Source organism: Colossoma macropomum, unplaced genomic scaffold (genome assembly GCF_904425465.1).
Source record: "Colossoma macropomum unplaced genomic scaffold, Colossoma_macropomum, whole genome shotgun sequence".
NCBI classification, from domain to species: domain Eukaryota; kingdom Metazoa; phylum Chordata; class Actinopteri; order Characiformes; family Serrasalmidae; genus Colossoma; species Colossoma macropomum.
This window is the reverse complement of record NW_023494799.1, coordinates 21,991,713-22,063,492: the sequence shown is the minus strand read 5'-3', so window position 1 is coordinate 22,063,492 and position 71,780 is coordinate 21,991,713. Positions and strand designations below refer to the sequence as shown.

General features: G+C 39.1%; 4 protein-coding genes and 1 pseudogene across 9 annotated transcripts in view; 3 read left to right on the top strand and 2 right to left on the bottom strand.

Annotated features, from left to right (window-relative positions):
- The window catches only part of dagla (diacylglycerol lipase, alpha), a 72,039-nt gene extending 67,312 nt beyond the window's left edge, over positions 1-4,727 (top strand). For both annotated transcript variants that reach the window (XM_036585986.1, XM_036585985.1), the window contains one exon: positions 1-4,727. This exon is cut by the window's left edge and continues 1,263 nt beyond it. The gene's annotated coding sequence lies outside the window, so the exon portion shown is untranslated.
- Positions 4,728-8,001: 3,274 nt separating this feature from the next.
- arih1l (ariadne homolog, ubiquitin-conjugating enzyme E2 binding protein, 1 like) lies at positions 8,002-27,863 on the top strand. 3 transcript variants are annotated; one of them, XM_036586196.1, is made up of 14 exons: positions 8,002-8,461; positions 14,333-14,400; positions 14,866-15,010; positions 15,319-15,411; positions 19,187-19,242; positions 20,447-20,513; positions 20,817-20,923; positions 21,195-21,237; positions 21,338-21,409; positions 21,590-21,720; positions 22,315-22,372; positions 23,399-23,695; positions 23,823-23,935; positions 26,129-27,863. In XM_036586196.1, the coding sequence occupies exons 1-14, from the start codon at positions 8,147-8,149 to the stop codon at positions 26,211-26,213; spliced, it is 1,650 nt and encodes a 549-aa protein (XP_036442089.1). In that variant the 5' UTR covers positions 8,002-8,146; the 3' UTR covers positions 26,214-27,863. The 3 variants fall into 3 exon arrangements, with proteins under 3 accessions (XP_036442089.1, XP_036442090.1, XP_036442091.1); XM_036586197.1 differs by having other exon boundaries at positions 8,003-8,461; positions 23,435-23,695; XM_036586198.1 differs by lacking the exon at positions 8,002-8,461 and adding an exon at positions 8,468-10,349.
- Positions 27,864-29,185: 1,322 nt separating this feature from the next.
- LOC118819334 (very-long-chain (3R)-3-hydroxyacyl-CoA dehydratase-like) lies at positions 29,186-40,131 on the top strand. Its single transcript, XM_036587074.1, has 7 exons — positions 29,186-29,204; positions 33,760-33,802; positions 33,889-33,999; positions 34,991-35,118; positions 35,204-35,316; positions 35,676-35,782; positions 39,947-40,131. The coding sequence occupies exons 1-7, from the start codon at positions 29,196-29,198 to the stop codon at positions 40,129-40,131; spliced, it is 696 nt and encodes a 231-aa protein (XP_036442967.1). The 5' UTR covers positions 29,186-29,195.
- Positions 40,132-45,438: 5,307 nt separating this feature from the next.
- LOC118818774 lies at positions 45,439-57,274 on the bottom strand (annotated as a pseudogene).
- Positions 57,275-57,863: 589 nt separating this feature from the next.
- Positions 57,864-62,638, bottom strand: LOC118818775 (helicase with zinc finger domain 2-like). Of its 3 annotated transcripts, XM_036586193.1 has the most exons (4): positions 62,533-62,577; positions 61,563-61,614; positions 61,118-61,237; positions 57,864-59,812 (listed from the first exon to the last, which is right to left on the bottom strand). In XM_036586193.1, exon 4 carries the CDS (start codon positions 59,439-59,441, stop codon positions 57,948-57,950), a length of 1,494 nt encoding a protein of 497 aa, XP_036442086.1. In that variant the 5' UTR covers positions 59,442-59,812; positions 61,118-61,237; positions 61,563-61,614; positions 62,533-62,577; the 3' UTR covers positions 57,864-57,947. The 3 variants fall into 3 exon arrangements, with proteins under 3 accessions (XP_036442086.1, XP_036442087.1, XP_036442088.1); XM_036586194.1 differs by lacking the exon at positions 61,563-61,614 and having other exon boundaries at positions 62,533-62,638; XM_036586195.1 differs by lacking the exons at positions 61,118-61,237; positions 61,563-61,614 and having other exon boundaries at positions 62,533-62,549.
- Positions 62,639-71,780: the final 9,142 nt, after the last annotated feature.

Sequence of the window (71,780 nt, the reverse complement as noted above, 5' to 3'; positions counted from 1 at the left end):
TAAGAGAAGTTCTCATAAAATTAACATTCAGACTGAAGTTCTACAGAAATTAATATCCAGAATTGCTCATATTTAAAAAAGTAGTGATGAAATGATAGTAATTTACGGTAATTAGCTGTGTACAGTGTATTATCATTTAAGAGAAAAAAAAAGTTTTGAGTAAAACACCTAAACATGCCCTCACTCACTGTATACACTGTTATCAAATAAAATATCAGTGATATTTACAGTGATTCTAAATTTTTGAACAGTAGTGAATACCACCCCCACCCCCCAAAAAACAGTGGGTGCACTTTTTATTGCTTTCTCGGACGAGTGCGTAGAAACCTGCATGCGTAGCAATGCGACCTGTCCAAGAAGTCCAGGCCCGGTGGAGGCCTGAGGAACCACAGAGAGCAGAAAAAACCTCATTTTGTTACTGTCAAGACATTTTCCACACTGAATGCAGTCTGCCTCATGCGTCACTGTTACAGACGTGGCCGCCTGCAACCACGAGGGCGCCGGGCTGCTCCTATAAAGACGTTAATAAACACTATCGCTGCCGTACGGATGAAGCTTTGCACAAAAAAACGACCAGAAATACACATCGAGTCTAATCTTATCTTATGTTTACATTCATATTAACGCCACCGAACAATAAAATGTGTAAAGTTGCCGGATTTGCAGGGAATTCCTCTCGGAAGGGACATGACAGGATGGCAAAAAGGGACTGCTTAAAGGGAAATTCCACCTATTTTTCAAAATTTCAAACGGATGTTAAAGTCATTCAGAGTAGTTTGGTGTGAAATGGTTGATTGTAGAGACCCAGACCAGGGGTCTCCATGACTACAACATAAACATAGCCATTTTATTTGCTATCCAAAACCACTAGCGAACCTACACGTCTTCTGATTTTTATATGGAATGTTGATGATGGTGAATAGTGGAAAATCTAAATCGTGAATACATTTTGGACCAAAACTTTAAACCGATGGACCTTTTAGAACACGTGTCAGGCACCACTCCTCGTGGGCAAAAACACTGCAGACTTCAGCACACTGCCTCATTAAACACAGCTGATTCAGCTCATCAGCTCATTAGCAAAGCCTTCATGAACTGAATTCAGAGCATTAGATGAGGGTAACACTAATGTCCGCAGCACTTTAGCCCAGAAGGTCCCCAGTTTGACATGCCTGTTTTAGAGGCATTAACCTCTTCAGATGTCTGGTTCCCATCACCACCACTGTAAACATCTGACTTGGTAAGTTTCTGTAGAACAGAGCATTTCACACCAAATCACTCTGAAAGACTCTGTTTACGTCGTAACAGTTTAATCATGCAGAAATTTGGAAAAATCGGTGGCATTCCCCTTTAAAGTAGAGAGGCTAATGTGTAAAGAGTTGGAGTTACAGATAAGGTGACACTTCCTCAGGTTTTTAAAGAACAGATGAAGAAAAGGTGGGTCTAAACTAAAAGGTAATATCAAAACCCAGACTTTTACAGATTTTGGAGTGAAGGAGATTTTGTGTGCAATGTTCTGCTGAGTATACGTAACAGGCAGCGCTCGAGATTGTGTCCTTTTGAAGTGCAGGGGCCATTTACGATTTATGATTTATGATTGTGTTATGGTGTGCATGAGAAAAATAATGAATGCTTAATTTTTTGACATTTATTTACCATCGTTGATCCTTATTCACACACAAATACACTTTTAATTTTTAATTTTCAAGCTTTTTTTTGCCAAAACTAAAACCCTGCCAAATATATGTAGAAATTGATATCTTATTTGATTTTTAAAATGAAATTTATGTAATAAATTGATATTTTTTTTTGTTCTTTATTTGCATTCTGACATACGTTTGGCCTATTATCACTCATGAATGCACCGTGTAACAGTGAAATGAACTGGACAGCATCAGGCATGCACCAAACACAAAATACCACTGTTTTTGAATGCCCTCTTTCTTTCAGCATTAGGCAAGACTGTCTTTATTAAAATGCTCAATTCATTACACGTGAGCATGGACTGGAGAATTCATATCACACTGAACAAGATCCAGTAGCAAACTGATTTTTTTAGGGAGTCTCATCTGCATTTTTATCATTTCTACTGTTGTTGTTATGACTATATTACAATAATAATCGGTGGTTTATCATTATGATGAATATTTTAGTAACTGTTACAGTTTGACTTGCCTTTTTCTATTATTTCTGAATGAAGTGTTTTTTTTTTGTTCTAATTTGAGGCATTTTAGCCTTTTTTTATTAGAAGGAGTACATCTTGTGTCTGTGTGAGGAAAAGTACAGCAGCGAATAATAATAATAATAATAATAATAATAATTAAAGTGTATTTATCATGCACCTTTCACACATTTAAATGAAGTTTAGACAGCTTTATTAAGACATTTAAATAAAAGCCATGAGAACAAAAAAAATTAAGTAAATAAAAACAAAGAAAGAAAATAAATTAATAGTAAACAAGTCAGCAAATAAAAAAGGGTCTTTAACAATAGGAAATATAACATTGAAAAAGTGAATGCCACTGTCATTGTCCTGCGGAGTAACACAAATAGCCCTGCCCACAATACAAATCAAACTCCAACAGCTTAAATCATTCTTATAAAATCAACAGAAGGTGTTTAAATGTTTACACTCATTGCCGTGTTGGTGCAGATTAGTGCTTTGCGGTGTTGAATACAATGAAAAGAGTTGAATTGGTTTGATTCAAATGTGCACATCTGCAGCCGTATGCAGAAGTTTGAACATCAAATTTCATATGTTGTGAACATAAGCACAATTTCTGTGCCGACAACATACTGGAAAAAAAAATGTCTCATCACTTTTGCACAAGCTACATTGTATGATTTGTTTTCCCAGTATGTTAAATTCAGTAAATAAACAGTAGTTGTGTATTAAAATGTGCAGGAGTGTGTCTCTGTAGAGAACGTGTTCACTTATTTACACTCAGAAAATCAATACAACATGGAATTTGACCGGGGGTGCCAAAACTTTTGCATACGACTATTTAATTAGATATATTACTTCGGCATAATTTCTGTCAGAAGTAAGTAAGACTGAAAGACAAAACTGTGTTGATGTATTTTATTCATGTAGAAATTATGTTCGCTTTTGAATCAAGTCAGTTCATCAATTTAATTAGTTTCCTGTTGTGCTCTACAGGTTATATGATACACTATTATATTATTCACTAATACATTACACACTAATACAGAATGATAAAGACATTAAATAAAAAATAATGACTATTATTATTATAATTATTATTATTAGTATTATTAATATTATTACTACCACCAAGACAGTGAAACACATTGTGATATATACCCCTAATTTTGCACAGGCCTTACTTTATAAAGCTCTGCTCCTGTATTTACAATTACAGATAGTGATGCACTGATTCCACTTTTTCTCTTCTGATATCAATACAGACGTCTGAATTCGAGATATGGGCCGATACTAAGTACCAGTTCGATAGCAAAACTCCTCTGAAAGACCCGTAACATTGAAAACTGAATTTACTTTCTTTCTTTTTTATTTTTAAATTAGAGACTTTGATGTAGTAAATAAACACTGATAAAATTTCAAAACTCTCCAGTCCATACAGTCCATATATGGAAATTAAACTGCCCTGTTCACACTGAAGTTATAAGGAGTGTTTCAGCCTGGACTGCTTTTAAAAATGAGGCACAGTACAGGGCAGCCAATCAGGACAGACCTCATTTATACATGTCAGTCTTAAAGGCACAGTAACACAGCCTGTTTCATTCTAAGGGATGTGTTTAGGTCTGAAAGTGTTCATTTTAAAATGAATTATGACTGGTTTGGTGTAAAGAAAACCCCACAAATGTCACAAATAAATTAAAAAATGTAGGATATGGGCCCTTCAAAGCATTTATAGTTTTTAGTAGTATATAAACATAAATATACAATAGAGTCTAATGTACAGTAATTATTTAATTAGCACTGCATTGCAATTACAGCTAAAGTAATGTATTGACTGTGGATCGTTCACTTCTGATTGATATCTGTATCATTTAATAAGGTCAGTATGTGGGATCAGTGCATCACTATATACAACCTGGTGAATCGTACAGTCACTCAGTAATATGAATTTTATAGTGGCGTGCTATTTCAGACCATTTATTCTGCAGATTGGGGTCAAAGGTCATGCTTGTATGTACAGTATGTCGTCTACAAAGGCAAATATAGGCCCTCTTTTTGGATCTGTTACATTTGAGTCACTTCTGTCTGGATTCCCTGCTGTACTTCTTCTCAGTGGTTGTGTATAGCACTGTCTTCTTCATGTGATTATTTTATGCAAGTATAAACCCATCTTATTTTCAGTCATTTTTTAATAAAAAAATAGAAAAGAATCCAGTGGGACATTATCAAGAAAAATGGCTGTATCATGTATCATAGTGATGACTTTATCTGAAATCTATAGCTATATTGATATATATTATAAATGGGAAAAAAAGTATTTATCTGTGGATATATGCTGATTTAAGAAAATCAATGATGTAGCCATTGGTCTTCAACAGAAACATATTTCTTTCTATTGTTGCCAGCTACCTTATCAGTCCTTACTTTTCATGAATGAGAATGTATTTAAGACCTGCCTGCACATACACACACACACACACACACACACAGACGCATACACACAAACACACTACCCTGCCTGTAAAAGAATAAAACAGTACAGATTTCAGACAAACAAACACTGTCCTGCTCTTTATTTACTGTTTGGAGTTTTTGTTGCATTTGATTGAACCAATTCAATGTATTATTTAAAGGGCCCATATTGTGGAAAACTGAATATCCCAAATTTTTATAGAAAAAATACTTTGATGTTGTGTTTGCTTATGTCAACCTATTCAGCCTACAGCAGTTTGGCCCCGCCCACCCATGCTGAAGTTATAAGGACAGTTTTAGTGAGGACTGCTTTCTAAATGAGACACAATGTAGGGCAGCCAATCAGAGCATGGCTCATTTGCAAATATCAGTCTTAAATGGATAGTAACAAAAACAGCCATTTTAATTCTAAGGGATAAAGAGAGGTTGGAAATTGTTGTGTAAAAATGAATTATGACTATGAGACACACCTCCATATAACTACTGCAGAAACAATATCAAAATGTTATTGTAGTGTACCTTAGCACTCAAACACTGAGCTACTACAGCCACATTTTAGTTTTTGTGCAAATAGTCAGAATAAGAAGTGGATTTAATTGTCAAAGTACTATTTAAAGGTGCAGTATGTAAGATTTAGGGGGCTCTATTAGCAGAAATGGAATATAACAAGCGTTGTGTTTTCGTGAGCTTAGAATGAGCCCTTCTGAGCCATATCTGCATATGAAGCGGCTCCTCTTCCAACAGAGGCCACCATGTTGTGCCACCGTGTTTCGACAGTAACTCAGGACAGACAAACCAAACACTGGCTCTAGAGGGCGTTTTTCACGTATGCACACTGAAGCATGATTATGGTGGCGCTGTCAGAGCCAGTTTATGAGGAGTCTGGCCTCTTCCTATTTCCCCTGTTCTATCAAAAACATGACTGAAAAATGTCAGAGGCCTTAAATGAATGGGGGTAAATATAGCTAAACGGCTAAAAACAAAAAGTTACAATAGTTTCTAATCGCTTGCCCAGAACATTCCTTTAATTTTAGAAAGTAGAAGGATGTATTTCACTAATAAAGCAAAGGAAACTCACCTGTATGTTTCCTTTTTTCTACAGCAAACAGGTTTTGGGCAGCAGAATGCTAACATTACTGCCACTGAGTGCTAATTGGTTGGCGAGCAGAGCAGATCATTAGCTGTTCATACTCATTGACGTCATGAACGTACATGAGGCGCCATTTTAAACTTCTATAACGAGTTCAAAAGCTCTTAAAAATATAACAGTGGTGTTAAAATGTTTTATGCTGTTCTGTGTTTAGGAAATTAATGCATTATTTTATATAAAAAAGTTTAAGTATTTATAAACCATGATTTAGCTCCATATTAACCCATTCATTTTGGACTAGCTTGGTACCTGTAGTGTTTGAAAAACTTGGAAGACATTACAGAGTGGTAATTCTCTCTACAAGTTCTCTGGCGCTGTAGCTCCAGTTGGAAGACAGAGAAATAAGAAGAATCAGTGGTTGCTGTGTAGTAGGCTCTACTACTCGGAAAGGGAGGGGTGAAGGAGGGATTCAGCTAGTTGCAATCTGCAACCTTGCCACTAGATGCCACTAAATCTCAAAGACTGCATCTTTGACTTTAAACAGAACAAAAATACTGTTTACTGCTGCTGCTGCCCCAATCGAAGCAGTCTGTGTGTCTTTGTTCAACATGCCAGCGTTGTTTGTCATATTCATGTTTTAAGAAGAATGCAGACCTTTTATGTGTAGTGTACATTTGATAGGCTTTGTTTATATTATTTATATAGAAACCATTGCTAACAGTAGCCATATTCCCAAACTGTTAGCTGGCTAACATGCTGCCTGAAAACAAACTGCTTTTCTGTAGTAGCTGCCTTCACCAATTCAGCCCTAACGACTAGCTCTATGCTGCGGCTAACGCTTACTACTATCGGCACATACAAACCAGATGATGAATGCGTTAGATAGCTCCTATAAGATGATATTTGACCTGCAGCCTATTTGGTCAGATTGTGAAGACGAGGGTGACCACAGGCCAACATCAAATTCTGAACCTGGTGTTGATTCTAAGCAAGCTTTTCGGTTGGCAGCTGAACAAGTAAACAAACTGGAATCAGGAAGAAACCAACAGAATACAGTTCAGCAAACAGTGTGAGATGTGAGACACTTTACAGACTGACTGAAACATAACCACATTCAGCTTCATCGGAAAATACTGAAAAAGCTGAGCTCAACCCGATATTCACTCAGTTTTATGGCTCTATCTGTAACACAGAAGGGGTCTACTTTTATGGTGAGAGGAATTGCTGATATTAAAAGGGAATTCTCCTGAGTTTTCTCATTTTATTTGCATAATTCTGTGTAAACATTTTGTCATAGACAGTTTAAATTTTAAAAAGCTAACAGAAGGTTGTTGTTTAACCCTATGTGGTCGAACACAAAAAAATGTTTAATCCATATATGCATAGTAGATTTTATTATGTATTTTTCAATTTCCTTTGCTATTCTTATTTCTTACTGTTGTACTTGGTGTTTTGCCCAAAAATGTTACTTTTTCATAAGTTGTAAATATCCACTCATATTTCAGCAAATCCACATTACTATTTTCATTATCACTTTAAACAAACACACAAGGCTGTTTTATTTTTATTTATTTATTTATTTACAGATTCAATCTGAAGAACCATTTCACCAAGAACTAATTAAGCATGAAATGGTTCCATGTAGAACTCATAGTTCTAAACAGAACCATTTTCTTTACTAAAGAACTCTTGAAGAACCTTCATCCATCCTGTGTATGGGTTCAAACACCAGCAACATACAACTGATATATACCAGCAAGCTAATAAACACCCATTTCACAACCTCAGTATTCTCTTTTTCTGTCACAAAAACCGCTCGAACGCGCACGATACACTTTGGTGCCAAAAAACAAAAATGCCACGTTAAAATTCTCTCGTAAGGGCAGGAAAGTGTAACTGCGATTCTGAAATGAACCACTAGAGGCGTACTTGTAAGGGGCTGATAGTGCGGGTCTGAAGGTGAGGTTCTGAAAGTGCGGTACTGCGGGTCTGCAGCTGGATACTACTGGTCCTCAACTCAAAAAGTGAACCTCGCCATCGCGCTTTAAAAAGTGGTGGGCCAAATGGGAGGCATGTGGGAACATGAACATTACAGCGAAAATAGGCGTTTTTTGTGTGCTATAGTCACATGGTTTACAGGGTGGAATTAGTGGAAACAGCCAGGATGTGTGGTTAATACTATTTTCACTTGGTGTAAATATACACTGACTTTTTATTGTATTTATTCTCCCATTGTAAATAAGCGTAGTGCGTGGGGCGCTGCTGCTCTCTGTTTGGCCTGTAGGTGTCGCTGTGTGACGCTGCAGCCTGGCCGGGGGAGCTTCGGGAGACTTTCCACGAAACACGGAGCGTTTTCTCTCTGAATACTCGCCTCGTCCCGCGTTTGTAATTCCGTTTTTTTGCCACAACGTAAACAAGTAATGGACTCGGACGAGGGTTATAATTATGAATTTGACGACGAGGAAGAGGAATGCAGTGAGGACAGCGGCGAGGAGGAAGCCGGGGACGACACGCTGGACCTGGGGGAGGTGGAGCTGGTGGAGCCGGTGGTGGCCGGAGGAGAGCGGGGCGAGTGCGGAGAGAACGGGGGCAGCAGCGGCGGAGGAGGCGGCGGCGGCCTGGGGGGCCTCGGGGCCGGCCAGGACGAGGAGGATTACCGGTTCGAGGTGTTGACCACCGAGCAGATTCTCCAGCACATGGTGGAGTGCATACGGGAGGTCAACGAGGTGATCCAGGCGAGTTTCCGCGGAGTTTTCGGCGAGTTTTGAACCGGGCTGAAGTGGATAGCAGCCCGGTGGTTTGACACAGGCCGATGCTGGAAGTCGGCTTCCTATTCGCCAACTTCTTGTTCGAATTTTCCCGTTCCACCTTAAGTTTGCGACAGTTACAGTCTGGCACCTCCAGCGCCGGAATGTAACTGCCGCACCATTTAAGGTGGAACGGGAAACTTCTGAACGAGAAGCTAAGCTGGCTTCAGCTTCGTACCAAAAACGGAACCTTTATTTTTATTGAAACACGTGATGCCCCTTAATGTCACAAGCGGCCTTAAATAAGTTCTCAAACACTGAAATATGAACCAAACTCCCAACATTTCGTCCCATTATCACTCAAACTATCTTATTTCATAGTTCATAGTGGCCCGGTTTAGCACACATGCTAACTAGCTGCGAAAAAGCTAACGGTTAGCTTAGCTTCCGACAGTTTTGGCAGTTAAGAAATATAGTTAACTGCTGTGTTTTATACCTCTTAAACATGCTATGGTCTGAGCAAAATAACTTTAGTGTTTTATTTGTAAATTTTAACCCGCGTTCAAAAGCGCTGTGTGAATGTTAGCCTAGCTGGCGAGCATGTTTGCTAAACGCGGGGTAAAATTGACGTTTTAAACACGAAAAAAGTAACTTAACTCAGGATTATACTGTGTTTGTGAGCTATGACACATATCACGGGTGTCTTTATGAACTGCCACATTGCCTGAACAGAGGTACTCAGTTAGCACGGTTAGCTTTCATTCCCATTTTACGTAGCCAAGTTAGCGTGTGTGCTAGCGCTGACCCAGTTAGCTGTGGGCTAAACCAGGCTGGAGTACTGTGTCTGAGAGTTGGCGTGATGAAAAGAGAAACATGAAGAGTATTTGATCATTTATTTTAGGTCATTGACAATATTGGGAATCCTTTTACTGTATGTCCAGCTGCATAAAAAAGTTTCTGAACTCTTGGAGTTATCTGGACGTCTGCATGAACGGCGAAAATATTAAATAATTTGCCTAATAATTTCATATCATAATGCTATTACTAGATCTAAAATAAACAAATGGTTGGAATAACTGAGGTCACTAATGGAAAAAGTTTGAAAATATTATATAAGCTGTGTAACATTTTACCTAGATATCGGCGCTGTCCGAAGAAAACAAATGTCTACAAAAAATAATTTTGAAGTGGAGAGCAAAAACATTATTAGCTTTTAACGTAAGTTAAAGAGATTTTATTCCAAGTCATTTTGGAGCATTTCTGTTGGTTCATTTATCATAAAATTTTTTGCACGATGTAAAGGACTCAGTTTTCAAATTATGTAGTAAATTAAAAATAATCAAAAGTGGAGATACGTTCTTTGGACAGCAACGATATGTAGTATTAACCAGTTACATACATTCTGTGCACTAGCTCAGTGTTGTAGACAACAATAACGTTTCTGTGTTTCAGAATACCATGTTAAATATGTTCATTTTTGAAAGTCTTGCAGATTTCATGTGCCTAATTCTGATGTCCAGCATACCAATGAAATTTCTAAAAAAACATGTTATCCCCAAATTCATAGAACCGCATTCTACTTTTAACAAAATAAAATAAAATCTTGAATCATTGTGTTTGATAATGCACAAAGTTATTATACTCATCAAAGTATAATTTGCTACACCAAGTCTAAATGTCCAGATTACTGGACATTCAAATTTATCTCAAAATTTGTGTGTGCAGAAATAAATATTTTCTATTTCCTTTTTTTACCTTTCATGAGAGGGACCTTCTAGAAGGACATACATACAAAAACATTTCTGAAATAAATACAGGATTGCTCAGAAACAGAGTCAGAGTTGGTCAAGGAGGCAGTGAGCGTCTGTCTCAACAGGTATCTCACTACATTACAAATGTAGACATTTTATTTACTATCCAAAACCACCAGTGAACCCACACGTGTCTTTTGTTTTTATATGGAAAGTTGATGATGGGAAAATAGTGGGTAAAATTGTTTTTGATTCTCCACGGTTCGGTTCAGACCTCTATTATTTTTGTACTTATTTTTTATTATTTTTATTTGAGAGAGTGGGTGGTGAAAAAGAAAAAAAACGGGGGTAAAATTAATAGATTTCATTAAATCACCCCTAACCTCTATGCCTTGCATTTGTTTTAAAAATACATTTTTGGCTGTAATCGTGTGGTAAATTGATCATAAAACAGCGTCTGTTCAGAGGTCCGGTGTTGATCTGCTGCTGCTTAAGCTGAAATTTTGGTGCATCCCTGTTTGAAAGCCTTAGTATAGTTAAATATTCCTATATTTGTAAGCATTAGTTTTAAATAAATTGCCACATACACTCACTGTTCAGTGGAGTAAAATAACTCCATTGCAAAGTATTCACTAAAGCTGTAACTATGCACTCAGTCTGCTGCGTTAGCAATTCGATATTTTGATATGTTAAGCAAAATTCACATGGTGAGAACTGATGACTGTAATCAGATTGTTGCATAGCTTACTAATGACTCTGGAGCTGGGAGGCAGGAGGAGTGCTGCTGATTGTAGGGTTGAACGATTTGGACGAAATATCTAATTGTGATTTTTCTGACCAGTATTGTGATTTAAATTTGATTATTTTCTATCAGTTGAGGTCCAGGCTGGCAGTTTAGTTCAAATGAAAATGACTTTTTGAAGCACAGCAATATGTTTTTTCGGCCAAAGCTTTCAACCCAAAGCATGGTTAGTGGGTTGAGTTCATATGGCACACTGGACAGTATGACAGTATTTATTGTTATCGTGATAAATTCAGTCACAGTATGTCACAGTATGCTTTTTTGAGTATATTGTGGATATAATCAGTACTTATCAGTATGGGATCACTTCCAAATTGGATGTTGACTTCTAAAAGAGTTTAATTGGATTTAGTGCAGTACAGTATGTGAAATCACTAAATTCATAGTTTTTGATAATGTGTGCATATATATTTAATGTGACTGTTTGGAAAAGACCAACAATCAGATGTCAGAAGAAGAAATATTGTGTACTGTGAAAACTTTTAGAATTTTTATGGTACTACAATTTTGCCATATTGCGCAGTTCTAATATGTGATTTCTTTTGAGACCACCCTTTGACTGTGACTGGTCTACTGCACAAAGTGGGCTTCTAGTGGTGCCGAGACTGTCCTTTTAAGTATATTTACAACAGCTTGTTTAGCGATAGTTTACTTACTTAGTTTACTTAGTTCTGATGTTGTTTAAAGTACACTGCCAGCTTAATTCATCTACAGGCGGTTCACAAGCTCTGCTTTATTAGGTTAAAGTGACCGACTTAAAATTTGTTAAGACAACATTGTTGATAATGTACGGTATAATTAAAAAAAAAACTGCAGCTCCTGCTGTTTGAAAATTTCACACATTAAAAAAAAAAAAAGACTCATCTTTCAGACGTAGCTGATCGTTTGTGAACTTTCAGACAGTCCAGTCACATTGTATGGAATAATTAACAGAATGTTCTTTCTCCACAGAGGCCATTGTCTCAGTTTTTGTATTGCGATATCATGAGGCCATGATGCATTGTCGCACCCCTATCTAACAGAACAGGGTACAGAACTTAGTTTGTAAGACATTATGTTGTATCTCCTCTGTGCTGGTAGAGGCGTGTGTATAGAAGGGGCTTTACAACACCACTTGTATGGTTCTGACTTCATATCTTAATATCTCTCTGTTCAGTAGTTTGATAATTCTCCGTCAACAGAGAAAGTACAGAGGACGTCCCCAGGAATGGATTTGTTTACTCTAGAGGAGTTACTTAGGAGTAATAGGAAGCGAGTGTAAACAAACTGGCAGATGTAAGGATTATGCTGCTTTGGTTGAGATTTGTGTTGTTTAGGCTTTATGCTCTTTTTAAGTTTTTACTTACTTTGGCCCACACATTGTGTTATGTATATTACAATGTACTTCAATACTGGGCCTGCACTGATACAGTATTGGTATTGGCGCTAATACTTAAGCTTAAACACAGTACCGTTATCGGTGTGGGTTGATAATAAGGCTGCAACTAATGATTAATTTGATAGTCGACTAATCTAAGCTTCATCAGACAGCTTTAGAATTTTATAAAGTGTCACGAAGTTGCAATTAAAAAAAGTCTGCAGGGAGATCGCGAGTTCGATCCCTGGTGATGCTACAGCCATCCGTAGCCGGGAGTCCGAGAGAGCACAATTGGCCTCGCTCTCTCTGGGTGGGTAGGATGGCCCCTCCTTCTCCCCCCATCACTCAGCGCGATGCTAGTCAGCGCAGGTGTCTGTTAGCTGACGTAACAGATCTGGCGGTTGGCGCTTTCCTCCGAGCGTGTTCGGCTGTCCAGTGACGTTGCGTGAGCGGCAGTTCGAAAAGAAGCGGTGGTTGGCTTTACAGGTCTCGGAGGAAGCCTGTGTTAGCCTTCACCCTCCTAGCGTTGATAGCATCGTGTGACTGGGGGAGTCCTAACTAGCGGGTGGAATTGGAGACGACTAAATCGGGGAGAAAATCGAGTAAAAATTAAAAAAGTAAATAAATAAAAAAAGTCTGCAGAGGGCTTTTAAATTGAAATGCCGAACTTTGTGCGAACAGTCAGAGCCGAATTGAGCCGACAAAATTGTGCTGAAAAAAATGGTAGTCAGTCAGGGCTATTCAGACAGTTTTAGCAAACTGTAGTTAGTGGACTAACTTGGCACACAGTGAGGAGGCTGGGGTGACCTGATGTTGCAGTGTTGCAAAAAAAATAAATAACATTTTGTGGACTTTTGTGGACAGTGGTGGTCTGAAGTATTAATAAAGTGGGTCATAGAGAACTGTTCACCTGTTTTATTCTGTGCAAACCTGGCTGCTTGCTCATTGTAATGTGGTAATGCTAGCCAGCTAGCCAATGAGGGCCAGTTACTGTTCAGGACGGTATATCTTTGTTTGTTTACAACTTTACAGTGAAATATGCTGAATGAAACAGGCAAGACTGACGTCCTGAGCTTGATCTTCAGTGGCTGGCCAGCAAAGAAAAGAAGCTAACTTGGGTTGGTCTTGCCCCGGTCCTGGGGGTGGGGTAAGGGGTTGGTTGTGACCTGCCACTGCTGCTGAAAAAAACATCCTAGAGCGTGACACTCAGAGAGGTAAAGTTAGCATATATAAAGCTAAATAGAGTTTAATACTTGTAAAAGCTCCCTTACAGATTATTGTAGTTATTATATGGAATACAGTAATGCGTGACGTTAGACATTGTTTCATGATTGATTTACTGTACAATTTCTGCCTAAAATGCATTTCTGAAACAAATGCAAGGCAGAGAGGTTCAGGCAGGCTGTTGTGAGCCAAAAACTAGGCAGCTTCTTAAAAACTTGGCAGTTAAACAGAAAAAAAAGAATCCCCAATTTCTCAGGTGGTTTAACTGTTTAGTCCTCTCTAGTTCTTTGTCAGTTCCCCAACATGGCAGTTATCACATTTTACTTATCGTCATCGGGTTACTTGTCAGTCATCGACACTATCAGAATTGCATCACCTTATCGCCCAGGTCTAATTGGCACTGCAGTTTAGTGCAAGACTAGGCATGATCCATGTCCAGGATACTGGCTCATAGTCTAATATAGTACATCTGAGCAACGTAATGTGTTTTTCTGACTAAGCACTTTATGATATGTAACTTTCTCTGATTACTCTCTAACACAGTATCAGAATAGGCCGTCTGGGCCAATCAGAGACGAGGAGTGCTGTTTGTTCCGCACCCTCCTTTTTGTTTTAACACTCAATACGACAATGAGTATCATCTTGGTTTGTCATAAACATTTGATTAAGAAGCCAGAGGATTAGATCAGCCTTGCATTACTCTCTCTGTGTTGTCTTTGTTTTAGAACCCAGCGACCATAACCAGAATACTCCTCAGTCACTTCAACTGGGACAAAGAGAAGCTTATGGAGAGGCAAGTCTTGTTTTTCTTTTTCTCTACTTTTCCACTGTTTGATTAGAATTTCACCAGAAAGATTTGCATCGTCTAATTGAGGCCAGTACACTCTTAAAAAGGTTCTTTAGTAAAGTCTATATAGAACCATACACTTAAAGAGCGCTTTGCATGATTAAATGTTTTTTTTGCATGGTAAAATGGTTCTTCAGATTGGTGAAGAATGTGTTGTGTATAGTTCTGCTGTTATGTGTCATGCATGAAACAATTTTCAAAAAGGCTCTAAAATATAAAGCACATTCTCCATCAATCTGAAGAACCATTTTACGATGCAAAGAACACTTTAATCATGCAAAGGGTTCTTTGAGTGTTCACCCCATAGAACCGTCTTTTTTAATTGTGTAGCTTATATTTTAGCATCCTTCTGACATTCCATTGGTTTAGAAAAGATATTTTTAAGCTGCTGTTCTGTTTTCGTCTCTTCAGGTACTTCGATGGAAATCTTGATAAGTTGTTCTCAGAGTGCCATGTTATTAACCCCAGCAAGAAGGCAAGGACGCGACCCATGAGTACACGTTCCTCCAATCAGGACATGCACTGCCAGATCTGCTACCTGAACTACCCACACTCGGTCAGTAACTCTCAGACTGCATGGCTGTTGCTGCAGCTTTAAGGGGACACTTGTGGGGGGGGCTGATCATGTAGAAATGAATTATGACTGGTTTTGGTAAATAAAAGCTCACAAATGTCATTGTAAGTCTACCTCAGATAAAAAAAATGGCCCTTTAAACTTCAGATGCATTTTCTCAGTTGTACTGCATATCTCCTAAATCTATATGTACAGTACTGAGTAAGGTTCACTTTCCAGCCAAAATGGAGTGGGTGATGCGCCATATAAGCTCTCACTGCCTGCTCTGACTCAGTGCTTCTCTCCTGCAGTACTTCACAGGGCTGGAGTGTGGGCACAAGTTCTGCATGCAGTGCTGGGGGGACTACCTGACTACCAAAATCATTGAGGAGGGAATGGGTCAAGTAAGTCTCAGCAGTGGTGTTTACTAAAATATTAAAATGTTTAAAACGTAAATTCTGTCATGGTAGCAGGGGCGTAGCCAGAAGCATTTCAACAGGGTGACCAGGTTAGGCCCAGTGGTTTTATTGGAATGGCAAGCTACTAGGGGGAAAAAAGTGTGAGGTAACACTATGAGAAAAGATTTGGCTGGGTAACAAGCTAACTTACAGTAGCATTAGCAGGAACTTGTACTCAGCGCTGTGTTCAACTCAGATGAAATCTAGGCTGCGTCGTCAAACACACGCATGTACTCTGCTATGAAAAGTATGTAGCTTACATGATAAATGATAGTAAAAGGTGGTTACTAGTTTTAAATTAATTATTTTATTTTTTGTTAACTCATCTTACCTTTGTTTGGCCTGCACACTTAAAGATGGTTCTTCAAGAGTTCTTTATTAAGAGAAGAGTTCTGTATAGAACCATGAACACTCAAAGAACCCTTTGCATGATCAAAGTGTTATTTGCACAGTGAAAGTTTCTTTAGATTGATGGAGAGTGAGCTTTAGATTGTTCTGTATGTAGCACCTTTTTGAAAAGGGTGCTATATAGCACCAAATAGGGTTCTTCCATTTTTACAAGCTTGAAATCATAGCAATAAAAGAACACTTTTTAGGGTGTTTTATAGAACTATACATAGCACATTCTCCATCAATCTAAAGAACCCTTTCACAGTGCACAGAATCCTTTAATCATATGAAGAGTTCTTTTCAGTGTCCATGGCTCTATATAGATCCGTTTTCCTTACTAAAGAACCCTTGAAGAACCATCTGTTTAAGAGTGTACTACATTATGTAAAGTAATCTGTAGTCGTTTTTGGCAGTGCTGCTCTGTGTGCTGGGCAGATTGTTAATGCGGTCATAAGTCTAAAAAGATGAACACAATAATAGCATTATTAATGAGTTTAACTCTTTTCACATTGGGTAAAACCGATCACATATAGTGGCAGAATTTTTCTCTGGTGATTGCTTGAGTGAAGATAGCTGACTGTCTCACTTTGCTGAGCTACGGTGGCCACGCTTCGTAGGAGGGTGGCACAGCCCACCACAAGCCACCCCTTGGCTACTCCCTGCATAGTCATTAATCTATTCTGTGATAATAGATTAGGTCAGTATCAGCCGACACTAAACGTTAAATTGCTTATATCAGATCAGACATCCCTAAACTAATAAAACTACAAAATTTATCATCATCATCATCGTAAACCGCTTAGTCCAGCTAGGGTCACGGTAGCTGCAAACTGCTCCAGTGCGCGCTGGAGGCATCCATGTGATCCAGCCAATAGAACAACATCGTCTGCAAATAGCAGAGACGCCACCCTCCAGCCTCCACACATAATGCCCTCCTGACCACGGCTACGCCTTGACACCTGTCCATGAATATCATGAACAGGAGTGGAGACAGGGCACAACCCTGGCGGAGTCCAACGCTAACACTGAAAAAGTCCAACTTAATGCCAAGTATATGAACACAGCTCTCACTCCGGGAGTACAGAGATTGAATGGCCCGGAGTAGCAGCCCTGGCACCCCATACTCCCGGAGGACCTCCCCCAAGATATTTCGGGGAACACGGTCGTAAGCCTTCTGCAAATCCACAAAACACATGTAGACTGGGTTGGCAAATTCCCATGCCCCCTCAACAATCCGTGAGAGAGTGAAAAGCTGGTCCATTGTTCCATGTCCGGGACGGAATCCGCATTGTTCCTCCTCAATCCGAGGTTCAACTCCGGTCCCCTTTCTTAAAAATAGGGACCACCACCCCGGTCTGCCAGTCCAAGGGTACTGTTCCCGAGGTCCATGCAATATTGCGGAGGCGTGCCAGCCATGACAGCCCCACAATATCCAGAGCCTTAAGCATCTCCGGACGAATCTCATCCACCCCCGGTGCCTTGCCACTGAAGAGCTTGCCAACTACCTCAGTGACCTCCACCAGGGAAATGGAGCTTGACACACCAGAAGCCTCTGGCCCTGACTCCCATGAAGGAAGCATGTCTCCCGGATTAAGGAGTTCCTCAAAGTGGAACTTGGGCGCAGCCACCCCGACTGCTCCTGAGTCGCCGGACAGTCGTCCAGAACCTCCTTGAGGCCGACCGAAAGTCTTTTTCCATGGCTTCTCCAAACGCCTCCCACGCCCTGGATTTCGCTTCTGCCACTGTTGCAGCTGCCACCTTTTTTGCCTGTCGGTGCCTATCTGCTGAGTTGGGAGTCCTTTGGGCCATCCAGTCCCTAAAGGCCTCTTTCTTCAGCTTGACGGCCTCCCTCACCCCTGGTGTCCACCAGGGGGTTCTTGGGTTACCGCCCTGACAGGCACCAACAAGCTTTTGGCCACAGCTACGCCCAGCAGCTTCCACAATGGAGGTTTTGAACAGGGTCCATTCAGACTGCATGTCCCCTATCTCCTCCGGGACATGAGAAAATCTTTCCGAACAGGGGCCTCCGACAGTCGTTCCCAGCACATCCTCACTATTCGCTTGGGTCTACCGGTTCTGACCATCGGTCTTCCCTGCCATCTGATCCAACTCACCACCAGATGGTGATCAGTTGACAGCTCAGCTCCTCTCTTCACCCGAGTGTCCAGAGCATATGGTCTCAAGTCAGATGAAACGACAACAAAGTCGATCATTGACCTATGACCCAAGGAGCTCTGGTACCATGTACACTTATGAACATCCTTGTGTTCGAACTTGGTGTTCGTTATGGACAATCCATGCCTGGCACTGAAGTCCAATAACAATTCACCATTCGGGTTTAGATCGGGCATCCGTTCTTCCCAATCACGCCTCTCCAGGTCTCCCAGTCATTGCCAACATGAGCATTGAAGTCTCCCAGTAAGACTATGGAGTCTCTAGACGGGACCCTTTCCAGAACCAGACCCACTTACTCCAAGAAGGCCGAATACTCCGACCTGCTGTTTGGTGCATAAACACACACAACAGTCAGAGTTTTCCTCTCTGCGATTTTAATTTGCATTGAGGCGACACTCTCGTCCACCGGGACAAACTCCAGCTGCACGGCTGCCAGCCGGGGACTCGTGAGTATCCCCACACCCGCCCGGCGCCTCTCACCCTGTGCAACCCCGGAGTAGGAGAGGGACCAACCCCTATCAAGGAGTTTGGTTCCAGAGCCGACACTGTGGGTGGAGGTGAGCCCAACTATATCTAGTTGGTACCTCTCAACCTCCTGCACAAGCTCCGGCTCCTTCCCCCCCAGTGAGGTTACATTCCACGTACCAAGAGCCAGTTTCTGCCGCAGGGACCTAGGCCACCAGGGCCCCCCCCGCAATCTCCCACTGCCTATACAGCACTGCACTGCTCCCCCATGCTGGACCTTGCGGGTGGTGGGCCCACATGGTCTCCCCATGTTGCCTCTTCGGGCTGAGCCCGGCCGGGTTACGTGGGCTGCCCAGCCACCAGGTGCTCGCCGGGGGACGCTACCCCCAGGCCTGGCTCCAGGGGTAGGTCCTGGTGACCCTCTCCCGGGCAGGGTACACGATTGTCCGTGTCCATCTCTCATAGAGGATTTTTTTGGATCGAGTTAGTCTGGGTCTTCACTCCAGACCTGTTCGCCCTGGGAGACCCTACCAGGAGCATACTGCTCCCGACCACTTAGCTCTGAAGATCCCTAGACCACACAAGCCCTTCCGCCTTGACAAGGCCCCGATTCAGGAAGGGACAAAATTTGCCAATACTCCCATATTGCTTGTTATTTTGTTAAATGTAACATTGTTTTTTTTTTCCCCAGACCATCTCTTGTCCTGCTTACAGCTGTGATATTTTGGTAGATGACAACACTGTAATGTAAGTAATTGTTAGTACGATGTTTTGTATATGAATTTAATTTGCTTAAAGCTGTGCTATGTATGATTTGGAGACCTCTCTGGTGGAAATGTGTATTTACACACAAAGTATGTAAGAGTATTCAAAGAGAACTTAGTCAAAACTTGGTGAAGGATGCGTCTTTGAAAGATATGAGTGAATTATCTACAGTTGTCATCAAATCTTCATCAGTATTATGCTGATTTTGCATGAGAGGCCTAGCTGGACCCTCTTTTTGTGCCTGTTCATGTGACGTTAACCCCTGCTGGGTTTACTATGCTACATGTGTATTTAAGCTTGCAGTGGATCCATTTCTTACCGGAGTATGTTGTGCACATCTGTGGAATCTGCAGAAAATATAACACACTTATAAAGTAATAAATGAAAACACAAACTAAATATTTATTTAATAAGAATACATTAAAGAGTGAAATCTCTTGAAAAACAACTTGTATAAGTGCAAACTGGTCTTACGAAGCGCTGGGAGAAAAACCAAATGTTAAACATTTTTTCCAAGTAATCATATAAATGTATTGGCATGGTCTTCACAGGTGTTTATTGGGTCTATAGGGAGCACTAGAATCTTCACTGATCCCTTGGCAGTCTGCTGCAAGATTAGGCGGTTAGAAAACGAGGATATACTGCTTTTTTTCGTTCTCACTGATGAAATGAAACGGAAGATTTGTTTAGCTCTGGGCAGGTAAGTGCTGAGCAAACCAAATGAAAACCAATGAAAATGTCTGATTTTAATGCGCTTGTGTAGCCTAGTTTTGTTTAGACTATTGAAAGTTAGCCTCAAGTTGTGGAGAAATCATTCAGCACTCGACTTTTCTGTTGATATCCCCAGAATCTAATGCAATTTATTAAATCTCTCTATGATAAGAGATCGACTTTGGCAGTCCTGTTAATAAAATGTGTGCAGCAGAGTCGCCGCCATCCCTGTGGGATTCTAAGGGTCAACACATAAATGTAGTGTAAAAAAAGACCTGACCTGACACCGCTCACTTTTAAATGATTATTCTTTACAGGGCAACTCGCAGCAGCGCACACTCACCATTTTTTAGCCTTTTTTCTTTCCTCCTCACTCTGTAATGATACTTCTTTCATTTGTAACTAAAAAAAATCCTACATAATTCAGCTTTAACAGATTGCGCAGGACAGTGACTACATTGTTCGTTCCCTACAGGCGGCTGATCACGGATTCAAAAGTGAAGCTGAAGTACCAACATTTAATCACGAATAGTTTTGTAGAGGTAAGAACGTTCACCATATTTTCTGTCTTTAGCCTCCGGTAACTCTGTCTCTGTCCATTTATTTGGTCATTAAGACAGTTAAGCAACTTTTCAGGCCAATGATTCAGTCTTAGTAACTCATTTTTGTGTTTCCACTGCATCAAACTGCACAAAATGCAGGTCCTTCCTGAGCTGAATAAGAGCAGATGGAAAAACACAAAAATATGTGTTAATTTTTCTCTTGGATTATGATTGAGGATGATTGTTTTAGGCTGTGTAGGAATGTTTCCCAGTGTCTTAGACGGATCATTTTCTCTCCTGCAGTGTAATAGACTGTTGAAATGGTGTCCGGCTCCTGACTGCCATCACGTGATTAAGGTCCAGTATCCAGATGCCAAACCAGTGCGCTGTAAATGCGGCAGACAGTTCTGGTAAGACTTGCACCTCAGTAGCAGTGACAAAACTCTGGTGTCTTAATCTGGGCTATTGCTTTAAAGGGCCCATATCTTACATTTTTCTTATATTTTATTTCCTCCTGAGATCCACTTGGGACATTTATGTGGTTTTGTAATTCATTTTACAAGACCAGTTTCCAAGTTTGCTTTATCCATATATGCATATATGCACACACATTGCTGGTTTTGAATATAGACTGCTTTTGTGGGCTTTGTACACTGATTAAGTGTTGCTCTGTCTATTTAGCTTCAACTGTGGAGAAAATTGGCACGACCCAGTGAAGTGCAAGGTATGTTAGTCTTTGTCTTTAAATGACACTATAAATAATAGTGTTTTAAACTAAAAGAATGTGCTTGTATTTACTGCAGATATTTCTTTGCTTTTTCTAGTGGTTGAGGAAATGGATTAAGAAGTGTGACGATGACAGTGAAACATCTAACTGGATTGCAGCAAATACCAAGGCAAAACAACATCTGCATAATTTTTTTTTAATGATTTTAAAATATTTATTTGTATTCCAGTATTAGTTTACAGGTCACCTCTCTGTGTCTTTACTCGTTTGTGTACTGAAATTTAAGAGAATAAATCCATAGGCAGCTGTGTTTTGACATCTGTCTGTCTGGTGTCCCTTGTGTCCTCAGGAGTGTCCCAAATGTCATGTGACTATTGAAAAGGACGGCGGCTGTAACCACATGGTGTGCCGTAATCAGAACTGTAAGGCGGAGTTCTGTTGGGTTTGTCTCGGCCCGTGGGAGCCGCATGGCTCAGCCTGGTAAGTGCTGTCCACACGTATGGATATCACTGCTGCAGTTACGTTACTGTGTGTGGATGTTTTTCTTGGGATCCATATATACAAAAACACTGTCTATTTCTTAAACTGCAGGCTTATTGTTCAGGTGTTAGTCTTGTGGCTTATTATTCAGTTATTACTGTGAGTTTTACCACAATTTTATTGTTGCAAGTATGAAATCAAGTGCAATTATTTATGACAATTAATAGTCAGCTTAAATTTTATGATCGTTACAGCCTTAGTTGGAAGTAGTGTATGCTGCATCCAGTCAGAGTAAAGTGGGCAGGGAGGGGCGGGGCTTATGCAGTAGACACACCCACCCACTCTCAACTGATGGGGCTTTTTTTCTAAGGAGCTTATACATTTTTAGGGTCTGACTTTTGGGGCTTATTTTGTGGGCGAAAATAGATTTGAATCTGAACCAAAATCATATAAAATCTGAAAATATGTGGGTTGCTGCATCCATAAAAGCTATTTTCTAAGAGTGAAGAACAGACGTCTGGAAGTTAGTGAGTTATCTGGGGGTGATGTAGCACTCCAGTGTCCAACTCCAACAACCAATGTTGTGTTTTTCAGGTACAACTGCAATCGCTACAATGAAGATGATGCAAAAGCAGCCAGAGATGCCCAGGAGGTATTTAAAAGAAAAAAAGCCTAGCCATATTATTTCAGATGCATGTCTTTTTCACTTAAGGTGTTAAGCAAAATATTATTTCAGAATGATCTCTTGTAATGTAGAATGGCTGAAATAAGAACCTTGTAGGCCATTTTAAGAAGTTTAGCTTTATTGTTTTGTACCATGTATAAGCTGCCTTTTACTCTGTGTGAACACCTAAAAATCTACTTTGAACGTTGCGTGAACATTTCATGGTAAGAGGCCTAATAGAAATTGTTACTTTTAGGTTATTTAATATTCCGTCAACAGACACTAAGATAATTTCCCCGTTCTCCTATAAAAATACACTCTTCAAGGTTCTTCAAGGGTTCTTTAATAAAGAAAAGTTTCTATATCGGACCATTGATTGAAAATGTGCATGAATGTGCTATACATGGTTCTGTATAGTACCTTTTTGAAAGGCGTTCTATAAAGCACCCAGAAGGGTTCTTCTATTGTTATAAGCTTGATATCATAACAATAGAAGAACCCTTTTGGTTGCTGTATATAACCATTTTCAACAGCACATTTTCCTTCAATCTTAAGAACCATTTCATGATGCAAAGAACCCTTGAATCATCAAGGTTTTTTGAGTGTTCTTCACATCTCTTTAAAAAGTGTACCATTGTGGAGATGCAGTGTTTAACTACATATTGTGTACTACAGCCAGGTGATTTCATGTGTCCTCCATCTGGATTGTAACTTGATAAGATTTTATCCACGTGCATTTGTACTTGGTATTCAAACGTATCAATGTCTTAATGAGATTGGCAAATCAGCTCATATACTACAACCGGTTGCCAGCAGTGTTCCTTGTTTTTCCTGTTCTGTTCAAGAAGATGGAGGCTGCTTAGAAAATATTTCATAGGGTTCATTTTCTTACACCTGCTTTACACCAATGTATACAAGAATATGACTGTTTAGAGTAATTAGCCTCCTAACATCAGAGACGTTATAAACAAGAGATATGTCTACATTCGTAACACTGCTGTTGCTGTTACATAGATTGTAATCCCAGGTTCCTGTGTATGTTTGGTGCAGCGGTCCCGCGCAGCACTCCAGCGCTATCTCTTCTACTGCAACCGCTACATGAACCACATGCAGAGCCTGCGCTTTGAGCACAAGCTGTATGCACAGGTCAAGCAGAAGATGGAGGAGATGCAGCAGCACAACATGTCGTGGATCGAAGTGCAGTTCCTGAAGAAGGCCGTGGACGTGCTGTGTCAGTGCCGCTCCACGCTCATGTTCACCTACGTCTTTGCCTTCTACCTCAAGAAGAACAACCAGTCCATCATCTTCGAGGTTCGTGTCTGCGCTGAGATTCTGTTAGAAGACCGGACTGGGGAGACACTGCTTTAGATGATTTGTGGAGCATTTGTGTGTGGAATCATGAAGGTTTTGTAAATAAGTGCCATCCTGTGTCCTTCAGAACAATCAGGCTGACCTGGAGAATGCCACGGAGGTGCTGTCAGGATATCTGGAGCGAGACATCTCCCAGGATTCATTGCAAGACATCAAACAGAAAGTCCAGGACAAGTATAGGTGAGGAATGAGCAGAACCACGTGCACTTATGTTCGTATGTTTATGGTTAACGGTTGAGCCTGTCGTGGTCTGTTAAAATTTGCGGAGTCGGTGTCAATTCATTAATAATGAAAACTCGTTAATAAATAATAACACGATAAATTATTCACAGCACTCAATTTTTTTTAACGCCGTAAGTACGTTTTCGTACTTTGATGCTGAAGCCCAGCTGCTATACGCTGCTATGATTCAGTGACAGTCGCCCTCAGTTTAAGGTCAAATTTGAGCACATAAACATGATTAATTATGATTAACTACACAAAATAATGCTGTTATGACAGCCCTAATACTAGGGGTGGGGGTAAAATCGATTCTTGGATGCATCGTGATGCGGACGTGGACGCTTCTGAATCGATTCACAAGTGTCAAAAGTCAATTTTCTAAATTTTAATCGATAACGTAATGTTGACAGAATGCAAAAGGACAGTCTGTGGGGTGCACACTACATTAAAAGCTAGTGCAGGAGTCGCAACCCAAATGTTAATAAGAGTCATTTTGTATTTTCAACAAAAATCAAACCACCTTGAGAGCCACAACATTTTGGGTCCAATTGACCATCTTGGCTGTACATGAGTCTTAGTACGTGCTAATGTACTAGTACAGGCTAAAAATATAATACAAACAAAAATGCAGACATACTTTGCTCTGCTTTAAGCTGTAGCTCAGCTGAAGCCGCTTTTCTTGCATCACCAGCTGGAAGCTTTTCCACAAAAGTAGAACCGTTTCTTGTAAAATGTCTCTCTTTTACGAGGCTGAAGTCGCTTCTCTTTCACCAGCTTCTCGTTCGAATTTTCCCGTTCCACCTTAAGTGCTGCCTGAGGCGCCAGAATGTAACTGCTGCACCATTTAAGGTGGAACAGGACAATTTCGAATGAGAAGCTGTACAACGAGAAACCGACTTAAGTTTCACGTTTTTTTTTCTTTCTTTTTTTTTAGTGTTTGATAGTTTCTCATTGCAGATTAAATGTGTCAGGAAACCAGCTGAGTGCTTATCAATGCAAATAAGTCTATTAGTCTCCAAATTATGGATGTTCATCTTAAATCTTTCTCTTTGCCTTTTCGTTAGCTACTAGCTAGGTGAACTAGCAGTTATAGGCTACATTAATTCCAGCGTTATTCATTTATTGTTGAAACTGTGTTTGAACGATCAGCAGAGCTTTATTTTACTGCAAAGGAGGATTATTTTATTTTTACCCAGAAATCTAACTCGCTAACTAACTGGAGCCACACCAGGCCAGTAAAAGAGCTGCAGGTCGCTGACCCCTGAGCTAGCGTTAGCGTATGGCAGCACTATGGCTTCTGTGGAGCATATTACGTTTCCACCCGTTTTCCGCCTGGTTGTAGTTGCTGCCAACCAGAGGACCATCAATCAAGCGATGTCAAAGCTTCCACCCAACTCGAAAAGGACGAAGCGAACTACAAACTCTATCACAACTTTTATTGCCAAGGATTTACATCCGTACTCAGTCCTTGAGAATCAGGGCTTTCGCGCTATGTTGCACACTTTGGAGCCGAGATACAGCGTCCCATCTCGAAGATATTTTACTGACACAGCGACCTCCCAACTCTCTACAACGAAACCATATCCGAAGCTATTAAATCACTGAAGAAAATGTGTAGAATAACTGTAATCTGCTGCGTGGACACCCACTGCCACAGAATCTTATTTCACCGTAACTGTGCATTTTATCGCAAATGAGTGGCAGCGTATCGTTTGCTCCAAACGAGCAGTGAATGAGAGCCTTCCTGTTCACTTGCCACATTGCTTCCATTTGATTTATTAATAAAAGATATTGGAAGTAAATTCATTATGGATAATTACAGATACTTTGCTTTAGATGCTTTAAAAGTTCCAAGTTGTCACACAGTGAGAAAAAAGAAATCCTGTATAGAAAAAAAAGATGCATCGATAATCGATTTATAATGACATCGCAGCCTCTGAAACGTGATCGAATCGTGAGGTGCCTAGAGATTCCCACCCCTACATAATACACATGTAAATTTAACAGTTATTTATTGAGCATCATGAGTCACACATTTAGGGGTCCTGGAATAACATGCAAGGCAGTCGCAGTACGTTACAACGTTGTTTTTCGTCTGGGCAGCCCAGCCATTTGCTAATCTGGCAGATTGTTTTCTGTTTCTCTCTGCAGATACTGTGAGAGTCGACGGCGAGTGCTGCTGCAACATGTGCACGAGGGCTATGAGAAGGACTTATGGGAGTACATAGAGGACTGAGGAGGACTCCTCTAACCATGAACTCTCTGCAAGGAAAAGACTCTCCAGCGGTTCAAAGAGCGCTGTTGTGCCCCATCACAGCCCCGCTTTCGGCCATCTCCACAGATCCTCTCCATGTTGCATCCTCTTTTCCATAGCTGTTCATTTTTGTTTGTTTGTTTGTTTTTATTGAGAGTTTAAGTTAATTTTATTCTAATAAAAGTTAGACTATTAAAAGACCAACCCCCCAATGTCAGTATTGCAGTTTGCGGCAGAGTTGATTGTGAACACAGCGAGGAAATGTATTATTCCCTTCTACTGTGTTTTTTTTGTGGAGAATACATCAGTAGTCGGTTTTGATGATTTCATTTTATTTTTTTTTAGTTCTTTTAATAGATTGATTTGAAATGGGCTTAAGCGTAGCTTTACATGTCAGAGCCACCTGCAGTTTGGAATGCTCGTATTCGTGGCTTGCTTCTTGTTTTCTTCAAGGGCCTTTAGGGGAGGGTGGCGTGTATTTCAAGCTGTATATAACGTGCGTGCATGGAAGATGGCGAGGGACGTTCTTTTCTTCCACAGAAATATTTATTCTTTACAGATATTCAAGAATGTGTTTGAGGCCCAGTGTGGCAGGGGGGCTTCAGCTTCACATATGTAGTGTTTGTGTTTGTTTTTTCAGTTAAAACTTGGATGCTAGAGGATGTTAAATCCAAGAGAGGGTGCAGAATATCAGCTCTGGAAGAAACGGTCAGCAAAAACAGTAGCTTTAATTTAAAATCGTCCACTGTTGCTCCTGACTGGCAGTCAAGAGCAGCAGATCCGTTCTGAAGGTGAACATATAGATGACTTTGGAAATGTCTTTCATTTTAACCAGCTGGCCAACCTTAATTTACTCACTGACCTGAACATCCACAACGCCCTCCCCTTCCCAACACAGCTGTGACGTGATGGGTAACACAGGACTACTTGTTTTTGAGAGCAAACATGAGTGATATTCACTCAAATTGAAAAGACAGCACGCATTTCTGCAGCGTTTTTGTTTTGTTTTCTTTTTTTGTTTTGTTTTGTTTTTTTTAAGAATATGCACCTGCACCTTTTTGAGCATTTGAGGAGATGGCACACTGAAAGCTGTGCTCGCCAGCCGAGTGGTGACTGGTCTTACTAATGCTGGTTACCAAAGCACTATGAGGATTAAAGGGGAACTTCAGTGGATTTCAACCTGATCTATGATTGGAGCAGCTGTATTGTATGGTCATTTACCACAGACAGTAATTTCAATACGTTTCCCACAACTTGGAAAAGAACAGAAATCCTGTTGACTCAAAATGCATTTAGAATGGAAGCCAATGGGCAGATGCTTCTGAGTTTCAAATCAGCGCTTCTGTTATTTTATTAAGTGCATTAAGATGATTCCTTGAAATGAATGAAAGCTTGTGTGGTGGAGCCAAGCTGCTTCTCGTTGGTTGGAAGTTGGCCTGTGACACTAATGCAAAGCAATGCTAACAACACTAATGTACAGGAAGGACGCAGAACACACGTTCAGCTTGTATGATGAGATCTTGTTTTGGTGCAGATTTATCCATGTTTTACTTTACGCTTGTTTGCCAGACTTTAAATTTTAGATGATTTTTATTTGTATTAATCATTTCATAAACACTTGTTTGAATAGTCGCTAATTTTGCCCAGTGCATCAGACGCCTGCGTGTGTACCTGAACCTGGTTTGTGAGGTAGTTTGACAGAGGTTTACTAACCGTCATTGCCACACTCACGGCTTTCCGGATAATGTGTTGCCTGGAGTGTACATAGTCATGTGTGTTGTCCTAAAAACCCTCATTGCGAGAAGCCTAAAGGATCCAGTGTTGGCTGTGCTGGGAGATTTCTTCACCAAAGTGTGAATATAGAAACAAAAAAACAACGAATACGGTCTCTGATCAGAGACGTGTTCATCTTCAGTGGCTTTCATGTGTTATAACCATTCTTACAAACAGAAAAATGTCCTATTTAAATAAATCTCATTCAAAAGTACTGAGTTTTAGTTTTTAATGTTTGACAATACAGATGTTTTCTTAAAGTGGAATTCCACCCATTTTTCAAAATTTCTGCATGAATTAATGGTTAGTATTTAAGCAAAGTTCGTTCAGAGTGGTTTGGTGTCAAACACTCCATTCTAGAAAAACTTACCGAGTCAGAATTGTTCACAGTGGTGGTGATAGGAACCAGACATCCACCTCTAAAAGCTCCCTCACAGAAAGTTACTGCATGAAATGGTTATGAATTCACTGCCTAATGACTGAGACACGGTTTAATGATAATTTTGAGAATGTTTTGATCTAAAATGTATAATGTAAATACATTCATGGAGGAGGGATACATGCAGGATGTTGTGAGGCGAAATAGTCCCAAAAGAAAACGTTCAGATTTTCCTCTATTTTACCATCATTAACATTAAATATAAAACTCAGATGACACGTGTAGGTTCACTGGTGGTTTTAGTTTGTTGGAAATTTGAAATATTGGTGGAATTCCCCTTGGGTGCAATTGAAGATTTCTCATGGAAGCTTTATCTCTCTCAGTGTGTCATAATAATACATTGGCCACTGCATTAGAAACCCGTCTTGTAGCTCCTCTTTGCTGGGGTACAGTGAGAGACTGTAGCTCTTCTGGTAATGCACTTTGTATGAGGTAGGAGTTCCTAAAAAAAGAGGCCAGTTAGTAGAATCACAAGGTGGGTGTTTCTAATAAAGTGGCCAGTGAGTACAACATTTTTCTGCTGGCTTGGAAAAGTTCCTGAGAGTGTCCTGCAGGGGGCGCTGCAGTAAATCAGTGAGACGCTTTTACGCCCTGATCTCACTCAGATCGTGTTTAAATGAGCTCTAAAGAAGCGAGTCGGTTTGGACTGTGTGGGATTATTTGGTGCTGCACCGTTTGAAGGTGTTTCCAGACTAATGCAGTGATGAGAGAGTCTGAGCTCTGTGGCTGGATGCGGTCTGGATGCGGTCTGGATGCTGAGGGTGAGTCCTGTAGTGGGTGAGCGACTCAAAACACATCTGGCTTTAATGCCGGACAAAATACAACCAACTTTCAGTTTTCTTACGTTTCAGATGTTTTAGCTTAAAGTAGTTTGATGGGTTCACTGTTTTGTTGCTGGATGTTTTAAAATGAGCTGATAGTGGATGTGTTTTTACAGTAGTTCGGGTTTAAAATGTAGCATCAGCATGTTTACCTAATCTAATAACAACAACAATAAAGGTGTGTGTATTGATACTTACATTTATATTTATAGAGCACTTTTCATCCAAGTAGCAGCTCGGAGTGCTTTGCAAACAAGTGCTTATCAAATTGAAAGTGGCTGTTTTTGAAAATGAAATAGCAGTATTAATGAAAGTGGATTAAAATATTAAAGGTAAATAAAAGCAGACACACAAACACACAAAGAATATCCAAGACAAGTAAAAAGTTACATTTTCTGTCGTTTTTGAAAGAGTAAACTGAGCTTGACTGTCTGCCCAATAAAAGCAGAACATTGTGTCCAAATGTAAATATGATTATATACATGTATACATATGATTATATACTGTATACACTGTCTGTTACGCAGAGTAAAGAGTACAGCCTCCACATGTCCATTAGCAGCTCATTAGATTGAACAGTAGGAGACAAAGGGGGGGTGAAGTTATTGATCCCTTTCACTTAGGAGAGGCGGGGTTTACAGAAAAGCATTAAACAATCTATAATGCATTAAAGCAATAATAAAATCTGTAATCTATAATATGTGGGCAGATGCTGTTTGCAGTTTGGTCTAAATAGTGTCGTAAACAGTGACGTGCACAGACTTTTGTGTGGGAGGTATTTTAATATTTTTCAGTATATTAACATATGATTATAGACAAAGTTATTTTTATATTGTGATATTTTGTGTGTAGATCTTTTTTAATTATACAATCGTAATGTCTATTCAAAGCAAATCTTAATAAATGTCCTATTAAATAAACAGTCAGAATGTAATATTCAAAACTGTATCTGCACATAAATTATCATATTTAGCAAATCAGTCAAGTATATGATGATGATGATTACTATTATTATTATTATTATTATTATTATTATTATTATTAAACGTTACTCCTTCAGTTCTGCAGCCAGTAGAAGGTGTAGCTCGACAGCAAATATCAAAACTATCTCCTTAATCCTCCAGATTTGTGAACTGATGGTCATTAATCAAAGTCAGATATGAAAAATATTCAAAAGGAGCGAAAAGCTATAAAACATTACCGTTAATTAAAACGCAATTCAGGCCGCGCTATGACTGTTACCATGGCAACGTGAACAGCTTGCGGCAGCCGGGCGGTTGTTGTTGTTGTTGTTTACTTTTTCCCGGTTGTTTGTTTTTAATTTCTTTTATAAGGCTTTGTTTTCTGGACCGGATCAGACTTTGATTCCCAGTAAAATATCGGATTCCGGAGTGAATTCGTTCAACCGGGAGTGACTTCCGGTCACCGCGACGAGGCTGAAGTTTCTTCTTCTCCAGCTTCTCGTTCGAATTTTCCGTTCCACCTTAAATGGTGCAGCAGTTACGGGCACCCGCACCGGCGCCAGAGTGCAACTGCAGGACGATTTAAGGTGGAACGGAAAATTCAAATAAGAAACTGGAGAACAGGAATCCGCCTTAAGCCTCGTGTATCCGCGGTGTGTTTGTGACTAAAGCAGTTCGGGTAGCTAAGCTAATGTTAGCCAGTTTGGGTTTAACACTGACTTCATTTCCATGAAGCTTCACTGGTTTTCGGTGAAGCCGAACTCTCAAATCACATCGTCTGGATATTATATCACACTGCGCCGCTAATGGGAAACATATTTACTGCCAAAAACAGCTGCGTGTTTCACAGTCACAGTTATACAATTAAAGCGAACCTGTGCGCATTTCACCCCACCTCTCTCAGACTGCTCATGATTTCATTTGTAAAATAATTTCAACTATTTATTATATATTAATTACTCTTTTCATTAATTACACTGCGTTTTACATGAGTAACTGTAAGGATATAAATTTTATAGGCTGGTCATTCACTGTGTAGCACCCTCAGTCAGGAGACAGTGACGTCATCGCGGAACAGAACAATATATATACACACCGCCGCGTTCTTTGTGACGTCATACAAACCATGACCACGCCCCCTGTGTCGCATATAAAAACCCCACTCCCCGCATTTTTTTTTCATTTCAAGTGTAACACTTGAGCTGTGCACGTGATCTTCGCAAACACTCGTTTTCGTTAAGTTCTTTTTCTGCAAATAGAAACAGTTATGGACCCACTGCCTCAGCAGAGGAAGGAGAAGAAGGGCCGGACGGTGGTCACCTTTCTACGGATGGTACTCCTCCTGAGCTGCTGTAGAGGTGGAGCTTCAGAACATGAGGAGGACCAGAATGAGCACCGCAGAACCCTACACGCTTGGAACCCCAAAAGAACATGCGCGCCGAAACCGAAAAAACCTAAGAAATCGTTTTTTAAGAAAGCCCTCGGAATGTTCACCAAACGGAATGGAAAGAACGGACAGAATGAAAGTGGAGGGGACGACAGTGGACGGAATGACGATGCTGAACCCAGTTCCCTGGGAGCTCCTCCACGCAGCCAAACGTCCACCAGTGACCACGAGAGCGCATCCGAATGGAGACTGCCTGGTGTTCCTGAAGAAGCACCGACTCAGAGCAGCGCGGAAAAATGCAAGAAAGTCACTTCCGCACCAGATCTGCCTGAGCCAAGACCAGGACCGTCCCACCATGAAGACCTCCCTGATTACACCGTCCTGTTCTCGGTTATAGACAACATGAACAGGGGGCCGATGGTCTTCAGTGGCTGTGAAGAACAGGGCAAAACTGAGAGAAACACTGTAACACCTGAGCTCCCCTGAGCCGAAAGCAGGACCATCCCACCTTGGAGATCTTCAGGGCAGCACCATCACGCTTTCTAAGAAGAAGAGCGCCTCCAGCAACAAGCACACTGAAGTGCCTGAAGAAGTAGCAATCTGCATAGAGGACCCCAGCGCTGCCACGGAAGAGACCACCCCAGATCTCCCAACTCCATCAAATCTGCACCTCCTGTGCTTCAGCTTGTCTGTTGTGGTGTATCACGCAGTTCTTATTTATCTCTGCATTTTTGTCTTTTCTCACCTGAACATGTAATAAAAGACTGACTTGTGCAGTAAAAGAGCTGGTAATGCAGTGCAGAGGAAGAAGAAGCAGAAGGGCCAGGTGGTGGTCAGCCTTCTGTGGATGGTTCTCCTCTTAAGCTGCTGTACAGGTGGAGCTTCTGAACATGAGGAGGACCAAAATGAGCTCCACAGAGCCTGCACACCTGATACGGCAAAACCTCCATGACCGCACCATCCTGTTCCCAGGGATGATGGCTCACCTGAACAGGGCGCCGATGCTCCTGAGTGGCTGTGAAGAACAGGGCAAAAGAGAGAGAGAAACTGTAACCCCTGAGCAGCAGAGCCGAGAGGACTGTCCCAACTCGGAGATCTTCACGGCAGCACCATCACGCTTCCTGAGAAGAAGAGCTCCTCTGGCAGTGAGAAGCACACTAAAGGGCGTGAAGAAGTTGCAGACTGGATAGAGGACCCCAGCGCTGCCACAGAGAGACCACCACACATTCCTCAACTCCATTTCTGACCCACTGCTTTAATAAAAGCCTGACTTGTGCAGTAGAAGAACTGTGACTGTATTTAATGAGTTCTGTATTCACTCACTAAGCACTTTATTAGGAACACCTCCCTGTACCTATTAACTCACTGTCCATTTCATCAGCTCCACTAGGAGCCCTTTGTAGTTCTACAGTTACAGACCGTAGTCCGTCTGTTTCTCTGCATACTTTGTTACCCTGTTCTTCAATGGTCAGGACCCCCAACAGGTATTATTTAGGTGGTGGGTTATTCTCAGCACTGCAGTGACACTGACGTTGTGGTGGTGTGTTAGTGTGTGTTGTGCTGGTACGAGTGGATCAGACACAGCAGGGCTGCTGGAGTTTTTAAACACTGTGTCCACTCACTGTCCACTCTGTTAGGCACTCCTACCTTGTTGGTCCACCTTGTAGATGTAAAGTCAGAGACAATACCTCGTCCCAGCTCAGCTAATAAATAGAAATTGTTATTATTATTTAAGTGTTTTCCCTGTAGAGGACGTGTTGATCAACAAAACATAATTTTACCAGGCGTTGTTCAGACTTTTGTATATATGTATGTATTTTACATATATATATATGAAACATGTACATCTGTAAATTTTAGTGCACAGTTTCTATTTATTTGCTGTTTAGCAAAATATTTTAACAATGTATTCAGTTCAGTAAACAGTTATTGTACATTAAAATGTGCAGAAGTGTGTCTCTGCAGAGGTATTTACTCTATTTACTCTTAGAAAATCAACAACAATATACCAGCTGGTGGGGCGCGCAGACTTTTGCAAACGACTGTATGTTTGGGGTGTTTGTGGTGGTGATGTTGGCAGTAGAAGTGAATCGGACTAAACGTACCGTTGAAGCTCATAGTCCTAAGCAGTTTTCTCCTCCAGCAGGCTGGAGAGAAGATGACGGCTGTTCTGAAGGTGAACAGGAATGGTGAGTCTTCACTACAGACTGCCTGATCACCGTCAACCGTCTTACCCTTAAAGTGAATATTTACATACATGCTGAATTTGTGTCAGTGCTGGACACTGTGAGAAGATGTTACCTGTTCCTGTACTACCTGCTCCAGTTCCTGGGGTTCACCTGGACCTTCAGCCGCCTCACCGCTAATCTCATTCTGCAGGGACAAAGTAAGACCCCACCTGCTGATAGAGCCCCACTACACTGCACCATTATTGTTATTATTATTATTATTATTATTGTTGTTGTTGTTGTTGTTGTTGTTATTGTTATAAACATCATTATTATTTAATATATACAGTTCTACATTAATTTGCAAATGTTTTGGCACCCCTTTTCAATGTACTGTTGATTTTCTAAATGTAAATAAGTGAACACGTTCTCTACAGAGACACAGTTCTGCACATTTTAATGCAGAATTACTGTTCATTTGCTGAATTTAACATTTTGGGAAAAATAAAACCTAAAATGTGGCCTTTGCAGATGTTATGACACAATTAAAAGTTTCCCAATATGTTAGATTCATAAAAAAAATAAATTGTACACTAAAATTAGCTTGTTCTCTGTAGAGGACATGTTAATCTATTTTAACTTAGAAAATCAACCAAACATGTTATTTGACCTGAGAGTTGAAACATTTGCATTTGACTGTTTAAGAAATATTTTTATGTGTTACTCATATATAGATCTAAAGTAAATTACATTAGTGTAAAAGTTAATTAAATGTCATTCTAAATAAATATAAAACTTATATATGTGTATATGTTTAACTATTGAGTAAAAGCACAACAAAGGTATGTTTTTTAAACTGGCTAGAATTTATAGAATTTATCTTAATTGCATAAAGGCTGATAAAATCTAAACAGCAGCCACAGTCATTAGTAAATCTAAAGAAACGTTTCAATAATGCTTTAACATTTTTATTTTTTAATGTTCATAGCTAGTCTACATATCAAAATCAGAATAATAATAAGAATACTGTATAATCTTACAACTTTTGCAGTACGTAGTGTGTATATTGTGTGTTTGCAGTATGTAGTGTGTATATTATGTATGTTTACTGTATGTAGTGTGTAAATTATGTATGTTTTATTATTTTATTATAATTTATTATGCTATATTATGTGTGTTTGCAGTATGTAATGTGTGTGTTGTGTGTAGGTGCTTTGTACAGTGCGTTCAGCTCCTGTGATGCAGTGCTGTATAGCTGTCAGGTGCTGGCGGTGCTGGAGGTGGTCAATGCGGCGCTCGGCCTCGTTAGGACTCCTGTTTTTCCTGCCATGATCCAGGCAAGACTGAACTGTTCACTGCTCGTGTTTGTGTTGCTGTGTCCTGTAGTGCTGACCCTGCCCTGCTGTTTGTGGTGTTTTGCAGGTGATGGGGAGGAACGTGATTCTGTTTGTGGTTTTCGGGAGTCTGTTGGAGATGCAGGGCAGAAGTGTGGCGTTCTACGTTTTCTACCTGTGGGGCTCCATGGAGGTTTTCAGGTGAAGCTGAGACACTAATGCTCTGTTCATACTGCAGGGCTGAGCTGGCACGGATGAGTCCTGATCCGAGTTCTTTGGCCTTTCTGGTTTGAGCAGGAAAGTCTCAATACTACTGGTCAGATTCCGTGTTCTGTTGATTTTCTAAGTGAAAAGAACCCACTTTAATTTGCTGTAATTTGCACTTTAAAGTACTGTTAATTTGCTTTTTCCTGAGTTTAACATATTGGGAAAAAATTAAGTATGTAGTGGATGTATTCCCTTTTTTTCACTTAGAAAATCATCAAAACATGGAATCTGACCAGGGTTGTCCAGACTGCTATAGCTTAACTGACTGAACTGTGTTGTTATGTCTGCTCCAGGTGTCCTTTTCACATGTTGGCAGTAGTTGGTAAGGAATGGAGGATGCTGTCGTGGCTCTGGCACACAGTGTGGGTGCTGCTGTACCCCCTGACCACTGTGGCAGAAGGTGAGAAGAGCCATCGCTTTATTAGCATAATAAATGCACAATATAATGAGAGTCTGTTAGTGTAACATATGATGTATAACATATGATGCTCTGGAGCAGCTACACATTACCCTAATCTTTGTCTTTTTCCAGCTAAGCTGTCCTTGTCAACATTTGTAGTTGAAGCTAACATTGCAGAGAAGCTGTCAGACTTACAGAAACACAGTTTAGTGAATTATTCACTCCTCCTGATCAGGATGAAGTCACCAGGCACTTTTCTATCACCAGTAAATGCACCAAAATTGAAAATAAAATGGTATTTTGGTGTTAAGGTTATTAGCATGTACGCTAGCTGCTTCAGAATGATTACTTTGCCAATTTTTGTGCACTTTCAAGAGAAACATAATATTTGCTTGACTAAGTATGATTCTGTACAGATGTAGATGTTTATGTGAGGATGTACCAGCAGAACAGTGCAGTATAAAAGACGCTCGTTTAATGGAGCAGTTTTCATTGTCAGAGGAGCAAGCTTGAAAATAAAGGGTCTAAAAGTAATGTTAGGCTACTGACTCTGCTGCTTCATAAAGAGTTGTCTGTGAACAGGAGAGAAATTATGTGACATTATCTATAAAAACAGGTGGTGTTATCTTAGTTTCCTAACTTTAACGTTAGCCTTGTCAGGCTTGTTAGCTCCCACAAAGGACATTAACAAGAAGTGAAAGATGATTTGAGCTGTGCAGCCGCCATTTTGGACTAACGTACTTTAATGACAATTACAATACATTCGCAATAGCAATTAACTGTAGTTACAACTGATGATGGTGTTTGGAAAAAAAATGAATGTTGACTTTCTTTTAATTTTGCAGTGATTTTTTTAATCATAAACTTGAAAAATGTTAACACTCAAATGTCTTTCAAAAAATGAACTTACATAGAAATATTAATGCCTGTCATGTAATTTAATGATGACTTATTTTTTTAGAAATTTACTGTTGTGCTTCTGATTTGGCTGTGAGATTTGCTAGTTTTGCATAAGATGTGATGAATTCTGATCCGTATGAACAGTTTAACCATGTAGATGAGGGACTTTTTGCACTTCTTGTCACACACCGCTCCAATGCACTCACTCACAATCAGTGAAAAGACACAGTGAAGCGCTTTTTACTGTTACACTGGTAACTTTTACAGTTTAGAACTGAACATTGTTTTCTTTGATTCCATTTCTCTTTTTCTCTGCCATGTTGCCTGTAGGTTCTTTTTTTCTTTTTTATTGATTCATTTCATTTGATTAAGTGCTTTAGACTGTAGAAGGTAAGTATTGCCAGGGGAATAAGATAACAAGGTAACAGTATAACAGCATTTCACAAAAAGAAATACAATTCAATACACACATATGAAAAAAAGACAAACATCACATCTTGCATGAGGTGAATACAATATTTCTTCAAAGAAGTTTAAATTTTGTCAATATGTTCATCAATTTAGCTGTTTTTTTACAATATATATATTATTGAACTGAGGACACATAGATGTAAAAGTTATCTTTAAATAAATTGTAATTTGGGATTCTGTTTTTACATTTGATTTTGGATAAAATATTGACCAAGAAAATGAACAGATAAATTAAATAGGCATGCTTGTTGCAGTATGTATAATAAAATAAAATATAATTTCTGTCTTTAATATAATGTTCATTTTATGTCCAGTATCCTTCTTTACATCATTCCAAATGTTCTTAGAATGGATACAGTTGGAGAAAATGTGTTCAATGTGTTTTCACCACAACAGTTACATAAATCCTCCACCTGTAGGTTTTATTTTGATACTGTTGCAGGGGTAATATTAATGAATGATTTTGTATGTGATTTCTTTAACCTTGTTATTCGGTACATATTCCTTAGATAGGGTCCATACCTTGTTCCAATCAATAACAAATTTTAAAGGTCTCCAGCACATCTATTATTAAATTGTTCTTCACTTATGTTAATTCCATTGATTGAAGCTCTATTGTTGTTATCAAAGGTTGATACTGTTTTATCTGTTGTGATATATATATACCCTCAGGAACAGCTTCTGTTACTGTAATATATTCTTTTGTACTAATTTCAATAAGCCTGTTTTATTTAAGTAGAAAATCAGAGTGTGAATAGAGTTGACCATTATATCGTTTAGTAGTTGACTTAACAGTAAATAGTGCCCCTGCACCAGCTTTCAAAGAATAAACTTTAATCTGTGACAGATGTGTCTGTTATTCCAGATAAAGCAGCGTTTAGGACAGCAATTGTGGTCTGTAGGTTCCCTGCAGTTCCCTGTGGCGTTCTGAGTCCGCTACCGCAGCTCCATCTAGCGGCGGTTGTCAACAATGCACATGAGTTTCGTCAGAGATCTTGTAGTGAGGAGAATTACTCTGTAACGTGTTCCAGGCTGCTCAAACGCTAGAGGGAGCTCCAGAGCGAGTCCAAAATAAGTGGGTTAATATGGAGCATTTGAGCAAAATCAAAGTTTGTAAATGATTTTAGTTTATACATGATTTTTAATATAAAAAAACGCATTCGTTTCCTGAACACTGAATAGCATAAAACATTTTAATACTGCTGTTATATTTTTAAGAGCTTTTAAACTCGAGTTATACGAGTTTAAAATGGCAACTCAGATACGTCCATGACGTCTGTGAGCGCGAACAGCCAATGAGCTGCTCCGTTTGCCAACCAATCAGCACTCAGTAGCGGTAATGCCCGCCTTCTGCTGCCCAAAACTCTTTGCTGTAGAAAAAAGGAAATATATGGTAATTTTTCTTTGCTTTTTTAATTAAATACATCTTTCTACTTTCTAAAATTAAAGGAATGTTCTGTATAAGCGATTAGAAACTATTTCAACTTTTCATTCATAGCTGTTGAGCTCCATTTAATCCCATTCATTGAGGACTCGCGGGCGCCCTCTGCTCTTCAGCAGTCCTGGTTTTGATGGAACGGGGAAATATGAAGAGGCCATGCTCCTCATAAACTGGGTCTTTGTTTCCTCTCTTGGGCTTCTGTACTCTGTGGCTCCTTGGTAGCCAGCGCTAACGTTATTAGCATGGATGCTAACATAGCTACGTCAAATCAGTGATGCTCATTTTTTCACACTTTCACAAGGTCAAATGTTGTCTTTTCTAAATATGTCTCTGTATAATTCTAGGTGTTTATGCAAGTGTTTTTATGCATATTAATGCAGTTTGAAGGTTTTATGAAGGTTTTAGCCCACCAACATTTTTTCACAAGCTCTGACTGACCTCCATGATATGACCATCGTTTTGCCAGTGGTGGTACCAAAGTCCTGTATTGCAGTGAAAGTAGAAATACTTTTGGTAAAAATATTAGTTAACTGACATGACTGCCAAAAATGTCCAAATCTGAAATTAAAAATTTCCTTTGGTCCTTATCGCTGCTGTCGGAGTAAAACCTTGTATTTCCAAAATGATAACTTTACTGGAGAAAAACAAAACATACTTTACTTTAAAGTAAGTCAGTGGAACCAGACTTTTTCCCAAGTGATTTTAAGTCATTTCTTATGGATCATTCATTATGAAATTTACACAGAAGGAAAAGAGCAACAGGCATTTTCAAATTATGTCAAAAACTGAAAAACCAATCCTGGTCCTGGAGATCTACCACCCTGCAGAGTTTAGCTCCAGCACTTATCTGACACACCAGGTAATGATGGCCTCTGAACATCAGATCCGGGTGTGTTGGAATAGAAGACTCCAGGGTGGTACGTCTCCAGGACCAGGACTGGGAACCCTGATCCAAGTTATTTTCAAAATTTTATCACTTTTGACCAAATAGAACAAATTCTGTGGCTTATCGTGCTAAATTTAGTTGTTGGCCATGAAAGGGTTAAGAGAAGTATCAAATAATATAATAACTATAACAACTTTTACATTTAATATTTAAACACATTTGTAAACAAATAACTTTGTATGTTACCTATTACTATAGGTAGAGGACTTTTACTCATGAACCAAATGTATTTCTACTTTTATTTAACTGCAGGACTTTTTGCCTCCCTCCCGTCATAAATGAACGTTTGTGTATTTGCCCTGCGGTGTAGAGTAGGATGGTTCTGTCCTTCTCAGCTGTGACCTGTAGTTTGTAAATCTGCTGTATTGTGTGTAGGTTTTTAAAGCTGAGCCATGCTGTGTTGCAGCTGTAGCTGTGCTCCAGGCTCTGCCTGTGTTTGATGAGACTGGGCTCTTCAGTGTTCCTCTCCCTGAGACTGTGGGCTTCTACATCAGTTTCTCCTTCTCTCTCAGACTCTACCTCCTCCTCACGCTCTTCGGTAAGATGAGAAAAACCTTAATTCTGGGCATGCCTAGTTTAAAGTACCCCTAAAGTTATAATAGAAAAAAAGTAAAAAAAAGGAAAAATCTTTGTAAATATTTTTAATAATTTATTAGTCAACATATACATTTGTTGTGCTAAAAATAGCTTAGGAGCATTCCTAAACCATAACACTCATAAAGAATGCAAAGATCTATGAATTATGTTTCTATCTATGCCATCGTGCTTTTCACAAGTAAAATAAATGTAAATGACGAGTAAAACAAATTCCGTTGTTGCCTTGTGGACGATTATTAACCTCAGAAATGCTGGCGTCCCTTCCACTTCAGCTCACCGTGGAAAGGGGTCACTTTGTCACAGCTGCTAAGACTGAAACTGGAGGATGTGTTCAGAATTGTTGGGGATCACCAAATACACAACAGTGCGAGTCCAAGCTGAATAAAGGATTTACGCTTTTCAGGGAAGAATTATTTCACAACTGTCAGCTAAAATTTACAGAGTGATAAAACGATGGATACACTCTTCAAATGAGGGTTCCTAAAAGGTTCTTTAGTAAAGAAAATGGTTCTATACAGAACCATGAACACTCGGAGAACCCTTTACATGATTAAACGGTTCTTTGCATCGCGAAAGCGTTCTTCAGGTTGATGGAGAAAGTGTTTTAGATGGTTCTATATAGAACCTGTTTGAAAAGGGTTCTGTATAGCACCAAAAGGGTTCTTCTATTGTTTTGATGTCAAGCTTGTCATAATAGCTGAAGCTGTATGTCGACTGATTCTGATGGTATTTTCTTTGTTACTGAGCGTGTTTACATGCACTTAATAATCCAATACCTGCAGATAATCAGATTTTGTCAGTAATCCGATCAACGCATTTACATACAACGCATAAACGTAACTCTAAAACCTTATGCCGCGGCTTATTTTTATAAACATCACGCCACTTTACCTGAAAATATGAACTTACATCACCAAGAAGATGAAGAATATTTAAATCCTTCATTTCGTCAAGAATGTTGGTTTCATCGTCGCTCCAAAATTGTTTTGCTGCGTCTCGCAACGCTGCTCGCTTTTTTCCGGTACTGCCATCTGTTTTCACACATGCGCAGTGAGAGTTCACAGGCACTGAGAAATCTGATTACTGAGCTAAAATCCAGCTCTCTTTATTTCTTAATTTCTAGACCTTACTCCAATCTAAGAAATCGATCAAGATCATTTGAATAATCAGATAACTGTAGAAATCCAATTATGATGTTGACATACTCACTGAGGGAATTTGAGGCTCTGCTTCTGCTTTTTGCTCTTCTAGTTAAAAAGGAGTGTTTTTAGCAAGGGAAGCTAATAGTTTGCAGTTCTTCCTGGTCATGAACAGGCTAAGATCCACCTTGATAAATTAAAAATGGCTTTATATAGTTGCTGTAATGTATCACCGTCATTCCCAGCCTTTCAGCTCTGCTCTGCCATATATTTTCTTTAACCTCCGCATTTTTATAGTCAGCTTGTCATAGAAGCTGTTGTGCGCTGCTACAAGCCACAGGTGCTACCTGCTACTACAACCCAGTTTCCAAAAAAGTTGAGACACTGTGCAAAATTTAAATAACAGCAAACTGCAATGATGTGCAAATCATTTAAACCCTATATTTAATTGAAAATAGTACAAAGACAACATATGAAATGTTGAAACTAAGAAATTTTATTGTTGAATGAAAAATATTTGCCCATTTTGAATTTGATGCCAACAACACTTTCCAAAAAAGTTGGGATGGGGGCAACAAAAGGCTGGCAAAGTTGTGTAATGCTAAAAAAAAACACCTGGTGGCTGATTGGCAACAGGTCAGTAACATGATTGTGTATAAAAAGAGCATCTCAGAGATGCTTCCAGAAGTTAAGATGGGGAGGGGTTCACCACTCTGTGAAAGACTGCACGAGCAAATAGTGCAACAATTCAAGAATAACATTTCTCAACATAAAATAGCAAAGAACTTTGGGCCCTCAGACAGCACTGCATTAAAAACAGACATGATTCTCTACTGGAAATCACTGCATGGGCTCAGAAACACTTCTGAAAACCACTCTCTTTGAAAACCCTTTGTCGCTGCATCCACAAATGCAAGTTAAAACTCTAAAATGCAAAGAAGAAACCATAAATAAAAAGGATCCAGAAATGCTGCCACCTTCCCTGGGCTTGAGCTCATTTAAAGTGGACCGAGGTGAAGTGGAAAAGTGTTCTCTGGTCCGACGAATCAACATTTGAAATTATTTTTGGAAATCATGGACACTGTGTCCTCCAGTCTAAAGACCATTCAGCTTGTTATCAGTGCACAGTTCAAAAGCCAGTATTCATGATGGTATGGGGTGCATTAGAGCACATGGCATGGGTGACGTGCACATCTGTGAAGGCACCATTAATGCTGAATGATATACACATGTTTTGGCAACATATGCTGCCATCCAGATGTCTTTTTCAGGGAAGGCCTTGTTTATTTCAGCAAGACAATGCCAAACCACGTTCTGCATGCATTACAACAGCATGGCTCCATATTAAAAGAGTCTGGGTGCAAAACTGGCCTGCGTGCGGTCCAGACCTGTCACCACTGAAAACATTTGGAGGGTAATGAAATGAAAAATACGACAAAGGAGACGCTGAACTGTTGAGCAGCTGGAATCCTATATCAAACAAGAACAGGAAAACATTTCACTTTCAAAACTACAGCAATTGGTCTCCTCAGTTACCAAACACTTACAGGAGATGAAGCACAGTGGTAAACATGCCCCCGTCCCAACTTTTTTGAAACATGTTGTTGGCATCAAATTCAAAATGGGCTAATTCAGCATTTAATATGTTGTCTTTGTAGTATTTTCGTTTAAAAATATGGTTTACATGATTTACATATGATTGCATCTATTTTTATTTACATTTTGCACAGCGTCCCCAACTTTTTTTGGAAATGGGGTTGTAGAACAGCTCAACACACAGCATTTGACAGTTTATTTGTTTGTTTAACCAAAACATTTGTACATTTTATTCATTTTATTCATGTTATTTCTATTTATATAGATTTTTTCTTTTTCTGATATGTACATTGACTGTGTTTATGTTTCAGGGCTCTTCATAAATATGAGGCACCTGCTGAGCCAGAGACGAAGATGTTTACGACTGAAACGTGACTGAGTGTTGCTTTGAAGCCCTCAGTTTCATTTATTGATGGTAATATGGTGATATACATTATTTCTTGGTGAATACAGACCTGCTGGAGGAACATGTGTCTAATAACATTCACTGACATGTTTGTATTGATTTAAACCAAAGACAATAAAATTACACCTGTTTAGAACTGACATATTTAATATCTGTAGTTGACCATTCAAAAGAAAGTGTTAAAAATGCTTAAAAGTTAAAAGTTCAAACTTACACACTGAATTATTCTTATTCTTATTCTTATTATTATAAGAAATGAATTTTGGAAATTTCTGGAAGTTACTCCCTGAAAAGTCATATTCAGATGTTTCAGTAAGGAGTTAAATATTCCTTAGAATTTTTACTTGACTTTACAGCCAATCATTCAGTTAGCTAATCAATCTATCAATCAATTAAACCTTTATTTAAACCCAGAATACATCGAGGGTGTCCCTCATTTGCAGTGCAGCTGAGCAAGATTAACCAACAAAAGATAATACATATGAGCAAAATGAAGTTTTAGCAACTAAAACAAGTAAAAGTATCAAAATTAATGATCAACAAAAATGATCAAGTAAATAGTAAAATTAAATATGACAACTATGAGAAACTAAGAGAGGTATTATTATGTATGTCTAGGAACCAACTGAAAACTTGCCAAGTTTAAATTTTCAACTCTAATTATTATGTAAAGTAATAAAAACAGATTTAAAAATGACTAAGAAAGATATAAATAGACAAAATTAATTTAAAACTGTAAAAATGAAACTTCAGTAAAAAATATATTTAGGATTCATCCAAAGTAACCACAAATATGTTAAGATAGCAATAAGTGTCAGTAACTAAAAGTTTTATAATTTATACATGTAAATATTGCTAGCATGTTTAAAGAAAATAATTTCTTTGGCTTTTTCAAAGTATTATCCAGCTTAATTACTCCCTTTGTAATGTCCACTTTATGACATGATGACCGATCACATTTACCAGTGTCACCAAAATAATACCTGCTCAGTAGGGGTCCTGTGGAGGTCCTCACTCTTGATAAACAGGATAACAAAATATGCATAGAGACAGATGAACTACAGTCTGTAATCTTAGTGCTGTAAAGTGCCCCTGTATGTACAGAAGCGTAAGATAAAAAAAAATTGAAGTGCACTCCAGAGTGCAAGTTCCACTTCTCCCTTTTTTCCACTACTGAGGTGAACCAGATGGGTAATGTATTAAAAAACAATATTAGCTAATACTTTGCATGGTACACCAGCTTTGAACAGCAGAGGGCAGCATTTTTTGGTGATGTTGTTTGTCATACCCTTTGTGACAAGTGAAAAAACCAGAGCCGGTTTAAGGGGAGTCTGGCCACTTCCCGTTTCCCCTCATTATATCAAAAACAGGACTGCTAAACAGGAGAGGGTGCCAACGAGGGAGTCCTCAATGAATGGGAGTAAATGCCACTCAATGGCTAAAAATGAAAAGTTAAAATAATTTGTAATCACTCGCCCAGAATGTTTCTTTAATTTTAGAAGGTAGAAGGATGTATTTCACTAAAAAAACAAAATTCTTGTCTATATATGTCCTTTTTTCTACAGCAATTGTTTTTCTGGGCAGCAGAACGCTGGCATTACTGCTAGTGAGTGCTGATTGGTTGATGAGCAGAGCAGCTCAAGGGCTGTTCGCGCTCACAGACATCACGGACATACATGAGGTCCCGTTTTAAACTCCTATAACTCAAATTTAAAAGCTTTTAAAAATATAACAGCAGCGTTTAATGCTGTTCACTGTTCAGGAAATGAATGCATTCTTTTACATTAAAAATGTTTAAGCATTTATAAACTATGAGCTCAAATGTTCCATCCTAACCTATTCATTTTGGACTCGCTCAGGAGCGCCGTCTAGCAATTGAGAAACCCAGAAGACACTGCAGAGTGGTAATTCTCCTCTCTAAAAGTTCTCTGAAAAAACTACTATGGAGCGAGCTGGCTAACAATCAGCATGCTGATGCTAAGTCATTTATTTTACCAGATCTTCAAATGCTAGGGAGGGAACCCCTTCAACCCCTGCTGGTTAAATCTGGTCTGGCATGCACTTAGCTCCCCAGTGATTTTTTTTTTTTACCTGGTCCTGGAAGAGTAAGAAAAAAATAAAAACCTGCCCCCTGCTGGTCAAAGCTGGTGAAACGTGATAAGCAACATGCTAAGCCAATATTTTTTCATACAGTAGTGAAAAGAAAATTGAGGGAGAAAACATCTTTTTTGAGATTTATGATGCCTGAAATTTTTCATTCGATACATTTTTTAGGCTATTTTGGATATGTTTATATAGCCAAACAAAAATAAATAGGAAGATGGTTTCTTTTTTTTGTCCATCTCACCCTTTAGGGCTTCCCTATATTATGGTAAGTGTATTTGATAAAATGGATAATGAGTGCAGATAAAAGGTAGGTGTATCTAATAAAGTGGCCAGTGAGTGTACAGTGTAAAACAATGTCAGAATAATATGCAAGCATAAACATGTTCCTTTAGGTCGACACAGTAACGACTTTAATGTTTTCGGCCGAATCTATCACACAGTCCTGGCTGTCATAATGAATCAGCAGTTTTCTCCAGAGTCTATGCACTTCAGCAAGTGATGATTACCTGCAAAACAGGAAAAGAACTGTATTACACCTGTGAGAACTCATGTGAGAGCTTATGGAGTGGATGCTTGTGTGCTTCGTCTTTAGTTTTCAGTTTACCCAGAATGCAGAGTCCATCCTGTGCACGTGTGATTGCGACATTGACCTGGTTGGGGTCAGTAATGAACCCAAGTTTCTTCCCCATCCAAGCTTTGCTGTGGTTTGGTTTGCTTTTGATCTCAGGAAGGGGACAGGAGCGCACTGTGGAGACGATCACATAAGGCCACTCGCTCCCTGCACGCACACACATGCACGCACGCACACACACACACACACGCACACACACACACAGACACACACATCATATGCTTTTTTTCTTGCGTCTTTTATCACTCTTGCAAAAGCAAACCTTGCTTATACACTGAATTGCCAGTTTGTCAGGTACTCACACCATATGTCCGCACTCATTGGTCATTTTATCAGAAACATCTACTATATACAAACCTCAGTAACAAATTCCACCTGTAAGAGTACAAAGTTGTGTAATATATGCTTATTTTGAAATTGTGTTCAACACATTCCAAAACAGTTTAAGACTACTCTCTTTAAAAAGATGGTTCTTCAAGGGTTTTTTAGCAAAGACAATGGTTCTATTTAGAACCGCGAATGCACAAAAAAACATTTGCATGCTCAGTTCTTTGCATTGTGAAATGCTTCTTCAGATTGATGGAGGGTGTTTTGTAAATGGTTGTAGTCAGAACCTTTTTGAAAATGGTTCTATATAATACTAAAAGGAGTTCTGGTAGTGTTACGATGTCAAACTTGTAACAATAGAAGAACACTTTTCAAAAAAGTTCTATCCAGAACCATATACCAAACATCCTTCTTCAATCTGCAGAACCATTTCATAATGCAAAGAACCAAGTGTGCAAATGGTTCTATATAGAACCACTGTCTTTACTAAAGAACCCTTGAAGAACCATCTTTTTAAGAGTGTAGGTACGTTGTGGAATGTTCTTAAACAGGTGATGCAGTCATAATTGGGCGTCACGAAGCGTCCAGGAAAGACTGAGTTCTTTATGAGCGAGAGTTGGTCGAGGTTCGGCACTCTACTAAAAATGCATCAGTGAAAAATCCAGTAGTTTAAGAACGACATTCCTCCATAAGCGATTGCAAGATTTTCAGTTTTTCACCGTCTACTGTGCACAATATTACAGAGAGATTCAGGAAATCCAGAAAAATCCCTGTGAAGACTGAAACAAACACAACTGAATGACCTACGACCCATCAGATGGCAACATAATAAAACTGACATGCTTCTGTGATGGATATCACCACATGGGCTCAGGAATACTTTGACAGAGTGGAAGTCATATGTCAACAATGTCCAGAAACGCTGCCAACTTCTTTGGGCTCAAGTTCATCTGAAATAGACTTATGCTCAGGGGAAACGAGTATTGTGGTCAGCGGAGTCAGTGTTTGTTATTTAAATAATAGATGTGTGTTACCTGGGCCCAAGACCATCCAGATTGTTATCAGCATCTAGTTTAAAAGCCAGCATCTGTCATGGTATGTGGGGGGTATTAGTGTTTGACCTGCACAGCTCATATGTAGATGTCCAAAAAAAAGTATCTATCTCTATCAGTAAAGTATCTCCAAAATGACATGGTTTTGAATTTATTCCAAACAATTTTGCAGCATTTCTATGGGTCCATTTGTAATCCGAAAGTGCGGGTCCTAGACTGACCTGACAATTGTAAACATGCCACAATACGGATCTATAGTTTCTATTTATTAGAATATATGTCAGTTTTGACATGTATATTGCTTATTTCTTTTCCATTCTCTCAAGTCACTGTCTGGTGTTTACCTACATGTCAAACACATTAACCCACCTCCTAAGAAGCACGTCATGCTTCTTTTTAAGCAAGAGATGCAGAATGCTCCATGTTTATGAAGGGCTAATTTGACCGCCTCTTGAATCTACAAAGTGCACCTGTTTGGTACGTCTGAATGTAGATACAAGGTAGGTATTTCTGATCAATGGCGAATGAGTGTAGATACAAGGTAGGTGTTTCTGATAAAATGGCCAGCGAGCCTAGCTACAGGTAGGTGTGCCTAATAAACTGACAGCGTAACCTTCTAATGTAAATGTACTGGATGAAAAAAAACACACCTTGGCTCTTCATAATCGTGCAAACACTGACACCCTCAATACTCTTCTTTTTCATCTCCTCCATGCTCTCCTTGATTGCACAGACCTGTGCGTTGTAGGGTGTCAGGATAGCAATCTTCTCAGGTTTCACACCAGATGTGTGGATCAACATATCAGCAACTCGAACCTGAGAACCATAAAATCAAAATGGAGCCCAGCAGGAGAAATGTAAAGGATATTTCATTGTGTTCTTATCACAGAGCAGCAGGACCATTTCTGCTGACTGTCAAAAATCGGTTTGGAGACTTCTTGTCTGCCATCTCAGTGCACTGGGAACTATGTCAGTTGGATTGTAGAATGCCATGGTTAACTAGTCACAGGTCCAGCAAAAGGTGCTCTCACATGCACTACTATTCCAAAGTCAGAGTGAAAAAATAGAATTTTTCAAATCTGGAATTTAGAAACTACAGAGAATATGTGGCTCCTAACAACCACATGGAAGACCTGTTAGACACCAAAACTGTCCCCATCAGATAAACTGCAGGAGAGGAGAAAATCAGGCTGCTTTTGCAACTTCTAAGACTGAACTTTGCAGGTGTGTCTGCAAATTACTTTGAGAAACTGAAAGTGAGTCTCCTAAAAAGAATGGAAGCTGTAACTGACGAAAAGGATGTTGTAGTACACCCTGTGCTACCCCAGGCTCAAGAAGGACACTGGAGGCAGGGTTGACCGTTGCAGCAGCCATTTTACTGTAATTTCTTCCTCCAAACAAAAAGCTTACAACCAAATTCAGCGGTTTCAGACTAGACTTTTTAGTCCTTTTCTCACTCGACCTTTTCAGCTCTTTTCTTTGCTGCTGCTGCTTGTCCCTCTCTCCCTCTCTGTTCCCTCTCTGCTCTTTTTAAAAGACGCTCAGGTGCTCACCTGAGCCAAGAGGGAACGAGGACTTGTGGCTTCGCCTCCCCATCACCGCCCCACAGCACAGCCACCCGGGTCAAATGTAAGGTAAATTAAAGTGGCCTCGCTGTGGGACTGGAGGCGAAGTGCAGTCGTACGCCATCCCCCACTCGTGATTCTCTCTCCCTGCTGTCCTTGCTGGGCTTCGTCCTTGCTGGGACGGGCACATGCCATAGATATGTTTAGCTGTTGCTATGTTATGTTTAGTTCTGTATAATTTTATGTTATAATTCCTGTTTTTTTTTCCTGACACTGAAAAAATTACTTGTACTTTAGTAGCCATTTTGACTGGAAATTAAATAAATGAAGAGTATCTTTGACTCTGGCACAGTACTGCAGTCACTGTCAAGTCAAATGTACTTTCCTTTAATCACATGATGTATTAGGAAGGAATGCATTGAAAGTTTTACACTTTCTCTCTTACCGCTTGCTTTGCCTCCAGTCTGTTAGCCACTGAATGTTCATTGCCGGCTGCTGTTGAAACAACCAAACTGGTCTCCTCTCCCTGGACATGACCAAATAGGATAGCAGTGGGTGCATCTATCTTATTGAGCAGAAAGAGGGGTCCTCGCTGAGCTCCAGTTCTCAGCTTGCCTTCATAAAACTCCTTCGAGGGAAACTCACAGATACTCTCATGCTATGGCAGATGGCATAAATCAGTAACTTAATATGTTGATATTTGCTTTTGTTTAAAAGGAGGAAAATTAAATATATTTAAGATAGTTTCTTCTTTTACCATCCTGTACTGTGTGTCTAACATCAGAGCATTGTCCATATATCGTTCAAAGAGAGACTTCTGCATACCCAGCTCCTTTACACGGCCGCAGGTCACAATTGGCTGTATCTGTTTGTGGTCACCCAAAATCACAATCTGAAAAAGATAATGCAGATAATACAAATAGTGCATTTGCTTGAAGCACAAGCCTGCACTGAGTTCAGTAGCAATTTTAACATTGAACGAAAACACTTATTTCAGGATTACAGGCGAATGATCAAATGACATGTTTTGTTGATTTTAAAGTGAGATTAGTTAAGACATTCTGTGCAGAGAACACACTTTTTTTGCACATTTTAATACACAAGCCATGTTTATTTACCAAATTTAACACACTGGGGGAAAATGTAACATTTTGCAGAATGTTGTGCACTAAAATTTGCAGAAAAATGCCCTAACCAAAGTTTTTTCCCTGTAGAGGATATGTTGATTTATTTTCACTTTAAAATAAACAAAACATATAATTTGCCCAAGGATGTTCAGTCTTTTGCATGTTGGCAACCTGTTGTAATAACAACAATAACAACAACAATAATAATAATAATAATATTATTATTATAAAATTTTATATGGCACCTTTCATACATTAACAAGCAGCTCAAAGTGCTTTACAAGAAGAAAGGCAAATAAACACCAACACAAGTAGAAACACAAAATAGAGAAAAGAAGTGTTGGGGGAAAAAGGATGGCAAAATAAGAATGGAATAAAATTCTAAAAATTTGGGGTTGGGAACAGTAAAATAAGTAATAAAAATAAAATTGGAGTAACAAAATCAGTTAAACTAGGAAAACTCAAAAAACAATATAATAAAAAAATGAGATACAAATAGTTGTTCTCAAAGTGTGAACTGGTGCAACAAATATAGAAGATACATTTTGAGGTACTTTTTTTAAAATTGCAAATTGAGGATGCTTAACAGGTATTCCACAGTTTTGGAGCGAATACAGCCTCACCACTTTTTGGCATATTGTTCTTGAAACAGAAAGTAATCCTGTGTTTGATGACGACTTTAAAATGTGTTCTTTATTGAACGGAATGCCAGTGAAGTGCTGCCAGTAAGAACTCTTGCTACTAAATTGTGTAGAAACAGTGGTTTGTCTCTACTCAGTTTATGTAAGCCAGTGAACAACGCAATGATAGTTTAAATGAGAGAAAATGAAAGCATGAGTCAGCAACTCAGCATCGTAGTTAAGTAATTACAGCCAGAAATCCAATCAGTAAAAATACAGTTTATATTTGCAGGTATTTCAGGTGATTGTGATAGCTTTTATTAACATTCCCAAAAGATGGTGATTAAGAGGTAAGTTAGAACTCACCTGCTGAGGGTTATGTGAGACTAGTGGGATGAAGGCCTCAGGCTCTGTGGCCATGGCACACTCATCAATGAGGATCTGTCGAAAGTCCATAGTCTTGATTAGGTTTGGGTTCAGAGCAGTTGAGCAGGTGCACAGGACAACGTCATGCTTCATGAGCTCATACTTCTGAGCCTTCTTCAGCACTTTTCTGTAACTATACATGTTTTTATTATTTTTGCCTCTCTGAAGATAAATATTTTGATATTCTGGTGTTTTTTAATAGCTCTCTTTACCTTTCAGTGTCAAATTCCTCTGGATCCTTAAGGGTTTCAAAATATTTGATCTTCTGTGAGTAAGGGTTTTCAGGTTCTCGAACCAAGTACATCAGTGTGATGTCCCTATAAAACATCCACATGTGACTATGTAAAACTCTGCTCTTATTCCTGCTTCTGGGACTATTACTGCCCCTGCATATTGACCTGCATACTGTAGGACTCTCCCTGCTGTAAGCCACTCAGTTGAACTCAGGAAGAACTTGTCAATTAGTTCATTAGCAGAAGGTGTGGGGAAACTAGAGCCAGGCATACACTGATCGATTTTAGCACGTTTTAAGCTCAATTTGGCATTGCCAACTAAACTGATTGAGTCACATGTAGCTTCATAACCTATCATTTGACATGCAGTGTGAGGGAGGTAGTGATGTCCGATGTCTGATGTCCATATGTCAACGCTGCTCTGTTTGGTTGAATAGAATTGCAAAGTCTAAAATTAATATGATGATTGTTTTTCACTTTGACTGCAAAACTGTCCTTGCCCACCCATGCACATCTTATTTACTTTTTCAGTAGATAGTGTGCCACAAGTTAGCAAAGCTGCTTGCTTTCTTAGCATTTTTCTTGGTACTCAGGCAGCTCATATTAATTGAAACAGCTTTATTGGAAATTGTCCGTAAAATGTTGCGCTTCATGTAGGGGTTTCCCCCACATCATAGCATATCAATCGGTCCAAACAATTCAGTATACAGTGTGAACACATACACTGCCTGGCCAATAAAAGGTCACTGTTTGGATTTAAATAAGCAAATACGCAAGATTGCGCCTTTGATTGGATAATTACTGTAGGGATTAATCCATTTTAACTATTAACAATTATTTTAACCCTCGCTGACGCAGAGAGTAGCTTCTCGTTTCTTAAACAACCATGTCAGGAGACGTATTGTGTGGTTGTGGAAAAGATGTCACTGTGTTTTAGAAGGGTCAAATTATTGGCCTGCATCATGCCTAGAACAAACACTAAGGAGACTGCTGAAAATACTGGAATTAGGTTAAGAACTGTCCAATGCATAATTAAAACCTGGAAGATAGTGGTGAACCATCAACTTCATGGAAGAAATGTAGTCGGATAAAAATGTCAAGTGACCATGATCAGCGATAACTTAAACATTTGGTGAAGTCAAATTATAAACAAATGACAATAAAACTTACATCTATGTTTATTAATGAAAGTAAGAGCATTTTTAACCTCCACAAAAAGTCTTTGGGAAGCACTGGAGAAGACATTACGGAGTGGTTTGACTCTCCCGTCCTCAATATAAGATATCGGCCAAAAACAAATGCAACTCTGGGCAGAAATAAAGGTTGTGATGATGCACAAATTTGTCAAAATAATGTATGCTGTAATTAAAGTAGGCCAGGCAGTGTAAATCGCAGGCTTTGACAAATACACAGCAGACAACATGTGCAGGGCAGTGGTACTCCAGGACAAAGACTGCTGTAAAACTCAGAAGAAATAAGTCCTACGTTATACATTACATTATAAGTTCTACAACAGAGGATTTGTTTCAGTTTCCTCAGGAGAGCTGAATGGAGTGAGAAAAGAAAAGAAAAGAAATTTTCTACATTTGGCAAAAATCATCCAACAAGTGTCTTTCTTTGGCACTCAGAGCAAATCTTTACCTTTAACCTTTACCTGAGTTTGTCCTTTGGCTTTTCATCACGGAGGGATTTGCGGCAGAGCTTTAATTTACTGCCAGGGTACGGGAACTCCCGCATCTCCATCTGATCGCAGTAAATGCGCAGGGGCTTAAGGACACCTCTTAGCTCCATCAGCTGTTCTGGAATGTGATATAGATGTCAAAAGTGTGATCTCATCAAGAAGGCATCAAGAAAAGGCATCATTATTCATGAGGCCAATTTTTACCTTCCACACATGTTTATTCCCCTTTGAGTGGAATCAAGCCAATCCATTTTTGTCTTACAGTTTGGAAGACTTCTTGTCTTCCACGTCACAGTACACTGGGAATTATATCACTTGGACTGTAACCACTTTTAATTTTTTTAAATTTCCTGTCAAATGGTCTTTAAGTATGAAATATTTCAGGAGATTCTTCTGAGGAGACTAGATGTCAGATACTTTACTTGCATAATGAAGGAGAAGGTCAAAGACAAGACAACTTGGCGCTATGGGTCTGAAAGGATGTGTAGCTGTCAAGAAGAACCTCACTGAGAAAAGGACACAGACACATCAAACAAAACCACCCACCCTGACCACCCCAGAGTCCAGACCTCAACATCACTGTATGTGTTTGATTACTTCAGAAAATGATCAACCAACTTCTAAGACTGAACTTTGAGGTATGTCTGCAGATTTCTTTGAGAAACTGAAAGTGAGTCTCCTGAAACGAATGGAAGCTGGAATAAAGGGAAAGAGTGGAGACACTAAATAATGAAACATTTAATAGTATATTTAGTTGTTGAGACTTCTGTGTAATTTTCTCCTAAATATGCATTTTTTTCCTGATGTTGAAAAATGAAGACCTAAATGGTTGTTTTGACTGGGAACTTCTACTGAATGGCTGTTTTGTTTTTCCTGACCAGCCAGAAACCTGACCACGAAAACTGGCAGCAACATAATATTAGAATGTAATGCATGTAAGCCATCACAGTCCACCTGCCACGATATCCACAGACTTGTTGGAGGGCCCGCAGTACAGGATGCCGCGCTTCTTTGGTTTCTTCTGGTCTGAACATGAGTCTTGTTTTACTTGTTCAGCCTCAGGTGCTTTGTTCTTCATGTAGAACTGATAAGTAATGTGAACCCCCACCACAGTTTTGCCGGTACCTGTTTAATAGACAGAATAAATGGGAGTGGAACACTGACCTTCAGAGCAAATAAGCTGCTTCTGTATTCAGACATAATAATGAAACTGAGCCTGTTATAGGGAGAAACAACATGAATACAGTTTAACTATTTAATGATAGCCTATAGAAGAAAAATGCTGGCACCAGCCCATGGCCAGCTGCACTTACTATAAGTAGTTTGCCTCATAGGCTGCCTTTCGTTATGTTGCTTTACATTACATTACAAAATGTTTTATGGTGGTTTTCCACTGCATGGTGTGGCTCAACTAGACTCAAATCTACTCGGTTTTGGTACCAGCTACTTCATTTTCCACTGCAGATATAACACCCCCTCAATGTAGCTGAACGCCATAGCGATGCCACATGAAACTGGCATGATGTGAACGAGACTAATTTTGTTTAGAAGAGGCTGATGGCAGCAACACAAAATACTGCTGAAAAAATAGAGGAGTTTGAGAAATACAACATCAGGGTTTAGATGACAAGATGATTCTGGTGCTCAAAGGCGACACGAGGCAACGCTAACCTGGTAGCTAGTGTTAGCATATGTGTTTAGGGTGATATTGATGATTCTCTCTGACCAGTCAGCAGTCAGCAGTTTTTTCATGTCACCTTTTGGTATTGGTTCAGCCCGCTTAGAACCTTGATGGAGGTGATGCCTAAAATTGTACCAGGTACCAGTTTTGCCTAATGGAGACCCAAAAAGGCGAGTTGGGTTGAGCTGGTACCATGTGACAGAGAAGCAGCTTTACTGTTGCAGAAAGCACCAAAGGCCTATCAACTAAATACTCAATAGTTACATGTACCTGGTGGCCCTTGGATCACAGTGAAGGAATTTTGCAAAGCCCTCTGGACAGCTTTCTCCTGACTCTCATTCAGAGGTGGCAGATGAACCAGGTCGCCCATCTCACCCAGGTTGTGGTGATCAACTAAATGTGGCTCTTCATTTTTAGCTGTTAAAAAACAGTGGTTTCAAGTGGTAATATAAAAGTGGAGCACAGCGCATTAGTGGTAAAAGCATTTTGCTGCATGAGATTTTATTGTCTTGTCAAAGCAACATCTCGGTAAAGAAACTGTAAGATCCTTAAACAAAACTTACCAGAATGCTCATGTATATCCCCAGTGGCAATGCTTTGCACCAGCTTGTTTGCTTTTTTTACATTGGCTACAGCATTTTCATTTAGCCTGCAATTTCATAATAAATCATAAATAAATCATACTAAATTACTGGCCTGTCCTAAAGTCAGAGACCACCCTTTATTTGTTTAAGTTCCAGTGAAACTGGCCATTAAGTTGGAAATATTTCTGAGGAGATCAGATAAAGAATAATCCATTTGCACAAGGAAGGGAAAAGTTGAAGGAAACTAAGTGGACTGCTAAGCCTAAATTTGAGATCTCTGGAAGTAACAGAAGGCATATAGTGTATATACAGTGCAGAAGCAAGAAAAGACTCTTCATGTCTACAACCATCAATCAAACATGATGTGCAAGCTTAGGGAATGTATAACAACATCTGGACATGGTCATTTGTTTTTGACTTGTTTTTGAAATTTTAATAAATCATACTGGAAAACATTTGATTAGGGAAGAAATTTATTCTACAGCAAGAGAATGACCTCAAGCATGCTGCTAAGTAGATACTTAAACAAAGAAGCTGCTGGTGTTCTCAGAACAATGGACTGACCACCCCAGAGTTTAGAATATGCTAAGCCAACTTCTGAACTTTGGAGGTGTGCTTCTTTGATAAACTGAAAGTAATTCTCTTGAAAAGAATGGAAGTTGTAATAAAGGTGAAGAGTGACACACTGAACACTCAAACATCTGGTATTAGATTTTGTTGTTGAGGCTTCTGTTAAGTGTTTTCTGCTTTTTTTCTCATGCTGAAAAACGAGTAACTTGTGCTTAATAATAATTTTTTATTGGAAATTAAATAAATTAAAGAATGGTCTCTGACCAATGCACAGTAAAGGATATGCATTATAACAGGGTTGCTTAATCCTGGTCTTGGAGATCTACCATCCTGGAGAGTTCAGATCCAATACACATGGCTCATATAGTCAGATGCCCCTGAAGGCCTTGATTACCTGGATCAGGTGTGTTAGTGTTGGAGGTAAACTCTGCGGGGTGGTAGATCTCCAGGACCAGGATTGGGCACCCCTGCATTACAAACTGTTTACAGTTGAACAAACCTGAATAACAAACTCTAAATTTTCATTCATGATTGAGTGCCTATTGTAATGAAACCACACAAACGATTAAGATGATATGTGACTTACATATATGGAATTTTCTTTGGAATGACTTCTACGGTGAACTTGGTGTCCTTGTCGAAAACTTTATCTGGAATGATGGTCATGCTCCGGTGGTTTATTTGAAAATTTATTTGAATGAGCTTTGATGTTTCATTTCTCTTCTCTTTATTCATCTCATGTTTTAGATTTAGTGGCCACGCCATGTGCAACCCATGTGAAGGGTAGTGTGTCCTCCAAATCAGGCAAGCCAGAGCTATTGCATTGGTTTATTTCTGTCTGTTCTTTCTCAACACACAGACCTCGCAACCTGATGCAGAGGAAGCAGTTTGTCAGATCAAAGTCCAGTTGCCAGTCTTTCTTTCGTGTTTGTGTCATTTGGAAGAAACCCTTTAGATCTGTGCCTGTCCCTTGTGTCCATGTTATTTTCACATCTTCAAGGACTACACTGTTATTTTCTTCCACAGCATTGTATGCAGTGTCGATCTTACAGATCCCCCTCCAAATCTTCTGATACTCCATATAATTGTCATACTTTGTCTTTGATGCGTCACATACATCTCTGAAAAAGCACATGATTGGGTTTCTTGCGTGCTCCAGACAGACCTCAAACAATGGGTTGATGTTGAGGAGCTTGACTGTGGGTGTTGTCATTCCCTTAATGATTTCTGTCCCAAGCTGCACTTGTATTACTTCTCCTAACTTGAGTTCCATGTCAAACTTTTTAAAATGCTGTGAGTCTTCTGAACAAGCTTCTTCTGTTAGCCTCTCAGGATTTCTGTTTGCTGTTCTCACATCTTGAAGGCACCTTCTGACCTTATCCCAGTCTTCAACCTTAACTGCAGATATAATTTGTCTCCACTTATTGACTGAGATTGAAGTCACATTTCTGCTGAACTTGAATGAGTCCTGAGGCTATCACTGAATGAATATATTCTTCTCTTCCAGTGGAGAGTGATGGATTTCTTGTCTTCGTCGTACTCAGGCTGCTCAACAACTTTTAGGTGCCTGTACAGGATAGTCAACTCTGTACACACTTGGCCAAAAGGAAGTGAAATCATGAACTCGTGTTCTTTTGAAGGAACCTGGTCTACTACTGCCAGCTTTGTCACAACTCTGGAACTGAATTTAGAGGTAGTGATGAACTGTAATGCTTGCAATTCAAAGTCCTCAGCATAGTCTGATTGTTCCATGCAAGAGTTGCAGAATTGATCAATCTCAGCTATTGTGTAGTCCACCTTCTTCTTTCCACAGAGCACACTGTGGAGTAGCCTCTGAAGGATCAGATCAAGGTAGCGTCTCATAGGGGAAGATGCCCAGGTGTATGCATTGAGTTGCAAACCAAAGTGTCCCATTTTTGAAGGCAAGGAGGTGCAGGATCTCAAAATGACAGCTTTATGTTGAAAATCCTGAAACTCTTTTGCCATGGGACGCAGCTTAGGGTGGATGTTATCTGATATGATCAACTGAACCAGGGAGTGATAATCTTTGTTCTCTGCCAGAGCTTTCATTTTTTGTAATACAGGTGTAATGACAGTAAGTGATGTGTCATTGTCTTGAATGCTTTCAGTTTCTTCTTCTTGTTGTTCTTCTTCTTCAGCGTCTTTCTCTTCTTGTTCTCTTCTTCTTCTTCTTCTTCTTCTTCTGTCCAAACTTCATTGGATTCTTCCACCTCCTGAAACTCCTCAACTTCACAGATATGTGATAGATAAGGAGACAAGGGCAGAAGGTCAGAATATTTCATTTTAAACTCTTCAAGTTCTTCAAGGTCTGGTTCCTGGTGGCATCTCAGTGGGGTGAGATCTCTTGTTAGGTCTGCAGAGATGAGTTCCTCTGCTACTGCACTGTTGTAGAGATTCATCAGCTCTTCCACCATGCAGTGGGCCCTGCTCTGTTTTGTCCATTGTCCAGAGCTCCAGCCTCCATCCAGCCTGTACTTCCTGTGCACTTCGGTAAAACAATAGGCAGTAGCAACACAATCTTCTACACTTGAGAAACATAGAGGCCCTGAATTATCCAAGCAGCGCTCCTGAATTATCCTGTCAGCCTCTGCATATGACAGCTGCCTGTCAGAGCTGATGAGAGAAAGAGTAAAACGACTGGATACTATTGTGTTGGTGACCTTGTTAACCACTGCTAGCAAGGATATGGTTTTTCGATCCTTATTGGGAAGTAAGCTTAAGTATTCAGAGCTCAGTTTTCTGGAAAACATGAAGGATGTTTCTGCCTGTATTTCCGGTGGAGGGTAAAAAGTTCTTCCTTTCTGTTTTGCCAGGGTATCCTCATCACTGTCTTTGCTGATGTAGCTTGCCACATCTGTAATATGAACAGCAATCACATATGTTTCTCCATTGTCAGTCAGGCTAATAGCGTCATCCAAGTCTTGCGTCCCCTTAGAGTCTATGGTAAACGTTATGTCTTTGCGAAAATCCTCTCTTTTTTTATCATCCTCCATGTCTTCTCTTGGTTGAAATGAAGAGGCAGGGGTGTCCTTTATTCCAGCCTTTTTTGAAAGTATTTGAAACATTTCATACAAGTAATCCTCACATGAAAGAACCTTTGTAACCACTCCAAGAGGATGTGAACAATGTTTTTCCCATTTCAGCACCTTGACGACTAAAAGTTGATCGCCAGCTTTACCTACGAATTTGTCTTTGACCCACAATTGACTGTTGAACTGGTCCTTTCTTCGTATTTCTATTTTATCTGGCTTTGTTTGAATGATACGAATTCTGGTCATGTCATTCTTGACAGGCGTAACAAGTTGATCAAGTCCTTCCATCTTACAGATGAAGGTACACTGTTCTTCGTCTCTTCGCATCAATCCTACAACCTTCCCTGTCACCCGCTCACCTCCTTGTACCTGTGGTTCCCTGCTCAAGATCTGAATGCAGACCTCATCACCAGGAAAAGATCTGCCCACGTTATTTCTTCCAGTAATTTTGATGAGAAGGGTTGGGTCATTGAGAGGTTTGGCATATGCCAGATCATGTCTCTCCATTTTAAGCTTACAGTGCTTATACTCATTTGGCTTGGTTTTTCAGCAGATCTTGGATCTCTCCTTGATTCTGTTCTTGGTCAAATTGAGACTCCTGCTGAAAGTTTGGGCTTGACTGCCTGAAGAGGATTCCTGAGATTTGTGACTGCAGTACTGACTTCTCCATGTTCTCAAAGTGGCCAGTAAATAGGATGTGCAATCAATCACGGAAAAACTTATGATGGGTGTGGTTCTCAGCCCAGCTGGTGAAGAGGAGCACTTACATCAGTGTAAACTAACAGATAATATCTTTGGTCATGTCAGTGGATATCAAAAAGGGCTAACATTTTGGCCCTGTTGGTTTTTATGATCCACTCAACACACTTTCTGTGGTCCTATGAACACACAAAGCATACAGATGCTTAGACTATTTCTCAATTCTTCAAGTCTGACTTGCTTTCTAGAGTAAAATTTTCATTTAGCATGTAGTAGCTATACCATTACAAACAACCAAATATGTATGTAGCTAATAATAAAATTACAGGCATTTTTTGGTTGATTTGTGCCTATTTTAGTGAGAGCAAGTATTATATAGAGCGTATGAAGCCCAGCAACAATGTCACTGACACTGTCACCTGCCCTGAGATGAGGAAGCTTCATGGAAGAAGCTGGAAGGTATTTAATTAGTTTTGACTTGATGAATGTGCTGTGGTTGATGCTTTACCTGTCTTCACAAAGGACTAAACTGCTGTAGGCTAAATTGTCAGATATATGAAAATGTTTTGGTTTTTGTGACATCATAAAAACTCTGAATACAAAACATTCCTTCATAGGAGAAAGCGGGGCACAACATTTTGGCATGTTGTACCCCGCTTTCACTTTTGTGAAATAATTTTCAAAATATTTAAGTTGGAATAATCATGTTTTTATACAAGCAACATATGCATCTCTGCTACAAATGAACACTTGAACTTTGTTTCTAGCACCTTCCGTTCATGTACAATTCCACCCAAAATTACAGGAAGTGCAGTGTTACAATTTACCCCATGGGTGGGCAGAGGGTTAGTTCTAACACTTACTAGAAAAGTCAATTCAATATAATTACATGTTGTAAGAAACATTTTCCAACTGTACTTCATTATTTATTATTTATTTATGAGACAGACAGCTCAGCTGATAGACACACACACACACATCAAATTACATATGAACACTGACATGAGACTGTGTGTCAAACAATGACAGATGTATTTTTTGTCCAGTGAAGGACAGCAAATAAAAAACATCTCACATCAGTAAAATGTGAAACATTATTTTTGAGCTTTACCAACTGTTGATGTCAATTTTATTAATATTCTTATTTATAATTAAAATACTAACATCTGGAAGATACTAGAGGAAAATCCATGTTTTCAGATATTTCTCCTTTTCATTTTAAAATCTGCAAACAAATGAATAAAAAATGTATTTGTCTACTAAATGTGGTTTAGATGTAACACCATGTAACATCTGACCACATAGAACGGAGGTTATACTTAAGCCTAGCTGGCACTTGCTGTGAGCTTGTTACCTGCTTCAAATCGGTGCTATGTTGTAGGAAACAAGATGGTGATAAGGTTAAAGTAGTGTAAGGTTGGATTTTGTGATTTACACAAACAGCTTAGTAGCCAAAAAAAATTATGTTGAAAAAAATGACTTACATGCCCTGAAAACACTCTTTGGCTCACATCTCTTTAAACACTGACAAATCACTTCGAAGTTTGGTGGGAGACTGTGGCGAGGAAATGTGGTAATGTGGCCAGAAGCTCACGCTGCTTGACCTTGTATAAAAACATAAAAAGTCTGTGTTAAATTGTGCCCTGCGTTAAGTTGTTCCCATGCTCCCCTATACGTTGTTTGGACCACAGAATAAATGATGCATTTAACCTTTTCTAGATTACTGTACCGCTACCTTTTTTGTACATAATTTTTATGCATCAAATCGTCCAGCAATGTGGTAATGCAATGTACTGTTAGAAAGCTTTCAATCTCAGAATTCAACTCCCATAAACCATTTTATGATCTGTTATTCACAGCTGTTACGATCGCCACATCTGCAACAAAAGCACCAAATGAGCAAATGCTAGCAAATCTGTGGGTCCTCACCTTCAAAGCCTCACCGCTCTCCACAGCGACATCAGAATCCAAAACATGTGGTCTGATAACACGTCAGAGATCAGTTTAGAGATCCATGAGTCATGTGGAAATAAATTCCTCTGTTCTAGCCCCTGTTGCTCTGTGTCAGTAATTCATACAATTATTCTGGCAATTTTTAAAAAAACTAGGGAGTGGTCTCTTTCAAATAGGCCCCAATTGACTGTAGCCCAAAGTATGAGGGAACAGCGCTCCTTTTACTTTGGGTTTGCCATTTCAGACAAAAATAGGGTGACAGTTAAAAGGTTAAATATAACAAAGTTCATTTACTACATAAAATCATTTTTGTTTTAAAAAAGCGAGAATTTTTTGGCTCTCTGTGGGTCCTTTAACAGAAAGCACTAATTATAATACTACACAATTAAAAATGGAGGTTCTTCAAGGGTTTTTTAGTAAAGAAAATAGTTCTATATAGAACCATGAACACTCAAAGAACGATTTTGATGATTAAAGCGTTCTTTGCATTGTGAAAGAGTTCTTCAGATTGACGACAAATCTGCTGTAGATGGTTCTATGTAGAATGTTTTTGAAAAGGGTTCTATATAGCACCAAAAGGGTTCTTCTGTTATTACAAGCTTAACATTGTAACAATAGAAGAACCCTTTTTGGTGTTATATAGAACCATATACAACACATTCTCCATCAATCTGAATAACACTTTCACAGAGCAAAGAACCCTTTAATCATGAAAAAGGTGTTCATAGTTCCATATAGAACCATTTTCTTTGCTAAAGAACCCTGGAAGAACCACCACTTTAAGTGTGCACACTGGACAGATGGATGCTTATTATTTAGACAAAGAAGCTGTAAAACCCAACACTGTTAATCATAGTTTTGTTTCCCTGATCTTATTCAAGATTAACTGGATATTCAGTACAAAACTGAAACTAGCGCAAAAGCAGGAAAGAGCAGCATTACTCACCATGTAGATCACCTGGCTCTTTGCAAAGATAAGCTGCCGTGTTCTCCCTCACCTAATGTTACTATGACTTCGCTCCTCCCTCTAGAGTGGTGCACTTAACCTTTTCAGTGCCTTGCATAATGCTTATTGAACTTCAGCTCAGAGTAAAACAATATAAAAGCTCAGATCTGACTCATGTAATCACATGCTTACGTGTTATTTCCCCACAAGCATCCAGATCTAAAATGTTTGTTGATGTAATAAGTTGTTAGCTGGCTGTGCTGTGTGACGTTGCAGCACCATTAATATAGTTTTAATGAATAGGAAAAACAGTATTTGCAAAGTAATTGTATTCTTTTAGATTTCTTAGGTTACCTGCCTCAGAAATAGGAATAGATAAAACACTTGAGGATTTTACCTTAAAAAGTTTTTGAAATTCTGATAGTAGGTTAAACAAAAATATGCAGTTACATCCTGTTAAATTATTATTTGATTTTTAACTTAAAGGGGAATTCTATCACTTTGCTGCATAAAAATAAAAAAAAAGATTTAGCATAATTTAGTCATTGAGAGTCATTCAGAGTGGTTGTGTGTGTGTCGCTCTTTACCTTTATTCCAGCTTACATTCTTTTCAGGATGACGTGTAGACATATGGGGAAAAAAATAAGGGCGTGTAGAGTTTCTGTGGAGCTCTGCAGAGTACACCAGTTTGCCATTCTAATTTACATTTGTATTTGCCATTCTAATTTGTCATTATTGTCATGTAGAGCCTTTAAAGAAGGTTTCTTTTGGCGCTAAGTTGTAACCCAGAATCACATTTAGATCATAACAACTTTTCACGTAACTGGGTGGCAGCTTATTACAACCAGCCTGTCCATTGACCTTTAATCTTTTATTCTTTGGTGATACTATCTGAACCTGCAGTTTTATCAGCCTGATAGAGCTTCTTGTTTGCTGTATGGTTGATGTGATCATTTAAATTACACTTTGGTAAGATGATAAAAAAACTGTTTCTGAAAGTTGTACAGTGTACCTTCAATATACCTATTATGTTATACTGTAAAAAAAAAGTAACCAGGTTAACCTGACAGGTTGAGTTAATTGAACTTAAATTAATAAGTTAACAAATGTAAAACAAATTATTCTTTTGTTTCTTTATTTTATATTGCAAGTTCTATGAAATCAAAGTTTTTTAAGTTTAAAAGCTGCATTTTTTTTATACAGTGTACAGTTAATTAAGAAACTGTCAACAACTTTTTGGAGCTTCTGATAATGAGTAATTATAATAAACAGTGGAAAAGGCCCCTAGTTAAAGGCCCCATATCCTATATTTTTTCTTTCTGAGGTTCGTTTCTAATGTTTGTGCGATTTTATGTACCAAAAATTTGTTTATATGACCATTTTCCAGCCTTGGCTGGGTCATGCCCTGTCCTTGTCTTTATCTGTTTCTAGCCATGTGTCTTGTTATTGTTTCTGTCTTCTGCTCTGTCCTGCCTCCCGGGTACCTGTCTCACCTGTCCGTAGTCTGTAGCCCCGCCCTCTCATTAGCCCCAGGTGTTTCTTGTTTGTTCTCTGTGTATTTAAGTTGTTTGTGTTCTGTTTGCTCAGTGTTTTGTTTCTCAGGCCTTGTTTTGTGGTTTTCCCTGATGGTTTTCTTCATGTTTGTCAGTCTTTTGTTTTCATTCTGTTTTAGTATTTTGATCCTTAGTGTTTTTTCTTTGTTTTGTTACTTTTGTGGCTTTGTTGCTATGGGTTTCAACGAAAACATGACCTTGCACTTTCATCCTACCTCTTTGCCTCCCTCGTCGTTACACTCAGTGTGTGAAATAAACCCTGGTATTCGGGGGGTCTTATGTAGGCCAGCTGCTAAATCACGTCTTAGTGGTGCTGATGCTAGTTTCAACTGCAAGAAAATGTTTGGTTAAACAATTCTTCTTCTCTAAATGCTCTATTCTAGTTCTAGTTTGGTAATGCGCTCTTCCTCACATTAACTGAAATCTTACTCATCTCCTCTTGTCTTGAACAGTCTGGAACAGTCGTTCTTTACACCAAATGCTGGAGAAAATGGGCGAGTTTTTAGATTTACAAATACACTGCATAAGTTTTTCGGAACTGGGTGAACTAATTTGCAGCAGCGCCACCCTGAGGCAGAACAGTGCTACAGCTTTGCTTAGTTAAGAATATCAAAGACAGAAGCTGATTGTGGGTGAAACAGCCGAACAATGACAGCGAAACATCATACGTTTATTGTCAGAGACCCCCCAGAATTTTAGGTGTTCGGGGGTCCAAGAAGTTAATTAGGGGGTCCAACCCCCCCCCAGAGCCTGGTGTTTTTCACACCTTGGTTACACTTCTCTGTATCACCAAGAATTAAAGGCTGTTTTTGTAACTGTGCCTTTAAGACAATATATGTACAACCCCATTTCCAAAAACGTTGGGACACTGAAAATGTAAATAAAAACAAAATGCAATGATGTGCAAATTATTTAAACCCTATATTTAATTGAAAACAGTACAAAGACAACATATGAAATGTTGAAACTAAGAAATTTTATTGTTGAATGAAAAATATTTGCCCATTTTGAGTTTGATGCCAACAACACTTTCCAAAAAGGTTGGGATAGGGCAACAAAAGACTGGTAAAGTTGTGTAACGCACACCTGGTGGTTGATTGGCAACAGGTCTGTAATTTATGATTGGGTATAAAAGAACATCTCAGAGAGGCTGAGTCTTTCAGAAGTAAAGATGAGGAGGGGTTCACCATTCTGTGAAAGACTGCATGATCAAATAGTACAACAATTCAAGAATAACGTTTCTCAACATAAAATAGCAAAGAACTTTTGCTTTCCTCATCTATAGTATATAATATCGTTAAAGGGTTCAGAGAATCTGGAGAAATCTCTGTATGCACGGGACAAGGCCAAAAACCAGTATTTGCTGGCCTTTGGGCCCTCAGGCCGCACTGCATTAAAAACAGACATTATTCTGTAGTGGAAATCACTGCATGGGCTCAGAAACACTTCTGAAAACCACTGTCTGTGAAAACAGTTCATCACTGTATCCACAAATGCAAGTTAAAACTCTAAAACACAAGGAAGAAACTATATATGAACAGGATCCAGAAACGCTATTAAACGCTATGTAAACCCCATTTTTCCACAAATCTGGGATATAAACTATAAACAGATGGTGTTTCTTCAGTGATCTGCTCTGTAAAAATTATTTGTATAAAAAAATACAAAGAGCGTCTAAGATTTTTGGCTTTCAGCAGTAAATTGTAAGCATATAGCAATATGTGTATGATCATAAAAAACATGTTCCGTTAATTTGAGGGGAACTTTTACAAAAAATAAATAAATGAAATTAAAATGTACATTTATTTCATGCAGTTACTGAATGATTTGCCTTACGATTTGGTCATGTAAATTCGGATGGAAAAACCAAAATATACCCACGAGCATAAGAGGTTCAAATGGACTGAGGGGAAGTAGAAAAGTGTCCTGTGGTCCAACGAATCAACATTTGAAGTTCTTTTTGGAAATCATGGACACTGTGTCCTCCGGGCTAAAGACCACTCAGCTTGTTATCAGTGCACAGTTCAAAAGCCAGTATTCATGATGGTATAGGGGTGCATTAGTGCACATGGCATGGGTGACATGCACATCTGTGAAGGCACCATCAATGCTGAATGATATACACATGTTTTGGCAACATATGCTGCCATCCAGATGACGTCTGTTTCAGGGAAGACGGTGCAAAACCACATTCTGCATGTATTACAACAGCATTGCTCTGTATTAAAAGAGTGCAGGTGCTAAACTGGTCCAGATCTGTCACCACTGAAAACATATGACAAAGGAGCCCCCGAACTGTTGAGCAGCTGGAATCCTATATCAAACAAGAATGGGAAAACATTTTAATTTCAAAACTACAGCAGTTGGTCTATACAGTTTCTCAGTTTCAACATTTGATTTATTGTCTTTGTACTATTTTCAATGAAATATAGGGTTCAAATGAGGTGCAAATCGTTGCATTTTGTTTTTATTTACATTTTGCTCAGTTTCCCAACTTTTTCAGAAATGAGGTTGTAAATGATTTCCTTTTTGACTGGCTGTCCTCATTCAAAAGCAGTCTGAGATGAATCACTCCTTATAACTTCTGCGTGAGTGGGCACAGCTAAGCACTGCTTCATGCTAAATAGGGCAAGTCAGCGTTACATCACAGCAGAGAACTTATCTCTGGGTTGATCATGCTGGTTTTGTACCAATCCTGATACTTACAAAGCTTTTTTCAGTGATCTTGTGATTAAACATCTAAATACTGAGTTAATGCGTACCTCCACATATTCTTTATTCAGTACTGGTAAAATATGCTCCTAATGTCATCGTTGTTAATGTTGGCAAACCTATGTGGTACTAAAGCTGTTCTGGTGTCATGAAATTCTATTTTAAACTGATCTTCCCACTTCAGTAACGACCATGAAAGGTCCTACATACAATATTAAACATTAATAAAGCAGCAAACAACTATTTTCAGTGTGGAGATATAGTGGAGTAAAGATGTCCTGAACAGAAACTGATGTCACGCCTCCTCTGTTTGTATTGTAATCTGCTTGACAATATTAACTCATTTTTGTTGTTGCACAGAACCAGTAGATCAGTATTATTTTGTGGTTAGCTTCTGGTTAGCTTTGCAACAGCAATTGTAGTGACATTTTGCTAACCCAGAACCTAGCTAACGTTAGTTACATTACTTGCTTCAAATAGACCACTGTAGTTGTGTCGTCATTTTGTAGTCAGAGCCATGCTCTTATGCCCATATTAGGAACTCCAGGTCCAAGCTCCATTTCTCTATGGCCAGAATGAATAGGGTCTTTGAAAAAATCGCCTCTATCGCACACTGTGTTAAATAAAAATGTTCAGAACCCGATACGTTTTGTCCTATGGACATTCTACGAGGTCATTAAAGAGTTGAAATATGAATATTGCTACATGTGAGCTAAAGCTACTGCACACTGAATTCACGTCATTAGACTGGCAGCCTCCTTAAGCGGGTTTTGTCAGTGTACATTTCCGTGTACAGAATGACGGCAGATAAAAAGAAGTCAGAACAAAATCAGCAGGTTTCCCTGCAGTTCTCTGTTCTTCATCTCATGCTCACTGAAACATGATAGACCTTTCCTTTTAGATTGATTTGAAAAAATCTACAAACGTACCTGCACTCAGGCTAATCCAGTACAGACTTAATATCACTTAATATCACTGCTCACCCCTGATAAACTGATTTAGGCTATCAGAATATCCTAATTATTATTTTAATGCTGGTAACATTTTTCAGAGGACATTTTCTCAGGACATTCGCCAGCTTTTTGTTAGACTTTTCCTGTTCCACCTTAAATGGTGCAGCAGTCATGTTGTGAACTGCTGCGCCATTTAAGGTGGAACAGGAAAAAGAAGCTGACTTCATGGAGGGTTGAAAGGCATGATATGAGGAGGTTTCTCTATTTACGCTTAACAGCTGAGTAACATTAACTTATTTTGCTGTTTCACAGAACTGACAGCTCAGTATTTTGTCTTGTTTGCTAATGTTTTTGATAGCTAGTCACAGCTGCTGCACCATTTAAGGTGGAACGGGAGCATTCAAGCAAGAAGCTGCGAAAAAAGAAGCTAAATTCAGCCTCGTAGTTTTAACACAGGTAGTATTTTTGATAAGGAGTTTCAGTCTATCAAAATATCCCACCCAGAGGGTTTTATTTAAAGGTATACCTGTAATTAGAAGATTTTGATAAGATAGCACAACCCGTCAGAGCACCGGCACAGCCCGCCTTAGTTATGTGTAGCTTAGTGACATCAAATTGATGCGCAGTAGCTTTAGCTCATATGTAGCAATATTAGTATTATAGCTCTTTACGATTTCATAATTCGCAACGTATCGGGTTCTGAACATTTTTATTTAACACAGCGATTACTTCATACTTTTTGAAAAGAGTTCTATATAGCACCAAAAAGGGTTCTTCTATTGTGATGATGTCACGCTTATTACAATAAAAGAACCTTTTTTGGGCTTTATTGAACCCTTTTCAAAAAGGTTCTATATAGAACCCTCTACAGTACAATCTCTATCAATCAATCTGAAGAACGCTTTCACGATGCAAAGAATCCTGGTGCTTTGAATTGTTCATGGTTCTATATACAACCTCTTTCTTTACCAAAGAACCCTTGAAGAACCATCATTTTTTTTTATTGTGTTCCTGTAATCTGATTAGTCTTTTTTACTGTAACTGTAACAGATTACAGATGCTTTTTTTGTATCCTGATTACGTAATGTTATTACATCTATTCCGTTACTACCCAATCCTGCGTATTTCCACCAAAACATTCGATGTTACAGCCTCAAACGCAACAATATTTTCCATTATTAACCATATTTTGGTTTAGTCTGCTGTATGTATGTTTTGTTATCCACCCAAATGTACAACCAACTTGTAGGAAGATAAACGTGAATGTGTAAAATTGTCATCACAAAAATGATGAATTCACCAGTGTGAACAATGAATTCAGTGAATTCAGCTTTTACAGCTCAGTTTCTGTATATGGACTGAGTAGACTGGGGAGTGAGTAGAACGTTTTAGACACCTTAACAATGACATTTTCCATGGTTTTGGATATGGGCCCTATAAATAATATAAAACAAGCCAGTTTCAGTCTAACCTTAACCATGAAACCATGAATGTAGTTTTAATATAACATTAAAAAAACTTTGTTGAATGTAATCTGTCATTTTAATCAATGTATCAGTCAGGCCCTAATCCACGTATGTTCAGGTGTACCAGTATTGTGTTCAGTACAGTATTCACACTGAAGAATGCTAAAATCTCATTAATGAAGATTTGAGGTAAGAGAGAAAAGGAAGTAAGAAGAATGTGAATTAATTTGCATTTAAATCAAACACATGAGGAATGCATTTCCACACCTTAATGATTAACATGAGTGGTATGCCACATCTTTATCGTAAGCAGCACCCACATAATGATGAGCTAAAGACAGAAGAGGTTAGGAAACAGAGAAGAGGAACATCTTATTAGATGTTGGCATTTCCCTGTTTCTTAAAAAAGCAAGTTATTTTTACTATCAGTTTTTCCATTGTGACCTACTGATTTTTTACTTATTATCTTATTTACTGCCCAAAGTGCATTTTGGGTGAGTAGTGAGCATTGCTCATCTTTAAAAAAAGAAGTGTTCTTTGCATGGTCAAGTGTTCTTCAAATTGATGGAGAATGTGTTTTATATGGTTTTATGTAGGACCAAAAAAGGTTCTGCTATGGTTACAATGTTAAGCTTGGTTAATAGAAGATCCATTTTTAGTGCTATATAGAACCCCTTTTCTGCATAAAACCATAAACAACACATTCTCCATCAATCTGAAGACCATTTCACCATGCAAAGAACGATTTAAGCATGCAAATGGTGTTTATGGTTCTATGTACGATCATTGTCTTAACTAAGGAACCCTTGAAGAACCATTTTTTTTAAGAGTGCAGGACAAACAGATCAGAATGATTTGACACTAGTATAATATGATGCCTGTAATGGCATGATACTCTTCCACAGCGTCCTTTTAGTCTTAATTAGTTTGGCTTGACAACTTCTTGCTCTTCTTTCTTCGCCCTTTTTTTGTACTATTTTCACAGGTCGCAGTTTTTGAGCTATAACCACAAAACTTTGAACAATTGCAGATTGAATTAAAGGCCTCGTTAAATATTAAGGGCCCATATTCTACATTTGTCTTGTATTTTACCACTTCTGAGGCCCACTTATAATGCTTATGTGGTTTCATGTACCAAACAGTTACCATCATGACCATTTTCGGACCTTTCTTTGTAGCTTAGAATTAAACAGGCAGTTTTTAGTAAGACTGATATATGTAAATGAGCTCTCTTCTGATTGGCTGCCTTTTATTGTGTCTCATTCAAAAAGAAGTCAGGGCTGGGGCACTCCTTATAACTTCAGTGTGAATAGGCAAGTATATGTAAATGTGTTGCTTGTTGTGTCATCATAAAAACAGCGAAGTGGACTGTGTCTGCATATATGGACTGGGCAGTGAATGCTATGTTTTGAAACTGTAATAATATTTACATACTACATCAAACTCTTTAATTTCAAGAAAGTGAAGAAAATTATTTTTTTCCATGATATGGGCCCTTTAAATTGCCTTTAATTTGAATAAAGAAAGATACTGTTTGATAAATAAATAAATAAATACATAAATAAATGTGTGTGAAAACATTCTTTGGAGCGATGCTACAGGCAAACCACGTTTGCTTCCCTACAGGACTTTGAATAAATGTTTTTAAAAAGGTCTTTAGGACACTAAAAGTGGTTACATCCATTTGAGCACCTTTATGTTTAAGAGTGTCCAGTAAATTTTGTTGTTCAAACTTACACTCACACATTACTGTATCCTGTTCTTAAAGTCAACCTGAAATCAAATCCTTTTGTCTTATTGATTCATGTTCTTGGTCATATTAAGCTCGATTCATCATATATATCATTTAAAAGGCTAAATTCTTGTTTTCCCATAATCTTTCATTAAAACTCTTGCCCCGCCTCTAAAACATGATTCACTCACAAATGCATCATGATATGGAAAGAATTCATACCAGCAGCAGACATTATGAAACCTCCATTCCTGGGTGGTGTGTTGGTTTGTTATTGTTCCTGTAGTTATATTAAGCCCATGTCTCCTAAAATACATGAATATGGATGAGCGTCCTGCTCGTGAACACACCCTGCCAAACAGGTGCCAGACAAATAAATCCAGTTCAGTGGCTACAGCGGAAACTGCAACTGAAGTTCAGTCAGGTGACTAGCTCAGTTCACTCCACACTGCAAAGAGAAGCTCTTTATTACATTACATCCAACATATCAGACAGCTGGCCTCTCAAACTTCCACCTGATCTAGTGTAGCTTTCATTTCATCACAACCATTGAGTGTAAAGTACACTTTGTTCACTTTATTCAGTACACCTACCTTGTATCTACACTTACTGTCCATTTTATCAGCTCCACTGACTACATAGGAGCCCTTTGTAGTTCTACAGTTACAGACTGTAGCCCATCTGTTTCTCTGCATACTTTGTTACCCTGTTATTCAAAGGTCAGGACCCCCACAGGACCCCCAAAGAGCAGGTATGATTTGGGTGGTAGGTCATTCTCAGCACTGCAGTGACACTGACATGGTGGTGGTGTGTTAGTGTGTGTTGTGCTGGT

Excerpts from the sequence above, each read along its gene's own strand:
- arih1l (XM_036586196.1), top strand. The coding sequence starts at position 8,147 with ATGGACTCGGACGAGGGTTATAATTATGAATTTGACGACGAGGAAGAG. Across the intron at positions 20,514-20,816 it reads TCACGAATAGTTTTGTAGAG|TGTAATAGACTGTTGAAATG; the intron begins GTAAGAACGTTC and ends TCTCTCCTGCAG. Across the intron at positions 21,238-21,337 it reads ACGACCCAGTGAAGTGCAAG|TGGTTGAGGAAATGGATTAA; the intron begins GTATGTTAGTCT and ends TGCTTTTTCTAG.
- LOC118819334 (XM_036587074.1), top strand. Across the intron at positions 33,803-33,888 it reads TCTGAAGGTGAACAGGAATG|TGCTGGACACTGTGAGAAGA; the intron begins GTGAGTCTTCAC and ends AATTTGTGTCAG. Across the intron at positions 34,000-34,990 it reads TCTCATTCTGCAGGGACAAA|GTGCTTTGTACAGTGCGTTC; the intron begins GTAAGACCCCAC and ends TGTTGTGTGTAG.
- LOC118818775 (XM_036586194.1), bottom strand. The coding sequence starts at position 59,441 with ATGGAGAGACATGATCTGGCATATGCCAAACCTCTCAATGACCCAACC.